The 72089-nt window shown below is 28.8% G+C and overlaps 2 protein-coding genes across 2 annotated transcripts in view; one reads left to right on the top strand and one right to left on the bottom strand.

Moving 5' to 3' along the window:
- The first annotated feature begins 3169 nt into the window (after nucleotides 1–3169).
- Nucleotides 3170–56862, top strand: LOC142332522 (nose resistant to fluoxetine protein 6-like). The gene is made up of 13 exons (XM_075378970.1): nucleotides 3170–3706; nucleotides 30746–30984; nucleotides 32190–32407; nucleotides 33970–34064; nucleotides 36910–37094; nucleotides 38733–38893; nucleotides 40403–40571; nucleotides 44705–44898; nucleotides 47138–47279; nucleotides 48845–49034; nucleotides 52089–52231; nucleotides 54344–54461; nucleotides 56448–56862. Exons 1-13 carry the CDS (start codon nucleotides 3208–3210, stop codon nucleotides 56546–56548), a joined length of 2454 nt encoding a protein of 817 aa, XP_075235085.1. The 5' UTR covers nucleotides 3170–3207; the 3' UTR covers nucleotides 56549–56862.
- A 10566-nt stretch (nucleotides 56863–67428) lies between these two features.
- The window catches only part of LOC142332523 (uncharacterized), a 5277-nt gene continuing 616 nt past the window's right edge, over nucleotides 67429–72089 (bottom strand). Inside the window, exon 2 of the mRNA XM_075378971.1 lies at nucleotides 67429–69473. Coding sequence (XP_075235086.1) covers nucleotides 68961–69473 — 513 coding nt within the window. The 3' untranslated portion in view covers nucleotides 67429–68960. The remainder of the gene's footprint in view (nucleotides 69474–72089) is intronic.

Raw genomic sequence — 72089 nt, forward strand, 5'->3', positions numbered from 1 at the left:
TTCTTCAGATTACCGACAAAATGCAATAACTTTGTGTAAGATTTCTAAATTTAATTTTTATTTTTAATCTTATTAACCCTTAAAGGTCATCTGGGTGCAAATTTGAACCATCAAAGAATTAAAACTTGAGTTATTTTGTTACAGATAAATAAAGTATATACATATACTACTAAACAACATCATTAAACAAAAAATATATTTTAAAATACAGCAAATGTCTATAAATACTTATTCGAAATAATTATTATAAAAATTGCGCCACGCTTTTATTTAACTAAATATTTTCATTACTTTTAATTTTAAAATGTAATAATTATTATATTTATTTATTGGTTATTTATTAGATATTTATATAATTTATTTTTTACTTTTCAGTGCATTTTTATATTTGTTAATATATTAAATGTTTTTTTTTAAATTCTCAATTTGATTTAATTCTTATTTTTTACTTTTTATGGGGGTTTTCTAATCTGTTTCCTTTTTTTATTATGTTAATATTAATATTAGTTAAATAAAAGCTTTTTTAAAAAATAATTTTTTATATATAATCAAATATATTTTTGTATTTTTTTTTTTGTATTTATTTAAGACTAAAAAAAAGTAAAAATATTTATTTTTAGACATCGAAGTTACATACGTGTACCAAATTTCAATCATTTTAATAGTTCATGAGAAATGAACATTTTCAACTAAATGCATGAATTTAGCGTAGGGGTAGCCCGCGGGGCGTGGGGTTGGGTCATATCAAATTCCGACACCGTAGTGCTGTATTATCATTGAAGTTACATGCGTGTACCAAATTTCATTGAATTTCATACGATAGATTAAAAGATATAGCAGATGCAAGATTTCATTATTCCTAAAGCGAGTTAAATAGAAGCTTTTAAAAAAGAATTACCCGATTTCAAATAGATACATTAATAACAAAAATGAATTATAATTACAAGATAAATAATTTATTATTAAAAAGTGTTTAAAATTTCACTTACCCAATTATATATGTTATATATGCACTCCATCTGCTGAACGGTAAACATCAAGACGTAGCTGAATTTTTCCGCTTTCAGACAGTCTGTATCGTTCCAATTTTAGTATATGTACTGCCGAAGCAAGTACACTTGCAGACAGTCTACTGTTATAGAAGTCACTGGACTTGTAATCCTGATCGGTGGAACATAAAAACTTTGTTTCATATATCCCTACAAAAAAATTCACAAGGTGTAATGCCTGCGAATCTTGGAAGCCAAAAGTGTAGTGTCAAGTCATGGGCTCCCGTACGCCCTATCTAGCAACAAGGCGTTTTTTTTTTTCATTTAGAAACTGACTGTATTTTTTCCAAAGCGAAAAACGCTTATCATTGCCCGCACACGATATATTGGTTGTAATTAAATAAATTTAAAAATTAATTAAAAACTAAAACCCAACATCGTAAAAATAAATCTAAAAATGAAAATTCTTGTAACGCGTGCTAAAAGCGAAACAAAAACACAAATATATCGCATTATTTATCTCAATTAGAATAATAATACTTCCATCTGCTTTACAGCAAATGGCATAAATAGCTGAAACACATTACAGTAATTCAAATAAATGGACGGTCCCACTAAGCACGGACCCACTAAAAACCCTCCCCCTCACACAGCATGGGAATGGGATCGCCTAAGCAGGCACACATCATCCCCACGAGTGTCTCGGGTTCTACCTGTGTCGTCCTCAAGCAGCAGCTTCAAGCGTCTTTCAGGAGCACCCAGCAGTGACGATCCTTTAAAACCCCCGCTACCCATCCCCGAGGGCTGGCCCTCCACTACTACTCTCGAATTAAACACCACCCTACCTCGGTTCCTTTTCTTCCATTTTCTTGGACAGTATTTCCTGGAACCAGCGAGAACAAGGACTCCAACCGTCGTTAGAGCTAAGCATAATGCTCATAATTTCCTCCGGGGAAATGTGTCCCCCCAAACGGTCTATTCGGAGCCCATCTTGGGAACGGTAGGAAGGTATGCTTTGCATCGTTTTCAAAACCACAAGACAGACATCCCAGCGACGCCCGTCTCCCTCTTTTCCAAAAATCTATCTCGCCATACTTCCTAGAAATCCATTTCTCAATACAAGATATCAACCTGAAAGTCTACCGGCCCGTTAGAGCACTACACCATCTCTTCTTCCAATGGCCCATTAGGGAGACCCTACCCACAGACCTCTCCGTGCCCTGGCACCTTTCAAATCTCTCCTTTGCAAGGAGATCCACCATTTTCTCAATGATCCATCATTTTTCCACCAGAAGATCTACATTTTCTATCATAATTTGGTTATTTGTCAACCAATTTTAAAAAATAAGGTGTCAATTTTTTCATAATAAAGTGCTTCACATTTTTAAATATACGATAAAACTGATTATCAAAATATAACGAAAAATTGATAACCGCCATTTTGTAATAAATATTATTGCGTGTAATAAATATTATTGCGATTCCTCAATCCGATTGAGTTATTAATTTTACATTAATAAACATAAAATGGGTGGACACAATGAAAACGAAAGGAAAAATGTACATTTTTTCATAGGATATTTTTTGTTCATTTTTGCAAATAGGATCCGAAAATGAATAACCATCCCATCATTTTTAGAACACTGTATATATAATTAATAAGGATAGCAGTATTTAAATATTTAATTTTGGTCAAAAAGAGAGAGAGAGAGAGAGACCTTACCTAATGTTAGGAAAAATAATATGTAGAAGGAACCAGTTACACATTGAAAGATTCTAGTTGTATTATAGCAAAGAAACCAAGGCCGATCAGTTTTATGGTAGTTAAGTGACGACTTATGTAAACTGGTTTTTATTTCTATCCTTAAACCCTACAGACGGAAGTCTGGTTGTGCAGGTCGATTTAGTGTTGTATATCAACATATAATGAAGACTAGAAGAACTTAAAATGTTACTAACAAGTTATTACGTATTTGTTACGTATTAGTTTAACACGACATTGGCAATGGTGGAGGTAATTTTTTATATACGTTTACTCGTGAGCGCGCGTACACACAACGTGCGTGTTGTACAACACGTTATCGTTTTAATGTTATAAGAATTTTTTTTTCAAATATCATTACAATATAACACTATTATACGTAGCTGATCGTCAGTTCATTCGCGGTTCATTCCTCGAAGTAATCGGGTCGTCTCATTTTTAATTCGGCAAATAAACATGAATTATTCACCATGCTTATTAGTGATATTTATCACCATTGTTCATGGAGCCGATGATTTGATGACCACTACATTAATTCCAGGAGGAATCGATGTTTTTTCAAACGATAGTAAAATTATTGATCAAAATGATACGCTATTTAATTTATTTAGTGAAACTTTAAGTAATAATAAAACTGATGATAACGATACAGTTTCTAATACCGATATCGATTATAATGAAGACGAGGAATTTTTAGATGATTCACCGACAACAGATAAATCACCGAATATTCAAATTGTACCGAGAAGAAGATTATCGACTTTACCTCCATTATCGATTAAAAATACACCGGCTATTCTTAATAATTCAAGATTATTAAAAGGATGGATAGCTGATGAAATTTCTGATGCCCTTTGGGCATTCGCACCGCAGCCTAGTTCTAATCCAAAATGTACATTACACGGTCAACTTTATAGAAACGGTATAAATAATTTCACGTTATGGGCTATGCAAAGTAAGTGGTTTTAGTTTTAATGTTATTATTTTACTAATATACTTTAATAATTATCTGCACTGGAATAAATTTGTTGTAAATCTCTTATAAATGTCAAGTTTTATAATTTTTTTTTTTTTAACTTTTTTGATATTAGGATAGTATTTTTTGTTTCTTTATAATTTTATAATATTTATATCGGTTTCTATATAACGAAATCAAATGATTCAACTTATCGTTTAAATAACAGTAAGTATCTATGTTTTTAAGAATATAAAAAGATGTTTATCTTTTTAAAAAGCTTCTATTGTTTAAGCTTTTTTGCAATTCAAAAAAACCTGGCAAGGTTGTTATACTTTCCTGACATTTATTATTTATTCTTACATAGTGGATGAACTAAAAAAATTTTAATAATTCAAAAACGCATCGAAATTTTTAAAAATTGATCGTTCTTCAATTCTATATTGCCCCAAAGTATTTTTTTTTGACCTACCTAGTTTACTACTACGTTCAGGGAGACAAAAAAATTGGTTAAAAATATGCAATAAATAAAAAAAATAGCTTTTTCGATTTTTGGGTAAGCGGGAGAAATTTTTTAGTTTTTTTTTGTTTAACCTCCGGGTCTACCGTTAGGTATTGCTTCAGAGGATGAAATGAATAATTTGTAACATGTGTGAAAATGCCATGCCTGACCGGGGGATTCGAATCCGGGACCCCCAGATGAAATACCAAGATGCTACCATTCGCGCTACGGAGGACGACAAGGAGGAGAATTTCAGGGAAGTTTTATTTTTAAATGTTAAGATAATCATGTACACATGTACTGAGCTGAAAATAAAGTGGAGTTATTTTGTAAAATTTTGAGGTAATTGACCCAAAAGAAACTATCTACTCCAATCCCCTGAAGATATCGAGCCCAAACCTTTTATCAACAATTTTTTTCATGTGTACAAAACTCTGTGTTAAATTTCATCAAAATCGGTATATCCAGTCAAAAGTTATTAAGTTTCAAACACAAGTACGTACGTTAGAACATTACCCCCTCCTTTTTTCTTCTTTGGGTTCCCTAGGTCATGAAACATCTAGAAATCTTTTACTGATTACCATATTTCCTTCTTGCAACACAGCTATGAAAGCCAGAAAAGTAAAATTAAATCATTTTAAAATTATCAAATGTATATAAATTTACAAATAAATTTTAAGAAATACATTTTTTTTAAAAAACGGTAACTTATACGAAACTAGCAGAAAAAAATTATACAATTTTTTTGGTTTAAAAAACCAACCGAAGATATTTCGATTATTTATTTATTTAATAATATAACATCATGCCCCTAATATTCATGAATACCCATCATGTTTAAGTTAAAAAATGTATTATTCGATTTTTTAAATTTAATTATTAGAGTAGAATTTTATAATAAATTTATTTACAAATGTATTTAATAACTAATTAAATCCGGTAACATAAATACCACCCAATTAAGTATATAATAAACAGTTAAATTTAATTAGCTGTTAATTTAATTAACTATCCAGTAATAGTTACTGATGTTTGATAATAAATTTCATAGCGTATGAAAAGGATTCAAACCCAGAACCAATTATTTAACTTTTTTCTTTTCTTTTTTTTTATTACCAACGACGGATCGGAGACTGTATATGTGTTTGAAGTAAGAGATTGTGATACACAATCTTTGTGTGTAAATCTGTTACTATTTTCCTCAAAAAAAAACTACTGAACCGATTTCAAATACGATTTTTTGGATTACATAGGTATTACTTCAGTGCAGGTTCTTAGATTAGTTTTACGGTTATAAGCCGCGAGGGGGCACTGTAATAGATATGTTTCTTCAAAACGGTTTTTGAATGTTTCTAAGTCTTTCTAACTCCAGCAAGGTTACATTATTGTGTGGATTATTAAATAATTTACGCTGGTCAAATACACTAAATTTTCATCATTATTATCATCATCAACCTATAAACGTCCCACTGACTGTTGGGGACAGGCCTACTAATCTTTAATAATAAATAAAATATAAAATGTAAAAAAAACCAACGACCAATAAAAACGTTAAAAAAGTAAAATAATTAAATAACTGTATTTTTACCTTATAATTCTCTGTGACATTGTGAATATGGTTTTAAAATAATAAAATTTAAGATTTTGATTGACCACCGTGCGTAACCCGTAGACTGCATAGATAAGCTTTATTTATCAACATAATCACACACTACAGTTAATCAGAATCTTAAATTTTATTGTCTTAAAAACAATTGGTCACAGACGATTATAAGGTAAAACTACAATTATTTAATTATCTCAGGGGTATCTCAGGTTTTTAAGATTTTTTCGTCGTGGGAATTTTAAAATTTAATTTTTTATTATTTACTCATTTTATTCAAATGGCTTGTATTAATTTTCTGGGTAATTTTTTTTAAAAATTAATATTACTTAATATTACGCTAATAATTCTTATTAATTATAATAGTAAAAACTGAAAAATTAACATAAATATAATTTTAATAAATTTATATTAAAAGGTATACGTTGAATTTAAGAAAAATGATAAAATTTATTAAAAAAACTACTACATTCATTGTAATTCTTATATGTGAAATTTTTAGAAGTGGCGGTTTTTTACACGATGCCCAAAAGGGAGTGTAATATAATTAGGGTGTATGTATGTCTTCCCAAATCAGCTGGTTTGCCGGCCTCTGTGGCGCGACTGGTAGCGTCTCGGCCTTTCACCCAGAGGTCCCGGGTTCGAATCCCGGTCAGGCATGGCATTTTCACAAACGCTACAAATCATTCATCTCATCCTCTGAAGTAATGCTTAACTGTGGATTCGGAGGTTAAAAAAAAAATATTTAAAAAAATCAGCTAGTTTGGAAGTCGAGTCTACTAGCGTTTAACTCTTACTAAAGTCAGTTATTTTTGCACGGATTTGAATACTATATTGAGGACACCGGTGTTCTTTGGTGGTTGGGTTTCAATTAACCATACACTTAGGAATGGTCGAACTGAAACTGTAAAAGTTACACTCATACACATCATCCTCATTCATCCTCTGAAGTATTATCTGAAAGGTAATTACCGGAGGCTAAACAGGAAAAAGAAAGGGTGTATGTATGTATATATTTACATATGTGTGTGTGTGTTTGTTTGTTTGTTTGTTTGTCTGTCTGTCTGTCTGTCTGTCTGTCTGTCTGTTTGTTTGTTTGTTTGTTTGTTTGTCTGTTTGTTTGTTTGTTTGTTTGTTTGTTTGTTTGGTTGTTTGTCTGTTTGTTTGATTGTTTGTTTGTTTGTTTGTTTGTTCGTTCCACCGTACCAACTCACCGGCTGAATCGATTTAGATTATAACCCCGTGTTGAAATCCTTACGTTAACGGAAGTGTCATAGGCTATAAATAAATAAATATATATATATATATATATATATATATATGTATATGTTTAAATAAATTTAAAAAATAGAAAACAAAATTATACTATATACCAAATTGTTAGCACGCTCTTTAATTATCCTGTATTAAAGAGCAACGATTTTTCTGGCAGTCGTGTTTTTTTATTTTTAATATTCATCTCTTGTACACTACTTTATTATTGAGATATACGTATACCATTTTTATTTCTGTATCTCCTAAACCACAAGATGTATTTTTTTAAAGTTTAATGACATCAACGCCCTTTATATTAAAACTCATCTTATATTACTCCTTCCTGAGATAATAAACAATATAGAGCATTCGTTCTCAAAGTAGGCGATAACGCTCCCTTGTGGATACTGGAGACCTTCAGGGGGGCGGTAGAAGGCCGGCAGAAAATTGGGGGAGTTCAGGCGGTCTAGAAAGGCGATGATTGATTAACAAAAAAAGACAAAAATTATGTTTACCGGATATTTCAAACTAAAATGTAAGTTTCATCTCAAAAGTAGGACATGCCACGTTTAAAAACAGCAATTGCAATTATTATTGTTAACAGATGGTAAGTTTAGAAATTTTGGGGATGCTAGAAAATTTTTGATTCTCAATATGAATGGTGAACAAAAAATTTTAAGAATCAATGATATAGAGGTTAATATGTGCGTGCGGGCGCGCACGCATACACAGATATCACGCCTACATTAAAAAATGTACTATTTAGATTATTTTTAAATTTAATTAACTACAAAGCACATTTTGCAATAAGTTTATTTATACATGTTTTTAATAAAATCTAGATTAAATACCCAATTAAATAGATAATGAACAGTTAGTGTTAATTAAATCTAGAGTAGGTTTTATTAAATGACTTTAAATAAATGGATTGGATTTTTTTTTGCGGTGAATTAATTCACCGCAGAAGCCTACAAAAGGGTGTACAAAATAAATTTTTTTGTGGCGTTTGATAAGTGCTACGCCTGACCGGGATTCGAACCTGGAACCTCCTGATAAAGTCCGAAACGCTACTACCCCGTAACTGAGATCGATATTTATTTTTATTTTTAAATAATTTTACGAAAGTACCAAAAAGATTCAAAATAAAATTCTGAATCAATAACATTTTTTTTTTTTTGTAAAGAAATGAATCCTCAGTGAAACTTAAATAAAAAATGTCTTTACAATGGTTTGAAAAATTTATCCATTTATTAAAGAAATATCTTTTCCCTTTGTACAACCTTGTGCAAATTAATGAAAACAAGAGTATATTTTAAAAATAATCAAATTTATTATATATAAAGAATGTACAGTGTTTATTACAGTATTTTTTAGTATTTAATATATCCTTCTCGCTCTTTAACAACCATTTCAGCTCATTTAAGCATTCAATCTATAAGTTTTTTAAATACCTCTTTAATTTCTTGATCGTGAAACCATACCTTTATCGTATCTTCTCTTTGGTAGTGCAGTCCATTTTTCTGTCTTTTCTTCATAATTGCCCATAAATTTTCAATCGGATTCAGGTCTGGTGAATTAATAAGCCAGTCCAAACATTGAATCCGTTTTTCAGACACGAAAAGCTTAACTTTCTTTGATGAGTGGCAGGAGGCCAAATCTTGTTGAAAAACAGTATTTTCGACTCCAAGTAAATCTGTAAGTTTTTGAAGTTCTGGTAGAGTCCTATTTTCCAATAATGGGACGTAGTACTTTTTGCCGTTCATCATTTCAGGGACGGTTATTAAAGTTTTAGGTCCAAAGTAGTTGAAACATTCCCAAATTATCTTCTTTAAAGGTTGTTTTACAACTTGTTTGATGTGTTTTGGCGAGACCCGCCCATCATCGTTTCTTCGCACATGTGACACGCTTACACCCTGAACAAGAAATTGACTCTCGTTAAAGAAAACGACTATTCTCTAAATCTCAGCTCTCCAGTTTTTGTATTTTTTGAACCAACGAAGCCTTGTCCATAAGGAGTTGTTCTCGTATAGGCCTTTATGCCTTGCGACTGCTTTTCAGAAGTCTTCTGCGTACAGTAGAATCGTGAATTTTCACACCGGCTGATTCTAATCTTTTTGTAACTCAAAACTATTTTTCAGGATTAGTTTTACTAATTCTACTTAAAATAACATTATCTTTTAAGGTGATTTTACGTTTTCTTCCACAGCGACCTTTCCGTTGGGATGAAATTGTACCCATCTCAAGATTTTGTCTAATTATCTGATTAATTACACCTTCCTTTTTCCTGTTTAGCCTCCGGTAACTACCGTTCAGATAATACTTCAGAGGATGAATGAGGATGATATGTATGAGTGTAAATGAAGTGTAGTCTTGTACATTCTCAGTTCGACCATTCCTGAGATGTGTAGTTAATTGAAACCCAACCACCAAAGAACACCGGTATCCACGATCTAGTATTCAAATCCATTTAAAAATAACTGGCTTTACTAGGACTTGAACGCTGGAACTCTCGACTTCCAGCTGATATGGGAAGACGCGTTCACCACTAGAACAACCCGGTGGTTGATTAATTACACCTAGACTAACCTTAAACTCTGCTGCTATCTGTCTTTGAGTCATACAAATATGTTCATTCAGTGATATTATCTTGCTTCATTTCTTAGGATTTAAATCCGTATTGCTACTTTTCTAAATTTATTAATGAAATTATAAGAAGAAAACTTACACTATAAAAAACCAAAGTAAATAGGTAAACGATACACATAACCTCTCAAAACAAACAAGATATTTTCAAGCGATACTTGAAATGGAGGAAAACAGCAGTACTACATCTGGAATCAGTGATACAACATAACTAACTGAAACTTACCTCTTGTTCACATTAATTTTCACAAGACTGTATTTTAATAATTATCAACGTTTAAGATTCCTGAATTCAGAAATAATGGTAGAAATTTCTGTGCGTACGCGCGTCTTAGAAAAAGTTTAATCTCTAGTCATATAGATAACCGTAAAATTTTCAGGGGGTTAATTTTATTATTAAATATTTGAAATAGTTAAATGAAGAGGAAAATTGGGGTATGGGAACATTTTGGTTTTGTCAACCTATCGGGATGGATAAGATATTCTTGTTTTCCCGTTCAGAAAGTTAATAGTTAACTAATAATTATAACATTGTATTACAACTCTTATCAGCTACTCGAATCTATCTCCCGATCTTCATCGACCTATTGCTATATAATGTTAAAACATTCTACCTGGAAATTCTTAATTGTAACAAATTACAGATGTTCTCATTACGCAAACAAGGGAAACAGATATTAACTTACTCGGCAAACAAATTATTTATGATTTAAACAAAGATTTTTAATTTTTTTAAGAAGAAAATTGAATTTTTTAACATGTAAAAAAATGCCAAAGTTGACTGGGATTTGAATCTAGAACCGTCCAGTTTCTCTTTCCTCCGGATAAGTCACTATCAATCCGGGAAACAACTGGAATGTTATAACAAATGAATCGATCACATTCTATCGGCATAAATTTTGTTTTGTCTGTCATTATTTTCGTTTAAATAATAGATTATTAGAACAGTAATAGTTTAAAAACTTTTTTTAACGGGTCATCCAATTCCTTCCCCCAAAAAAAATGAAATTCTATAACTTTTTTTTTCTAATTTTACCACAAATAAATAAATCTTTTAATATGATCAGTACATAACAATAATAACACATTTTATATACACACATATATATATATATATATATATATATCAAGAATAGGTAGATGTGATATGTTATTCCACAGATAAAAAAAGGTACTGTGTCAATATGATGAAGTTTTATTGTAAAGTTATCATAATATGTTTAAATAAGCCGAAAAAGGTTTTGAACAATTTTAAAAAATCAATATTTTAAACTTTGATTTGCTCCCTCCCCATCTCCATTATTGGTCTCAAAGTATTTTTGGAGTACTATACCAAAAAGTCATTAAAAAAATATGATGTGGGAATCACACGACTTCCTTTACGCCTATTAAATTACATATACACATTTTTTTTAAATGAAAAGTACATAAAATTTTATTTCATTAATAACCTCGGATATTTTTTCATATTTTTTTTTTTTTATTATTATTATTTGAGGACCTCGGGATTTTATTTGACACGAAGTTGTATTTTCACGAATATGTTGTTCGGACTGTCAATAAAGCGCGCCGGGACCTTGGTCTTGTCCTTTGGATTTGTGGACAGTTTAACAATATTTCCACTTGTAACCTGCTGTACAAATCTTTGGTGAGGAGTCGCTTGGAATACTCGACCGTGATGTGGAATAGTACATGAGTTTTTACCTCTGATCTGGTTGAGGGTATTCAGAATAGGTTCTTGAACTGGATGCGTTTTAAGTTTGGAGATTGTTTTGTTGGCGCTAGTAGAGAGGATATGTTGAGGCAATTAGACCTTTCCAGGTTATCTGATAGAAGAACGTACTTTGACTTGGTTTTCTTTTATAAAGCTCTGCACAATAAACTTCCGACGCGTTACCATGTTGTCTTGCGGAACCAGGCCAGGTCGGTGAGGTCTTTTAGACAATTTGTGACGCCGGTTGGTTCCACCGTGTCTCCGATTGAGCGGTGTACCAGTGTTGCAGTGGAGTTCCAGGATAAGCTAAGCTTTTGGGATGATGAGGCAACCTTCATTAAAAATTTGAGAGGGTTACGTGGCTATGGATTATTGTTCTTGATGTAATGCTCACTTTCATGATTTTAAAATTATTGTTGTTTTTTTAAGGATTATTGCTTATAACTTGTTTAACAAGTTAAAACAAGTTATAAGCAATAATCCTTAAACACTCCATAGCTACCGTTTTTAACGTTCTAATTAATTATTTTATTATTTTTATTAATTAATTATTATTTTTTGTATTTGACTGTATACTTGTTATTATTATTATTATTGTGTTTTGAATATTGTATTTTTAATTTATATGTGGGTTGTTGACGTGTGGCTGTTCTTTTGTGACTTTATGTGATATTGTGCGGCATACAAAGGTTTTGTAACTGTTCTGTTGCACAAACAAAGCAAATAAAATTAAAATAAATTAAAGTTAAAAAATTATTATTGAATCATTACTTATCGTAATTTATTTTTACAATCAGAGGTTAATAATTATTAATAAATCAAATTATTTAAATTAAAAAAAGAAGATGAAATCAGATTTGAACCGATGTGCCTTTCCCTTCTAAGATGCAAATAATTCATTAATTAAAATTTTATTTAGATGTAGCTCTGGAACCAATGAAACTAAGTACCATTTATGATATATCGTTGAAAAGTTCTCAATGAGGGCTTATTACTGCAGTTAAGAAAAAGTCCAAAATCAATTTTCTTGGATTTTGTGTTATTTTTAAAAATTTTTGGTTTAGTCGATTGCAATCAAAAAGGGAGGTCCACAACTAGATGTTACAACAGTTGTAAATTCAAAATTTCAATATCCTACAGCTAATAGTTTTAGAGTTATGCGAAATACGTACGTACAGACGTCACGCCGAAACTAATCAAAATGGATTCAGGGAAAAAAATGGGAGTTCACAATTCGTAAGCGGGAGTTCACGAAAATTCATCTGGTTTCGATAGTGAAGAATTAAAATGTTGGCTTGACTTTGCGTATCAATCTTATTCCTAACAAAACTTAAGCCAAATATTGATAATTTGCTGTCAATCCATCAAGTACATCCCTCTCATTAAAATTGTAACTATTTTGTGATTGTCATTGTAGAAGTTACATTACGTTATTAATGTTTAATTTTAATTATATTACGACAATTTTATTATATTACATTGCAATATGATAACAATAATAATTAATAGCGTAATGATTACATATTTGAATAAATGCAACAAAAAAATATACTATTTTTCCTTTGCTTTTTACCACTCTAAATGGGAAGTGTTCTAAATAAAATAAATGAGAATCGATTGCTTTCTTGTGCTGTGAGTAGATGTCAAAAATGTAAAGTTGGATGGAAGTATTTTTTTTGATCGGTCAACTTTACTTTTTAAACATCCACTCACAGCACAGTCAATCAAAAATTAACCGATCGATTCTCACTTTTTTTTTGGAAGCTGTTAGTTCGTGGAACTCAGCCGTAACGCAAATTTTCATAGTTAGATCTAATCTTCACATTTTCCGTCGATTGGAAATATGGTAGAAATGTAGCTGCAGGGGGTCCATCGGAACCAGCAAAATTTTGAAAGTGGTCTATGAGAAAAATAAGTTTGGGAACCTCTGATCTAAAGGAATGTTCGTCCCGAGCCTGTACAAGATTACACTTCATTTACGTGTCATGCATGCCATCTTCATCTCATTGGGCCGTGGATGGTTCCTTTTTGCTCACTAGTTGAACAGATTGCAAGTACACATTACGAATAATAATAATACTCTATGTAAATATTTAAAAAAAAATATAATACAATAATAAAATCTTGACATTGGTAATAATTAAATAATCTTCATTAATTAATTAAAATATTTCTCATCTAATAAAAATGAAAAATAAAGGATTATATAATTAAGTTTAAATAATTAATAAATTTATTTAAATTTCCAGTTATATGAATTTCATACTTCTTTGTTTATTTATAATGTGAAAACCTTTTTTTTTAATAATTTCTAAACCGTATTATTTTTAACGACTTATTAAAGTAAATTACGGAAGTACATTCGGTTGCACGGTGGGATTACGGGATGAAAATGAATTTTCTTTTCGTTTTAAGGTATGAGGGATACGAAATTATATATTTACTTAAAATTGGGTTTCCTTATATATATAAAATCTGTATATATAAAGCAACTTGTACTGAGTGACTGATTCACCAACGCCCGGCAAAAACTGTTGAAAATAAATTGATGATAATGTTTATTTATTATGTTCTTACGGTGTAAATGCACTTTAAGAAAGGATTTTTTGAAATTCCAAGTTTAAAGGGTTAAAATGAATTTTGAAATTTTTTTGAAAACCGGCTATTTTTTTTTTAATTTCTCGGTAAAAAAATGAAGATATAAACTAAATTTTTGATGTGTGTAATTTTCATGTAAATATCTAAAATCAAATTTTAAAATTTTTCGAAATTCCATCTCGAAAGGGATGAAAAAAGGTAAAAAAAATTTAAAGAAAAACCATTGTTGGTTTTTTCGACTTTCGATTTTTTAAAGGGTGCGACGGTCAACGACGCGGCGGTTTAACCAACACAGCCTCTGTTACTTACCCACCGGGTTGGTCTAGTGGTTAACGCGTCTTTGCAAATCAGCTGATTTGGAAGTCGAGAGTTACAGCGTTCAAGTCCTAGTAAAGCCAGTTATTTTTACACGGATTTGAATACTAGATCGTGGATACCGGTGTTCTTTGATGGTTGGGATTCAATTAACCACACATCTCAGGAATGATCCAACTGAGAATGTACAAGACTAGACTTCATTTACACTCATACATATCATCCTCATTCATCCTCTGAAGAATTATCTAAACGGTAGTTACCGGAGGCTAAACAAGAAAAAAGAAAGCCTCTGTTACTTACTGTACGTGGGATGCGATTGGCTGCCACCTTTCTTTTTCTGTTTAGCCTCCGGTACCACCGTAAGGTATTACTTTAGAGAATGATATGTGTAAATGTAAATGAAATTCTTGTACAGTCTCAGGTCGACCATTTCTGAGACGTGTGGTTAATTGAAAACCCGACCACCAAAGAACACCGGTATTCACGATTTAGTTGTTAACTAGGATTACTAGGATTTGTACCTTAGATCCCTCGACTTTGAATTCAGCTGATATGCAATGACGAGTTCACCATTACACCAACCCGGTGGGTAATTGGCTGCACCTACTTCCGGTTAATTAACTAAAAAATCATAAAATCAAAAAAACATTGACGGCGACGAGAAACGCAAGTAACCAAATAGCGCGGTTGAAACCGCGATGGGGGTTGTTAGTATATATATATATAAACAGACCTATGTATAAAATTTTGTGGCTCGAAAATCTCCAAAACTGCTAAATCAATTTCATTGAAATTTAGATGTGCTGTAGTAAAGTATCTCAAGAAGTGCGTGTGAAAATTTAATGAAGATTGGTTGAGTAGCTCTTCAATTACATTCAATTTAAGGTCGAAAAACATTATTACGTTGATCATGTAGTGGTATAGTTTTCATACGCGCTTGTAACAGTGGTGAGTAAATAGAAACTTGTTTTTTTTATTGTAGTGCTACTTTGACGAGTAACTATTTCTTACAGGTTTTTTGTAAAATTTTAGATTTTTTTCTTGCACGACGACTAGCACTAGATAGGGAATCTTGGATAGCTGCATCAAACCAGTCAAATGACTGAAAACAAAAAAAAACAATTTTTTTTTATTATGAAGACTGACTTATGATTTACTATTACTTATTATAACTTATTTATTATTTTTTATTATGAAGACTTTTTATTATGACTGTTTCAAAAGAAAACGGAGGAGAATTGAAATCACAAAAAAGAAAATAGCGCTTACGTAATACTATAATATATTCTTAGGAGCGGAATAAAATATATTAATATCTTTTTTATTAAAATTTTTGTTTTATTTTATTTTGGAGAAGAATTTTGAGTTTTTAATGGAATTAATTAAATCTGTTGGCCTCCATGCTATCTCTTCCATTTTTTAAACATATTTAATCTAAAAAAACTGGGCAGTGTTAACAAGAAAACAAAATAATCTAGTCGCACAAGAACCAGTTTTTTTTGTTGTTTTTTTTTTTTTACAATTAAAATGTTAAGTTAAAAGCATTGTACTAAATTCTTCCATGCTAAAACAGTTTTATGTTAAATAGAAAGAAAAGGAATTGTTTCATTTTTAAAATTGTGGTTTTTGAACTTACAGTTGTAAATAAAGTATTCAAGTTCATTATATGACGTCAAAAAACAAGATTTTTTAATAATTAATTAGCATAAAATGAAAACAATAAATGCATTTACACATAAATAAACAATTGTTTACTTAAATGACAAAGAGAATAAAAAAGAAAATTCCGATTATAGAATATGTTAATAAATATTAACTAATTAAATTTTATTAATTACAGATATATTATTTGGTAGAATGGTTTCTAAATCAACTGATCTCGTGCTTATTTCCTATCGAGGGTGCAGTATATAATATATCTGTACTTACAAAGCAACTGTCATCAACGCTCAGCAAAAACTACTGAACATAAATTGATGAAAATTTGTATACACTTTCTTCTTACGGTGTAAGTGCACAGAAAAAAAAGGAGTTTTAAAATTCCGAGTTAAAGAGATAAAATGAATTTTGATATTTTTTTTTTTTTTGAGATCCGGCTATTTTTTTAATTTCTCGGTAACAAATGAAGATATCAACTTAATTTTTGGTTTGTGTAATTTTCATGTAAATATTTAAAAACCAATTTTTAGATTTTTCGTAATTCAATCTTGAAAGGGGGTGAAAAAAGGTAAAAAAAATTTGAACAATGATTGCAAATTTCCCCCATTTCCGACTATGTTCGAATTTTCGGTTTTTTTTTTTTTAATTTGGATTTTTTACGGACTGCGACGACTGCTCAACCAACAAAGTCAGTGTTACTACTATATGTGCGACGCGACTGACATACTAAAAAATATAAAATAAAAGTAATTAATTTTTTTTTAAATGAGTAACGAAGAACAGTCACCTCCTGGTGGTGTTTTTCGGGGTATGGTAGCTCGTGCAACCGGGGACGTGGCTTCCCTTCGCCGGTGGCGGTCCTGATCGTGACTTGGTAATGCCACGCGAGACACCATGATGGAATTGGGTGTGGGTGCGGGGTTTGTCCCCCGCTCCTGCGCGGACCGGAATGAGGTTGCGTTCCCCTTGTTAGATGACCTCAATTGGTCTACTTATTTGGGTGTAGGTCTGAATTTCTGTTGTGTAAGGCATCATTTTGATTGGTATGAGTGTAGCACTGATTTAACTTCAAACTCGTTCGTTTTCTGAGGCATTTACAGTCACGAACGGTGTTGCTAAATCTGTATTAGGCGCGGGATACGCGCTTCCGCGGTTTCGGTTAGTTAGTTTGAGGGAATCATGTTAGGTTGGATGTGAAGATGTCCGTTTGAGGCCTACATGAAGGCGAAATTTGATGTATATTTTACTGATGCAAATGTCTGCCGAGGCATTTACATCGGCGGCATCCCTACCGAGACCTGGCTGATAACTGTGAGATGTAATCAGGATCTAAAGACTTCCCCGGTAAAGCCCCTCAGGACTTGGAACGAAGGGGGTGTGGCGACCGGTAACGTCTTCCCACTAAGGGGTTGTGATGGTGTTTGTCGGGTAACTCTAAGAACTGGGCGAAATATATTTTTACCCGTACGAATTACGGGTATTAATTCGTTATAATTAAATATTAATTATAACCAATTATAATTAATATTTTTAAGATGTAGGTTGACTGTTTTGAAACCCACATTCTTAGATCACTCAAAGTGTCGGGGTCCTGTACTGACCAAAATCTTGCTCTGAAGAAATTACAGTACATAAATATTTTTTTATAAATTGAACAGGCTTTAATTTTAATTTATCATTATTATTCTCACAAGTTTAATGAACACAGCGGAATCCAAGGGGAGAGCCCTCTGTGTAGCGGGAAGGGCGAACGAAGCGAGCCATGACCGGCAAAATATCCACTGACTGCGACAAAAGAGCAAGAAATCATATAACGCGGGAGAAGCCGCGACGGGGATGCTAGATTGGGGATTGTAATACATTTTTTCTTTGCCTTTATTGGGCAATTTTCTTATCTTCCTTTTTTTGTTTTTTTATTTAATCATTGGGTAACAATTCCGTTGTTTATCATATATTCCTTCTATATTTTTAAAACAAATTTTTACTTTCTGTTTTATCAGGATTTAATGAAAATCTAAAAACAATATTCTTGATTAAATAATTTTTATTTATAATTAAATGATTTTCCTATCGAAAAAAAATCCGTTGATGCCACACTGACATCGCGGACGAAGCCGCGACGAAGAAGCGCTAGTCTCTCTCTATTTATATATATTTATAATGAACATTTTGTGAGTGATCAACGCCCAGGAAAAACTAAGAAGATAATTGATGAAAATTTGTATATACATTCTTCTTACGATGTAAGTGCATACTAAGAAAGGATTTTTAAAATTCCGAGTTTAAAGGGTTAAAATGGATTAACAATGAAGTTTAATATTTTAATTTCTCGGTAACAAACGAAGATATCAATTTGATATTTGGTATGTGTAATATTCATTTGAATGTCTGAAAATAAAAAAATAATAATCAAATTAATAAAATTTATTTAATTAATTAAAATTAAATTAATTTCTAATCAGTTTTAGAAATTTTCTGAAATTTGAACTTGAAATGTGTAAAGAAAAGTAAAAAAATGTTGAATACAGATTGAAAATTTTCCGCATTTCTGACTACACTAAACGAGATATTTACTAGATTTGAGCTTGCAAATATTCTTTAGATAAATATGAAAAATAATTTTTGGGTTCATTTTTAATTTCGATTTTTTTTAAGGGGTTCGACGGTGTAGGGCGTGGCGGCTCAACCAACACAGCCATTGAGGCAATGGCTAACAGTGGCTGTTAGTGAATGTTTAACGTGATTGGGTACACCTATGTTATAACAGTCCTAAATCCAAAATTTCAATATCCTACGGCTAATCGTTTTTTAGATATGCGAGATTCATACGTACGTACAGACATCACGCCGAAACTAGTCAAAATGGATATTTCCGTTGAAATCTGAAAACCTCAATTTTTCACGATCACAATACTTCCTTTACTTCGTACAAGGAAAAAAATCATAAAATAAAATTAAAAAATTGACTACTACGAGAAACGCAAATAACCATATAGCGCAGACGAAGCCGCGACGGAGTTGCTATTATGAGGGTCATGATATTGCATATTTATAAATATATACTATATTATGACCTTCAAAGTTAGTACTACCTGAATACGCCGAATAATAATTCTAACAATAAACTGCAACATCGTAACGAAACACGCTTCTAATTTGTCCCGCTAAAAATGTTTCGACCTTAAATTGAATGTAACTCAAAAAGGACTCATTTAATCTTCATCAAATTATCATATTCACAACTTTAGATAAACTAATCGTACAACGGAATATCTAAATTTCAATAAAATTGATTTAGTATTTTTGGAGATAGATTTTCGAGCCAAAAAATTTTATATATAGATCTAGAAATAAATATATAAGGAAACTACAATTTAAGTTAATGGTATTTCCTTACTCCTCATACTTCAAAACGTAAAGATAATTCATTTTCATCCCAATATCACCATGCGACCGAAAGTAATACTATACTTTTCATCGAAAAGTTTATAAAACATACGTCTCTATTCCAAAACTACGTCTTAAACAACCTCACTACATTATTTTACACAAACTTTACACAATTTATCATGTAAATACTACAATTTTTTCGATACAAGTAAAATTTTTCTATTTATTTTTAATTATTTTATTTCCAAACCAATTTACTAAAAATTAGTCAATACGAATTGTATTTGCCTGGAGTAAAGAAAAAAAAATTATTTATATAAATTTATTTTAAAAAAAATATTATTTCCTGGTTTATGTAGAAGTAATTAAATTTTTCATTGTACATTATATGAATGTATGTATCAATACATATACCTATACCTAATATCATGTTATTCAACAAATTAATATTATGTATAGCTTTATTACTTTTTTTTAAATTATCTTTGGGCAAGGTTATCTTTATACGTAATCAAATAAAACTAGTTATACAAAACAAGAAGTGTTCACAAAAGAAGTGAAATATGTTAAAGGATTTATTGCACGTTAACTCAGTTAACCAGTTACGTAAAAAATAATAATAACCAGTACGTTCATATGTCTATTAAACTAACCGTACGAGTATTAAACCAGGTTTTTTATACATGTGTTCACAATTATTTTTTTTATTTAACCCATAAACTATTACTGGGTTTTTATAATTTATTTGTAGCTGGATTTATTTTTATTTTTTTATTTGTTGCTGGAAATTTTTATAACATTCCTATAAAGTAACTTGTCCTGACGGACTGACTGATTCATTAACGCCCAGAAAAAAACTACTGTAGATCAGTGGCAGCTCGCGTATAGACACTGTGGAATTGCAGCACTCCATATTTCCACTTGATAAGCTTAATGTCAGTAGCCCATCCCCCAGTTTATGAAAAAGATACAAAAACTTTTGTTTGGAACTGTGCGCTTCACAGTTCCAGCGGTGTGGTGTTTGGCTGTTGCGCACATAGGAAGCTACACGCGAGGCTGCGAGAGAGAGAGAGAGAGAGAGTACTGTCGCTCCCGTAGTCCCGACCCTGGCGTGCTGGTGGAAGGTAGTTTTTTTTTACTCCGCGTGTGTATGGAACGTTCCTTGTTCGTTCTCTTTTCTAGTTTAGTCGGTGGAAGGAATATGAAGGCGGTTTAGTTGTTTTTTCAATAACGATCAGAAGATGGTAGTGGGTTTTTTTTTTAATCTCTCGGTAAAAAAATGAAAATATCAACTAGATATTTGATGTGTGTAATTTTCATGTTAATACGTAAAAAATCAATTTCTAGATTTTTCGAAATTCAACCTTGAAAGCTAAAAAAGGTTTTAAACAATGATTGAAAATTTTCACCATTTCCGAATATACTAATTGAAATATTCACTAGACTTGCAAATACTTTTCAGATAGATATCTAAAAATAATTTTCGGGTTTTCTTTTAATTGATATTTTTTAAGGGGTTGCAACGACTGCTCAACCAACACAACCATTGTTATTGTTTTTACAACACAACTGGCTGCATCTGCCTCCTATTACTTGACAAAAAATATAAAATAAAAGTAATTTTTTTTTTTTTTTTTTTTAATGGAAACTTAGTACGGTCAAGAGGTGTTTGTCGGGTAACACAATTAAATGAGCAAAATACATTTTTATCCGTATAAAATACGGGAACCAACTAATATTTTTAAAATTAAGGCCGACTGTTTTGAAACCCATATTCTTAGATCACTCAAAATTTCGGGTCCTGTACTGACCAAACTGTTGCTCTGAAGATATTACCGTACGCTGATAGTTTTTTATAAATTAAAGCGCTTTAATTTATCATCATTTTTTTTTCTCACAAGCATAAGTTTAATGAACATAGCGAGATCCAAGGGCCAAAGCCCCCTGATTAGACAGGAAATAAAAGCAAGCCATGATTGGCTACATATCCCCTGACCGCGACGGAAAACGCAAGAACCATACAGCGCGAGCGAAGCCGTATCGGGATGCTAGTTGATTTATTTTCCTGAAATTAATTCAAATTTTTTTTCATTTCAAAATTGTTTATTATTATTATTATTTTTGTTTTTAATAATAAATGTTCAGTATAAATACCTTGCATATATTTTAACGGGAAACGGATGGGGGGGGAGGTAGAGTAAAAAAACAACTTCATTTTCTTAATAAACATAAAACCCAGAAACCGAATGATTGTTCATTTTACTATTTACAATTAGATCAAGAAGCCAATTTGTACGTACTCAAGAGAAGTGCGTATACAAAATTTGTAACAAAAATATTTATTTGTGGCAAAATTTTTCTTCAATGGCCTGCCAAGTATACACGCACATACAACTTAATATAAATAAAGTGAGGTTATGTTTGCAATATTTTGAGAAAATTGACCCCAAAGAGACTATCCATCTCACCCTCTAGAAATATTAATCCCAAAGAATTTGCGACACCATCAAAATCTGTTTATCCAATCAAAAGTTATTAAACTTCAAATATGCCAACGTACGTACCAACATTACACTTCCTGGAAGGTGTTCCCCAAACTTTAGGGACTGATTCATGACATCAAAATAAACAAAAAATGTCCTATGGACACATACCATATTTATCTTATCATTTTAAGAAAAATGTTGCATCTAAATTATCCCCCTTCCCCAAAAATAAAATGTTATTATATTTGTTGCATATTTTTAACCGAACTTTTTTTATGCCTTCCTAGGCATAGCAGTAGTGCAAGTGGCTCAAAAAAATACTTTTGGGTCAAAGTTTAAAATATCAATTTTTCAATTATCGATTAAAAATATCGGATTTTGAATTATCGATTAAAAATATCGATTTTTCTGATTTATTAACTTATTTCATTTATAATTATTATTTTTCCACTATATAAGTGTAATGACAATTGCCAGGAAACCATAACACTTTTGTAATCATTTTTTTTTTTTAATCATTAATACATTCGTAAATGTTAGTTTATCGAATTTAGATAAATTGTTAAACCTTTTATTGGGAACAAAACGTCATCTCTGAATCGCTTCATTTTCTCTTCGTCTGCCAATTTGTTTTTTTCTCAGTAAAAATATATACCGTAAGAACGGTTTGTAATATTTTAATGAAATTTGATGAACATGTACCCGATAACATTTTCTAGAAATTAAATAAGATTGATAATTTTTCATTTCAAAATGTAATTTTTTTAATCATTAATTTTGTAAATAATAGTTTTTATAAATTATATTTTATCAAATAAAATCTTATGCCTTTTATTATTAACAAGGCGACACCTTATTTGTTCAAATTGCTAGATAAATACTTGAAATATAGCTAAAATTGTTGACGTAAGTTATAAAAATTAATTAGTCTGACAATTTTATATCAGTTTTCATTTCCTTTACTAATTGTATAAAAATTAATTAATTAATAATTTATTAATTAATTGTATTAATTAATTAATAATCTACATATATATAAATGAATGTTTGTCTGTATGTATGTCTCGTATGCCTTCCTAAACCGTTCATCCAACAGCGATAAAACTTGGGGGAATGATTGGACGCATGCCAGGAAAAGTTTCTGAATTTGTTTGGACCAGCTAGGTGGCGCTGGCGTCGAGATATTTCGAAAAATTTTATTTATGGTCCGATTTGCCTCATATTCAGAATACATGTTACTTACATAGAAAGAATTATCTCTGCAAAAAAATGAACCCGCTAGATGGCGCTGGGGTTGAGATATTTACAAAAATTATATTTATGGACCGATTTGGTTCATATTCAGAATATGAACATTAGATACGTGAAAAGAAATATTTTTGCAAAAACTATACCCGCTAGGTGGGGCCGGTGTCGAGATATTTACGAAACAATCAAATATATAAACAGACCTTTTTATTCTATATATATATATATATATATATATATAAGGCATGTTCGTATGTGTGTCCGCTAGAGACCAAAAAATTAATGGACCGATTTACGCGAGGGCAAAAGGTGGAAAGAGAAAAGGGGAAAAGGGAAAGGGTAAAAAGTAAACTCGGAGAAGGGTGAAAGGGAGAAGTTGGAAAGGGTGAAAGGGAGAAGTTGGAAAGGGAAAAGGGGAAGGAGAATAAGTGAAAGGTAAAATTTGTGAAGTTCAGTTTATTCATTTTTTTATCAAATTTTCAATTGTGTTCATTTAAACTCTCTCTCTCTCTCTCTTTCTCTCTCTCTCTCTCTCTCTATATATATATATATATGACACTTTGTTCACAACAAAATGCTTAACATTTCATCTAAATTCCACAAAACAACCTATTAATGATAAAGAAAAGTTGAAAAAAAATGTTAATACTTTCCTGGTAATGGTTATTTATTCTTATATAATGAAAAAATAATAATTATACATGAAAATATTTAAAAATTCAAAAAAAGTATATTTTTTTAATCGATGTTTTAAAACTTTGCCCCTAAACTATTTTTTTGGGTCTATTACACTACTACTACTACTACGCTTAGGAAGACATAAAAGAAATCTTTTAAAAATTATGCAACAAATAAAAAGGATAGCTTTTTCATTTTTGGGTAAGCAAAAGAATTTAGTGGTAAAATTTTTCTTAAAATGGCTTGATAAGCATACACGCACATACTGAGCTTAATATAATTAGAGTGAGGTTATGTTTGCAATATTTTGAGAAACTTGACTCCCAAGTAAACTATTTCACCCCCTAGAAATATTAACCACAAACTGTTAGCAAAAAACTGGTGACACCATCAAAATCTGTTTATCCAATCAAGAATTATTAAGCTTCAAATATGCCAACATATGTGCATACGTACCAACATTACCCTCCTCCCACCCCCAACTTTTTTTCTTTTTTGAGGTTCCTGGGCGATGAAATGTCAAAAAATGCAAAAAGCCCCATTTTTTGGCTGATTACCATACTTTCCTTCCTGCCGCATAACTCTAGAACTACAAAGCTAGGAAATTAAATATAAATTTTAGAATTTTCAAAGCTAAAACTTTCAGATAGCCATCATAAAGAACAAGTCCATTTTATCACAATCTCCCCCTCAATGTACTATATTGAGGGAAGGAGTACTATAGTACTCAATGACTACTATAATGACCAGAATTAGAGAAGTATTTCTTCTTTGGAACATTTTTTACTCTTGTGATGTATTAACAAAGCTAATAAGCTGATTATAATTCTTAGCTTATAATCATATAAATGTGTTATATTTATTCCAATAGGTTAGGAAGGGCAGTAACGCTGAAATACCACTAATTTCTATCTGATGTTGGTAATAAAAAAATCAAAACAAAAATTTAATTAATTCCTAAAAATTATAAGTACACTCGTACACAATTATCCTTTCTAATTAAATATTATAGTTAACTACAGACCTATGAATTTGAAAACAACTTTTTCTTTTCTACAATATAACTACTATAGAAATGCCTACCCACTTGATTTATAAATCGTATAAATTTTTACTGATCTGTACCCTATTTCAAGAAATCAATCAAAAATTTATTATTATTATTATTTCTATTTAGTTAAAACCATAAATAAATAAAGAAATTATAAAAGCTATTATAATTTGAAATTTTACAATTGGGTAAAGGTTATATTTTATATTTAATTCTGTTTAAATTTACGGAAGTTCATAAAGCATTGTTGTCAGCTTTCTTTTTCGCGATATTTATACATTTCATATAAAATTGAGGATATTTATATTTATAATTATTTGACAAATTTCACAAAAAAAAAAAAATATAATAATAAAATTTACATAACTTGAAGGAAACCTGGAAGGTGAAGAAAAAACCAAAGCATAAGAGTATTTTAAGATACGCAGTGATAAATATTTAATTACATGCTTTTGTTATACATGTAACAATAATACATTCAATTTGACCTCCTTGTTGAGTGGTTAGACAAGATAATATTTATGTCAAGTTTCTTCTATTTTAAATTAGAACATTTTAATGTAATAGTAGATACATCTAATGCTAAACTAATAATTGGTAATTGATTCTATTACCATATTCTGGTAACTGTTTTAATTAGTTTTTTTACAAAAGCTTATTTTTTTCTATCCGTCTATAATAGGGTTATAGTTTTATTAAGGACTATGTAAAAAAAAATCTTAGCTGATTGAATGACATAGTCTTTTGCCACTACTAATAATTTGGGAAAATTAATAATACAGCATATACTTATAGTTGATCTACTGCAACCTTATTTAGTTTGAACCTGCACCATTTGTTTATGAATTTATTGTAGAATTTCATAATTACAGATGTTCTACATTTGAGACATTAGTTTACAACACACATTGTTAAATATAAGCAAAATTCTAGAAAAATGATGTTTATAAACAGGTTTCAAGAACTAAAGACATTAAAATTTTAACGGAATGGCTGAACGTTAAATTGCCATTGGATTCTATATGAAAAACAACTATTAATTGTAAAACCAAAAATCAAGTCATCTGTTACACTTACAAACCTTAAAAACCAAAATTAATTTCAGTAATTTTTTAAAAATTTAGTCTTTGTTTTAAATTTTAAATATCATGTAGTCTTAAACTTCAAAATTTTTATTATAAAATTATTATAACTTTTCTCCTATTGAATCAAGCGATTATATATAAATAAAGTGAGGTTATGTTTGCAATATTTTGAGAAAATTGACTGATTGAATTGTTTCTTGATAGAAAGATATATATTAATTTCATTACTTCATACTATTTTCTTTCTTGAAACTTTTGCATGTTATTCATAAATCACCTATACTACAAGAGGTACTAATCAAAGCTGCTTATTCTAAGAGAATAAGCAGCCCTGATTATATTAATTTCATTACTTCATACTATTTTCTTTCTTGAAACTTTTGCATGTTATTCATAAATCACCTATACTACAAGAGGTACTAATCAAAGCTGCTTATTCTAAGAGAATAAGCAGCCCTGATTAGTACGGTATTCATTATTCAGCAAGTCCATTTGTTGACAGAATTAAGGTACCACTTGTTAGAACTAAATATAATTTACATTTTGATGAGTTTGCCATTTTGTTAAGAAAATATATTTTCAATTCTGTGATAAAGGCAACAAGAATACTACTTCACTCCTCAGTTTCCATTCTGAGAATGTTTACTATTTAGAAGGATGTTTATTATTTTTGAGAAATGTAATTTTTTAGTGATTAATATTTCATATCAGATCAACTATAAATATAGACAATGTGGTATGAGATATTTTTATTACCATGATTTTTGTGGTTAAAATACAATGTATTTATACATTGTACAAGATCTTAACACCTTTATTAAGCTACTGTATCTACGATAATAAAATATAGTTAAATATCTCTCAGGTATATTACTATATATTTTGGGTTAAAAAATAATTAAAAAGTGATTAATCCACCTTACCGGCAATTAAAATAGACACTCTAGATCTATATAGATCAATAGTACTGTTGACAAGCACACAGTCATGACTGTTTATTCATTTTAATGTTTTACTTTATTTTATAATATTTTATTCTCCTGATGATGGTACAAGAACTGAAAGATCTAGAGAGTGTTTATTTTAATTGCTGGTAAGCAGGATCTATCACTTTTGAATTATTTTAGTAATTCATATCAGCAGAAACCATGTTTTAAGAAATTTATGTTTTGGGTTATTACAACAAATTATTTATTTTTTCCAAAAAAAAAAAATATTTTTAACTTTTGATTAAATTTATATATTTTTTTTAATTCACAACTAAAAGCTTGCATCCAATTAAAGTTATTTTTTATATTGAGGATTATTGAGAATAACAGAAAAATGTCAAGACGCAATAGGATTAAAACTCAAAGCCTTTCATTATAAGAACTCCACTACACCATCAGAGAATCTGGAGTAGTAATAGCATTAAAGTTAAAATAATTATCCTCCTTGTTTAATTAAAATTTGTTCTTTACTGATATGTAAAAAAATAAATACAAACTGAAATAGCGGGTAAATTTGATTCAATACAAAACTCTTATTTATCACAATGAGAGAGGAGTATTTCAAGTAATCTAATGACAAAATTTAATTTTTATAAATTAAATTTAATTGTCAACTAAAATGTTGATTTCTGGAAAAATTTAAATTTTGCTTTTTTCTAGCGAAATTTCCTTGTAACTTTGAGTTCATGAATTTCAGTTTATTACTAAAATAAGAATTGTTTACAGCATTGAAAATCTTAACGAAAATAATTTCTTCTACACAAAGTAATTTCTTCTACACAAAGTAATTTCTTCTACACAAAGTAGAGTAGCGAGATTTGAATCTTAAGTAGCTGGTTCTTTAAGAGTTGTTCTTCAACACAGATTTGTAAATAATAGCAAAAAATAATACAAAAAAGTCATAAACATGGATAAGATTTTTTGCTTTAGTTTCTACTTTGAAGCAAAATAAGTAATCGCCATTATTTTAATTTTATAATTGTATTGTATTAATTTATTTTAAAACAAAAAAATAAGTTTTTTATATATAACAACAAACAATTAATTATAACTTGATTTTCAGGTCTTTATTATCGCATAGATATAAATTTTATCACTTACAGGAAATTGAAATGTTTCATACGTTCAATATTATTCAAACTGTCAATTTTTTTCTATTTTAAATAAAATCCTAAAAAACAGTTTAAAATTGAAATTAAAAATTTATTTTTTTTACGATGTTTGTTGAAAAAAATTTATTTAAAATATAGTAACTTATAATTATTAACAATCTTACACAGCTGTAAATTTTTCATACAAAGACCCAAAAGTAGAAATTATTTGGAAAAAAGTGCTCGATTATGATAAAAATTTGAAAATATTTTCCCATTTTTTTTACCCAACATATTTTTATATCATTTTCATCTCTGTGGTGGGGTGGTAGCATCTTTCCCTTCAATCGTCCAGAGGTATCGGGTTCAAATCATCAGTTAGGCATGACATTTTTCATATGCTACAAATTTTCATTTGGGCTAATGACCATAGCAGTTGAGTTCCTATCCCATAAAAAAAAAACAAGATCAAGAAAGTTATTTACTTTTTACTTTTAATTAAAATTTCTTTATTTTACATATTAAGGAAAATAATATTACCTTAAAGGAAAAGTTGTTTAATGTCTGGTGTGTTTATTTGTGTCCTCTTTCAAAAAATGATTTCACCAGTTTTTAGATGATTAAAAAATTAATTGATTTATATCAACCATGAAAGTAGCCGTACAAATGATGAATGTTATTTGTAAATTGTCCAAATCTGAAACAAACTTTTTAATCACTTCGCTAATTTAGAAACTGGAAAATAGATATTTTAATGACATATAGGTCTTCAGAAAATCATTGTGCACTTGAATTCATAGATTAATCTGTACATATGCGATTTCAATTTTACTACTGAGTTTGGAATAATGTATATAATGCATTGCTTCACAACAGCAATCAGTACATTTATCTATTGTTTTACACCAGCGTTTCTCAACCTGGGGGTTGTGACCCTCATGAAGATTGCGATTATAGGAAAAGAAGATTGCAAAATTTACCTACAACTTTACACATAAACAATAATGAAATCATTTTGTGAGAAAAAATCATTTATTATAAACATTTTACTTATGTTTATAAGTACATATGTAAAGAAAAAAGTAAATTAATGAGATGGTTGCGTTTATTTTTCATTTAAAAGTTTCTTCATATGTGGATCTGTGTTAGAAACACACAAAAGCAAATTGTTTTCAAGTGATAAAAGACGATTCATGTATTTAGTTTTTAGCATAACCACAGGTGAAAAACTTTTTCACAGAGGTAAGCTGTGGTGAAAGGAATTAATAGTTTCAATGCTTCTGTAACTAAATTTCTATATTTACTTTGACTAGCAAGCCAAAACATATCTAAATCTTCAGATGTGAATTGTAATTGTAACATTTTATCAGCCAACATTTTGATGAGCTGGTCATGAATCTCAGGTGGTAACATAGCAGCTGTAACGTTTTCACTAAATAGATTCAGTACCCATTTCTTTGAGAAATCATTTTTTTCTTCCAGAAAATACTCTGCCGACTGAATTTTTAGCTCATGCAAATGCATCTTCATGTTATCCAAACTATAGTGAATTATAGGATCATCTTCACCCAAATTTTTGTCAATATAACCAGAAGTGAATGAAAACATATCAAATTTTTTTATTTGAATGCGAATAATCCAGATATCAAGCTTCTTAATGAAAGTATAAACTTTGTCTGTCATTAATGTTTTTATCATATCCTTGTAAATTCACAAGGATTTTATTCATATAATGTGAAAATACATGAGCTAAATAAGAAATAGCAACATACACATATACTCATTATTCTGTAAAAACATTGACAATGACATTTGTTTATCCTGAAAAAATATTAATTCATCTCTCAATTCCAAGAACCAGGTTAACAATTTTTTCTGTAATAACCACCTGACTTCAGTATGGAAAAGAAGAGATTTTTTCTTTTCGCCTGTTTCATCACATAGTTTAACAGCCTATTCTGTAATGGTCGACTTCTAATAAATTAACCATTTTTACAGCTTTACAAAGAACTTGTCTAAAAGTTTCCAGCTTATTTTTTGTGGCAAGAACATTTTTGTGAAAGAAGCGGTGAGTCCATTCCACCCGTGGTATAAGATGAACTTTTCTTTTTTTTACAGAAATCCACCATTCTTTCCTGCTATCGCCTCTGCAATGTCACTGTATAATGCAATACATTTTATCCAATCTACATTATAGGTTTTAGTAACTTCATTGCATGACCAGGTGTTGATTTGCAAACCAACTTATTTTCTTTGACTGATCTGCCCCTATTGCATTCATATTTCACCAAACATTACAACTGAGAAATATTCAGTAATTAAACATGTTATAAATATTTTTTAATTATTTAAAAACTAAACAATTTTTTTTCAAAATGCTGAAAGTCTTTCTTCCAAAGGACCTTCCAAAACTAATTAGCAGCATATTCTCTGATGGTGGAGTTTATTGGTAGCACCTTTATTAATGGTCGAAAGTTCTTAAGACCATTAATAAAGGTGCTACCAATAAACTATATACGAAAGAAAAGATTCTAATTTTTTTAAAGTTGTTTAATATTTAATAATTTTGAAGCATTATTAAATGTCACGCTGTTCAACAAACATATATTATTATATATTTATACAAAACGAAATAAATTTCTGATAATATAAAATAATTAATTAATTAGCTTTTAATTCTTAATAAATTGCATAAAATTAATAACATTACTTTTTTTTTTGTTTTTATAGTGTTGGATTCGTCAAATCGTATTCCGAATGGTCTTCTCATTGGTAGTGTTTTCCAGTTGGGTCATTTTGATGAATGCGTGAGGATAAGTGTACCGGCTGAAGATTTAGATGGCAAATATTGCTTAACAACAATTAAGTTTGCTCCAAGTAAAGAAACATATCCGGCATATCACATCCCTGATGAAAGATTAAAATATGAATCACCAGATATTTACGCGCCAGCATGGGATGAATTTAAGGTACATTATTTTTTGTCAATACTAGATTGAATAAGTTATTTGATATCTTTAAGAACTTATATAAATTTTTATGGATAAAATTTAAAATTTAAATTTAGGATTGATCAAGATTAAACACATTAATTGATATTGATGAATTTCAGTAAAAGAGGAAATAAGAATAAAATAGAATAATTTCACAAATCAGCAGTTAATTTTATGAATATCTAAAAGCAAAAAAGGAATGAAACTGCAAAATACAATTAAAAAAAACATTACTTTTTTATTTATAAAACTGTCTACAAAGAATCCTAAATTAATCATATGTATAGTCAAGCTTCATTTTGATGGAGATTTTGGAAAATTATTTTTAACAGTTTTATTATTTTTTCAAAAATTACTCTAGCATCTGTGATATTTCTATTTATTAAAATGTGAATGTGTATGTAAGTGTAAAGTGTATGTAAAAGTGTATGTATGTAAGTTATATTTTAACCATTTAAAGGGTCTAAAAAATGATATGGTGCTTGTAAAAATAAGAAATGTTTTATTTTAGTGCATCTACAAATACATGGTTTCTTTTGGGTTGGAGTGTTAAAAAAGTTTGAAACCAGATAACACTGAATTTTTGCTCTTTAACACTATTAAGTAAGAGTTAAGAAAATTACTCAGGAATTTAAAAATTTTTGTTTCCTTTTTTACCATAATTCTTCCGTGTAATCTTCAGAACAACTCAAAACATTCTGCAACATTCAAATCAGGGAATACCCAGTTGCTACTGCATTAAAAAATCTATTCTCTATTGACATAAGTATTATATTTTGTTTTATTTAAAACAAGATATTTTGTAATGAAGAATGCACATGTATAATTTAGATTGACCATCATATGGTCCCTTAAAAATGGGAAAACAGTATTGTTTAAACGATATCTCTAGAATCATGAATGTTACATCAGTTTTTATTATTTCCCTATGCAGTTGATACAAATTCTTTAAAGACACTGTGCCTTGGTTACCATTCAAAAAGTTTGCCATAAACCACTAAAACCTACAATAATAAAAATTCATGCAAGTATTTAGTTATACAATACAATAATATCATTACAGTAATGCTAGGAACCATTAAGGTTATGTAAATGCCTAAAGAACGTTTATTATCAATCACATAAACATACTGACTGAAAATATTAATAATGCATAAGCAATAACTTTTTTTTAATTACAGCCAGCTTTTGATATATCAAGAAGGACACGTGATGTGGTCCACTGGGGATTTTGTGTACCATCTTCATGTACTGTTGAAGATATTGAAGAAGCTCTGAATGTAGCATTAGTTGCACCATTAGCCAATCATGGCATTGATGTTAATATATCTTTACCAAATAATAAATGTTATGCACGTCGTGAAGAAAAACCATACTCTATCGGATTTTTTTTAGTACTGTAAGTAAACTGAAGCAAAATAAATTATTGTTCAAAATTAATTTTATTTGTTACAGACAGAAATATGTTCCTGCAGCTTTTACTTGTTTTAAAATATTTTTCAAGCATGAGTGTACCTAACTGTTATTAAACTACTGAAATAAAAATATGAATAAGAGAATTTTTAATATAAATAAGTAAAATATAAAATAAGTTTTAAATATAAAAGTAAGTTTTATTCTGATTAATGCTTCACAATAAGTTATATAGATTACATACGAAATATGTAAATTTACTACCTCACAGATAAAAAAAAAGAAATGCCCTTTGCATGGATAGCACAGGGAAGCCTTGGTAATATTTTGATCAGATCAGCATCACAAAATACACAATTATAAAATAAATAAATCCATGAAATTATATTAATGTAAACAAGTGAAGACTAAATAAAAAATAACTTGGTATAAATGAAAATAATATGAGTAAACCTCATAATTTCATATACATATTCATATACATTCAAATGATGTAACCTTTTTAGTGTAAATCTGAGGAAAAACATTTTGCAGTGTAGAATAAAATATTTCTATACTGTTGTCTTTTACAAAGTTTATTCTTCATTTATACTTTTATAATACTCATATTTGAATTTTCTTACCTGTAACATACATAAAATTTTTAAAACATATATTATGTTTTCACATTCATTACAATACATATTTTAAAACTTAACTATAATAAAAACTTTGAGTCAAAACTTCCTTTCACAGAGAGTCTCTCCAGAAGCTTGATTAAAATGAAAGCTAGCTCAGACTTGTAATTTCTACTTCAAAATTTTGCCTTAAAATAAAGTGCATTATCATTAATTAAATAAATTTCTGATGATATAAAATATATTCCTGTCTGTTTATCCTAATATACAGAACATGTTTCTGAAGTATAGTGTTTAGAAATCATTTTTTTTAATATTACATTCTTTTAAAAATTTAAGTGTAGAAATTTTTTAAGCCAAACCCTTCTAACAGAAAACTACATAATCACTTAATAGATTATTCATTAAAAATAACCAGCGCATCATACACAGTGCCAACTGTTTTAAAACACATAAAAATTATTAGGAATTAAAAAGATTAATGCTGTTTTTATATTTTTGGTGATGAGAATTTTAGAAAATTATATAAAACTAATCATTTTTAATAATAAACCAAACCAATTTAATATAAAATTTTCAAAATTTATGGTATTACACTCTCAGCTGCTTTGTAGCCAGTCATAATTGTGATATACGTTTTTAAAACAGTATTAAAAAAAATTACATTTGGTTTTAGTAAAAAGTTAATAATTTTAAAGTAACAGATTTAAATAACATGTGATGATAAACGAGGAACTTTTGAATGTTAATCATTCGTTAATTTGCTTATTAAAATAGCAAGTGACTTGAAGTTCTGTTGATCCTAATAATAATTTGATATTATTTTAAATCATTAGTTTTTAAAGACTAATGAACTTTTTGAGTTCAATTTGTATAGAACTATACAGTTTTTATAATAATGGTTGATTTTATATTCTTTTTTTTTTTTTAGCGGAATTCTTGGATTACTTTATTTAATCGCAGTTTTTGGTACTTGGATGGATATGTTCTATTATCAAAGTAATCGACCCCATTCTAAATCGCTCAGTATGTATTTTATTATTTTTTAATTTAACTTATATTTAAAAATGGAATTTGGAATTAAAATTGTAATTATAAACAACTTGTTGGTTCTTATTAAGAAAACTGCACACTAAGAAATTTTTGTATATTTCTTTTCTCAGCATCTTATACTAAAATAAAAAGGGAATTAAATTTTTTAAATTAAAAGTAGCTAAATAAATAAATTAAATTTCCACAAAAATGCATTAAAAAGTTAATTTTTTTCTCTTGATTAAGATGAATGATGAAATTAATAATCATCAACTCAGTCTCAATTTTAATTTTAATTTTTTAGTGATATTAGCTACTTCTTCAGAGAGTATCCAGAATACTCTATGTAAATCTTATGTTAATTGATGCAAATGTAATAAAACATTTGATAATGTGTTTTATAAAAAATTGTATTCTTATGAGGACGACAAAATCAAAAGAGAATTTTAACACTAGTTAATTTTAATATAAATTTTTAATAATTATAAACTCTCATTTTAGATTTAATGAAATTATTCTTCCAAAGATGTTTCAACTATTAACATATTCTTCAATGTAGTTTCTAATAGTCTGCTGTTAATCATATTCATCTTAAAAATGTTAGAAAATTTCCTAAATATATAATCAATAATATATTTATTATTATTTTGTGTATATTCATTTTATAGATTTAAAAAAAAAATAAATGTATTTGTAAATTTTATATTATTCAAATGTTGTGAGATCTTGATTTTGTATAATATATAGACATACATACATATTGTGGTTAATGTTTTTGTATACGTACTCTAATTCTATGAAGTGAGATGCAAACATTCTGTTGCAATTCTATATACTGTATATACTATATTGTACATGTATTCTACTGTTTATGTGATCTGTTATGTGCACCTACTCACACGTGCTATGAATATACACAGTCTTTCCAATATAAAATATTTAGTACAACACCGGAGTTTAGTTGTATTTGTCAGCAGGTGTTTTGTTAATTTGCTGTGTAATATTGTTTATCCTGTATTTTATTATAAATGTATAAGCAACACAGTAGCCTTCTTTCATGAAAATATAGGTTAACCTTTTATACTTTTGATTTAAGATTTTGTTCTATATTTTATGCAACATGTTGTACTGTAGTTTTGACATGTTTATCAATGTAGTTTTTGACATGACAAAGGTGTGAGTATTACATGATATAACACGTGTAAAAAAATGACAACTGAACTATATAAGATGATCAGATTTATTGTATGTGTTGAATTGTCATTCTGGATATGGTGAAAGTATTCATATGAATATGAATACTTTCACCATATTCATATTCTTTTATGAATATGATATTCTTTTATGAATAATAAGATGAGTTTATTACGGTTTTTTTTATACTTTTTTTATCAAATAGCAAAAAAAAATTATTAAATTAATTTTAAAAATTAAAAGAAAAACCAAAATCTAAATTTAAATATGTGTGTTTCTGAATTTTTGTAAACACAGTAGTGTTCTAAGTTGTTGTCGGTGTAGAAAATCAAACCGATTGCTAATTTCAGCACCTAAATTTTGATCTCCCACTAAATCCTGAAACTGCGTGAGAGGACAAAAGAATAAACATATTTATGTTTATTTTATTTAAATAAAACAATGGTTACAAAGTATAGGATAACTGAAAATAGATATCACTTATAAATTTAATTATAAGCTGAATAATATTAATGTACTGTACTTTTTAATGGTATGGTAGGCGATTGAAAATTGTTCAATTGCACAAATATTTTAAACATTATATTTTATCTCCTACAGATCTCATCTTAAAAAATAATACTTTTTTTAAACATTTTATTTTTATGATCACTGAAAACTGAATAGGTTAATATTAAAGATTCCTTTTTCTTGAATGGGTTTTATTTATCAGCAGAGTTTATTTTTAGTAATACTTTACTTATTATTATTAAAAACTATTAATGAATCTTTTTACAATTACTTGAGCGACTGTTGTTAACTAAGTAATCTTAATGATGAAGGAATTAATTTGCTCACATAACAGACAACTGGTAATGTCTGTTTCTGTCAATCATCTGTAATACTTAGGAGTAGATTAACCAGTACACAAATAAGACAAATGTCTAAGGTCCATAATTCATAGGGGTCCAGTTTCAGTACAGGAAAAAATAATTTTGAATGTGATGTTAATATTTTTAAATAATACAAATAAATATCATCATAACTGCCAAAGTAATAAAATTGGATTAGTGCCACTGGCAAAACCAAGGAGGTTTAATTTTTTTTTTTTAAATCAAATAAAAATATTAAATCTTTTTGTTTTTTCTGATGTCAAAAAGAGAATTTCCCAACTATTCTTCAATTTTTGTTTGAAGTTATCTGCAGCTTATATAAATGAGGCCCCAAACTTAAATTTAACTAAGCCCAAGTAGAGGCTTAATTCAGTACTGGTAATACTTGGGTTATTTTTATAAAGACTTTTTCACTTTTATATTTCTTGTAAACGGCTTTTTGTCATCAGGTACATTTTTTGTAGAACTCTCCATATTTCAAATAAACAAAAAGGTTAAAGTTAAAGTTAAGGTTAGAAGAAAATAATAAACTAAGCTGGTTTAGTTATTTTAGCTAGGTTTTCACCAAAAATTATATTTTTCAAATTAGTCTTTAAATGTTGGCTTTTGCAAGTTAGCACCAAATTATGGGTTAATAAAGTTTATGCGTTGATTTTTGTTTGACACTTGGTTTAAAAATGGAAATTCTAAGAATAAAAAAAAAGTATACATTTTTATAGTTTTTAATGAATTTTTAGATATGTATATTTTTAAGATTTTTTTTTTATTTACAGGAAAATGGCTTAAACCATTTTCAGTATATACTAATTTATACAAAATAACTAGAGCAAATCCAAATAAGGAATTTTCAGAGTTTCATTTTCTAAAATTATTTGCAATATCCTGCGTTATATCAGGACATCGTCAAATGTTACTTTACGGACCAACTCCAAACGCAAACCCATGGTGGCATGAATGGGTAAGTCTTATGGTTATTTTATTTTTAATAATATACATATTAGGTTTAATAATTTTTTCCATTCGAAACTCATAAAGCTGTATTTCTATCATTGAAAGTATATGTGTAATCTTTAATTTGAAATAATTAGTCTGCATCAAACAAATCTCAACAGTACACTCAGATTAATATTTACCCGTTTTATTTTTTTTTTTAATTGTAAAGTTTTTAAAATCGATCATAAATCATATGTTATTTTAAGATGAAAGTTATGTGTAAAAGGATTACCTCATTTTAAGGTGAAAAATTATGTCTGAGATAGCTTACAATCTTACAACTTGTTCAATGACTGCCACTGGGAGAATAAGTTTGTGAAATCTGACATGGTGTTGGTATTTTAATTAAATTTTGAAAGAGCTTTATTATTTATAATCTATTTAAAGAATGTATGTAACTTAAATTGTGTTCATTCATTTGTGAACTAAAATTAGCAATATGATTACTTATATATATGTTTATATTGCTTCAAAAAAGGAATTAAGTTGTTTTTTATATCTATATTTTCTACATCAATAGGCTTTCAGATTCTATAAAAAATTTTTACACGTATGACTCAAATGATGTGTGGTAAAAAAATCTTACAATTTAAAAAATAATGTTTAAATGTAAATCCCATTACGCAAGTTATCCATTGCATCTTAATTTTTTAAGAGCAATTACTCTTTAGTATTTCTTGGAAAAAGAAATTAGCCAAAAAGTTTCGTTTCCTCCCTAGAAAATTACAATTTATTAATTTATAATTATGGCTGTATCTTTGTATTTCTGAATAAATTTATTATTATTATTTTTTTTTAACTTATTATCACCACTTATGGATTATTTCCTTAAAAATTAATTTTACCCATATGCTTCTCCTTAAGCATAAGCCCCAAAATAAAAAAAGTATTTTCAAACTTTTATTGCTCAAAACATGTTTCGTTAAACATTAGTCACTAAAATAGCTTAATAGGAAGCTCTTACTTACTAGGAAGCTTCTATTTTTTTTTTTAAAATCAAAAATTTTTTTGTAAATTTCAATTTTAGTTTATTTAAAAATCAATTTTAGTGAATACATTTTAATTATTAAACAAGCTTCCTGATGCAAGACCCTCCAAATTTTCAAAAAGTTAAAAATATTTTTCAAAAATTGTGATGCTAATATATTAATAATAAAAATGTTAGTTATTGCTTTATCTTGTTGAGGATCTTGGCTTTAAAAATAAAACGATTTAAATATTATAAACAAGTGATTTTATATTTAATAAAATAAATTTTTTTTTTTTTTTTTTTTAATTTTAACATTAACATTTTTTTATGATTCATGTGTTTTTTAAATAATTATATAGATTAAGAAATAACTGAAACTGTCTAATTGAACACTTTTGGTTGATATTTTGTAACAAATTCATATATTGTAAAAATAATTCATAATTTCGGTTATTGATATTCAATAGAAAGAGATTATTTTAAAATAAACCATAAAATGATTGTCAAAAATGAATTGCATAACTTGACAGGCATAGCCGGGAAAGTTATGCAATTCATTGCTGGCTTTTCCCTTTATATCTTAAATGATAATTTTTTTTAATATAATAAATGCATGTAATTTTATTATTCCAGACTTACTCTCAGTTTATAGTTGCTTTCTCAGTAAATGGTGGTGTTCTAGTCGATACATTCTTCTTTTTAAGTGGTTTCCTCACTTGTCACTATATCTATCAAGAATTAGTTAAAAGGAAAAAGCTTAATCTTATTGCTATTATCATCAATAGATGGATCAGGTAACATATTTCTTTTCTTTTTTATTTTTATTTTATCATAAGTTACACATTTAGTTATAAATTATGATATACTCTGATTTTCATTTCTTACTGGTTATCAAAATGAAAAACCTCAACTATAATTGTCAAGTTACATTTCCTACAATTGATGTAGCAAATTTTTTTTGATTTTAATTTCTGTTTAATTTGTTATGAGATTCTCTGTAAATACTTTCGATTAGTTTATTATACATGAATATAAAATTCTGATGTATGCAGAAAATGTGGATTGTAATAAAAAGGATATAAAATAGAAGCTTTTGACACGCATTGCTACAGAAAGTTATTAAAAAGTAAGTTCAATAAATCATGATACTTGATCAAACATATTTTAGCAAAAAGTGGAAAAAGAAAGGATTGTGAAAGTATCATAAGAATATCTCAGCTAGTTCAGTTAACAATATAAAAAGGTTTTTCTGAAATTTACTTCTGATTCACCATTGAAAATATATAGCTGTCATAGTAACAAAATGCTTGTACAGTACCCACGAGTTGTGAACATCCTCATTAAACATCTGTCTGCTTTATAAAGCATACTTTATGAGACATGGAACCTGCAATCTTGCACTATGAGATATATGGTATGATTCACATTTTGAAAGCATAAATAAAAAACCACCAAGATCTGTTGACAATAATGCCATGTGTATAGTAATAATGTTATGACAATGCTGAGAGAAACTGTTGCAAGACTGGACTTACACCCGTTCATTTAACCAGCCAAAAAAAATTTACGTCAATCAATAACAAACTGAAAAATCAACGCTTTAATACAGTTTGATAAAAATGGAGGATTTGCTGAAATAAATTATGAAATATGAGGCCACAACCCGCTCAGAACTTTGTTCTGAAATATTTAAGAAACTCTAGAGAGAGGTCTTTACAATGTGGGATTTTTTTTATGAAAGAGAAGGCATCAACAACTATGGTGGAAATCGGTAAGTGTATGAAAAGATGCCATGCCTGAATGGTATTAGAACCTTCACATGAAATGCTACGACAGATTTTTTTGGGATATTCATCTGTGTAACACAATATGCAGTCCAACTACTCAGGTACACAAATATTTTACTCGAGCAGTTTAAATGGGAGACTTTATACCATCTCTCTAAATTACCTAAATTTAGATCTAAATCGCTATCATTACTATATTAAGATAAAGGTCTGGACATCTAACTATAATAAAACCAAGAGAAGCTCATCGTTACTCTAAACACAGAGTTAATGTAGATATACAAAAATAAAACTTGTCAAATCTATTCCAATAAAAAAAAAGCTGTGATCCAATAGAAAAATGGAAGATTCTCTCTTCCATTTTTCTATTCTTGTAAAACTAAACAACTGACACATAAAAGAAGTAAATATGTATTAAAAATATACATTAAGTCCATCAATTATAGAATAGAACAATGGTATGATGAGATTAAAATACATACATTTGTGAAAACATTCAAATTTTTTATTTTATAGAATTGCACCAGTATACATGTTTGTAATGGCTGTGTATGGATGGGTTATACCTTACACTGGTGATGGACCTCTTTGGAATTCAAGAATTGGTGTACAATCAGAAAGATGTAGGAAAAACTGGTGGATAAATTTACTTTTTCTTAATAACTACATAAACACTGATGAAATGGTTAGTACACATTATTCTTATTTTTCAATCAGATAGTGTAATTTTTCACTTTACTAGTTAGTTATCTGTATACATATATATTAAACCATATACAGAAAGGTCAAATCTTACACATCAAGGTTTTTGCAGATTGATATTTCATGATTATAACCAAAATACATTTTAGTGTTGGAATATTTCAGACCGACATATTTATTTATATATGTTGACCTATTTTTTGCTTAATATCTCCAGATTGGATGGAGTGATTTGAATGAAATTTGGCACTATGGTTTCTGAATAACATTGACACGATTTAATTTTGGTCACACTTTGTCAAAAAGACAGAGACCATATGGGTTATCTCAAAATTTTACTCTAATGGTTAGGTAAATTTTTTAATTCGATTTAATAGCCTTACGTTGCTAAAATACTCTCTGATGATGTTTCATCTTATTCAAACCCCCATAAAGAAGTGGGAGCAAAAAACACTTTTTTTTGGTATTTCTGAGCTCAAAGTTCTTGATTCCATTATATAACTTTGCCCAATGCATTTGGGCAATTTCATTCAGGTATGGAAGATAACAACCTAATTCTTTTCTTTTTTTGTTATAGTGTTTCTTGATATCTTAGTACTGAATTAACAGATTTTTATGAAATTTTTTAAAATGATATTGGATATTGGACACTTAAGTCCATATACAGTTGGTCAACAGTTGAAGAGATACATGAACATGGGTCCATAACACATAATTATGCTCAAAAAGTAAAATATTTCTTAAGAGGCTTATACACTTTTGGTTCATGTTGCCTCATAGCCATCACTTTTTCAATTCATATCGTAAAACCCTCCTCATTATTTATTGTATAAAATAGGTCATACATTTAAAACATAGAGTACATAAGTAGAAAGTATGCTGAATCAAAGTCACAAGTTATTAAAGAAAAGACTTTATTCATTTTCCTTTAAAGTAGTAGTTTGCTGTGAGCACTTCTTATGTTAATTATGAATATCTAAATTTATTTTAAAGTCTGTTTACCTACAATTGATATTTTTACTAATATATTTTATAGTAATATCTGTAATATAATAAATTAATTAGTAGTGTTATAAATATAATAATATATTATAGCAATAAACATATTTTATACATTAATAACATTTTTTATTGATATTTTTAAATAATGAATTAGTTAAGCAACATCAATTTCATAACTTATAAGACTAACTACAAATTTCATATTTTCTTATTCCTATTACGTTTATTTATATTAAATGACTTTCTTTGGTAGCTTAAAAATGCTTTCTAAATCTTGTTTACATATTTTATTAATACAACAATAATAGACTCACATCCAATAATGGTTATTTATAGATGAAAATGAATATTGTAGCATGTGAAAAACGTCATGCCTAACTGGGACTCATAGCTCCGCTTGAAAGGAAAATCTCTGGATGAAAATCAGAAATATACAATTCTACCATGGAGATCAGTGGAATAAATGGTCCCAAAAAAAAAACTAAGTACGACAAACTATAACCTATGAGATATTTCTCTCATCAAATTATTATCACCAAGCCTCGGCATTATTCTTTAAACAAAAGCATTTGAGTTTATCTTTGTTTTGTTACACGATTCATTCCAAAAGAGATTATGATCAAGAATTATGAATAAATACTTCATTAGTAATGACAGTTCGATAAAATATTTACCTAATATGAAATTCAAATATTTTTTAAAACATATAAAGTTAGATTTCTGAAAATTCAAATAATTCATCAACATTCTGATCACTGTGCCAATTATACTCAAACAACAACTTAACCACCAGACACAGTAAAGAAAAACCTAAAATCCACATCATGATAATATGGGGTCCCGCAAAAGTCGACTATTGGTATTAGTTCTTTAGGTTTTTCTGTTATTGTGTTTGGTGGTTAAGTTGTTGGTTTTTGAATTTTTAAAGTTAATTTATTTTTATTTATTATTAATCTAAATATAGCAACCAGAATAACTAAATGTATACCTATGAAATTATTTATCTGTAATATATTTATTACTGGATTGCATCAGTGTTGTTTCATCTGCAGAAAGTATTAATTTGAATTTATTTCTAACACTGATACTAGCTCATTTAGGTATGAGAGGTTATCTCTAAAGTAAAGACCATTTCATTGTAAAAACAATTTATTCCGAAAACATTATAAATATTTTTTTATTTCTCTTTAACTACAAACCTTATACTACTTCTCTATATAATCACCATACGAATTAAGACATCTATCATAGCGATACACCAGCTTCAATATACCCTCGTCATATTCTTCTGCCGCCATTCCATTTAGCCACTGATTAACAGCATTTTTAAGTTCATCGTCACTTGCGAATTTATTACCTTTCAAAAATTCTTTCAATTTCCCAAACAAATGGTAATCAGAAGGAGCTAAGTCTGGACTATATGGTTGCTTGGTTGCTGATCGTAAATTTCCCAACCAGATGTTCTCAGTAAATCACGTGTCAGACCCGCAACATGAGGATGTGCATTATCATGCAACAGAATGCCATCAGTCAACCACCCATGTCGCTAATTTTGAATGGTGCGCCGTAACTTACGTAGAGTTTCGCAGTAGGCTTCTACATTTATAGTCATTCCATGTGGCACGAAATCAATCAGCAGTATGCCAAACCGATCCCAAAAGTCTGTGGCCATCAGTTTGCAGCCAAATGGCTGTGGCTTGACCATTGTTAGTCTGGTTGGTGAGTGAGGATGACACCATTCACTTGACTGCCGTTACCTTTCTGAAGCCTAAATGGTCATGAACAATGGGACCGATAACAGCTCTTAAAACATCAGGAAAAAGATGGGCCAGGTCGGAAATCGTTGAGTGACAATCTTTTTTGATTTCATCATTGACACGTTTCAACAAGTTGTTGAAGTCATGTTTCAACAAGTGATTATCGAGGGTCTCCCCCGAATTTTCTTCATTATGGACATTAATTCTATTATTTCTAAACCTTTCACAACATTTTCGAATGTTTCTTTCATTTATTACATTATCACTGTACACAGCAACCAACTGCCTATGAATTTTAGGTGGCCTAATGTTTTGATGGTTTAAAAAACATATGACACCACATATTTCACACTCGGGGGTAACATAGATTTTCCTATTCATTTTATAACGTAATAATTTATACATAATCAAAGATACTACAAACCGACAACTTACAAACAGCAATGCAGTGTGTACATTACTAGTGTGGCCATGAACGACACAAGTTTGCCAACCTTAAAGAGAGAAATTTCACAGCAGTCTTTACTTTAGAGATATCCCTCGTATATTACAAAATGTTGGACCTTGCATTAAAACTTGTGGTACTCTAGATAATACTTCAACAAACTGAGGCCAATAATTTGAAATTACTGCTTTCTTCAACTATTTTAACTGTTAGTTTAATTTCAATGACTATCAGTACTCCGCTTTTGAATAAGTTTATTTATAATGAGATTTTATTTTTAAGCTTGTAAAATCCATTGTTTCTTCACATCAAAACTCATCAAACAAATATGCATTAGTTTTTATCAAAAACTTGGTAAAACATGCAATAGGACTAACTTAAATTTTGTACTTAAAATCATGTTTTTTTAGTTATCATTCATTTAATATTGTGAATGGTTTGATATTTACAATTACCTTTCTATTCTTTAAAAATTTGTATAAAATTGTTTAACCTCAAAAAAATGTATTTCTTACTTCCTCAGTTATATGTTTTAAGTTTTCCAAAAGCATCTTTTCTACATTTTTTATCCTCTACATGTTTTTGTCTTACAAAATTCTGTTGTAAATTTATCTGATCTTCTACTCATTTTAAGGTGGCTCATTTCATCTTTATCGAGCTGTAGATTTTTAAAATCCTTCAGCAACATCACGTTTCACATAACTCTATCCTTTTCCTTTCCAATTTTCCTATTTTTTCTGCTCATTACTATAAAATATTAAACTCCAAATAAATAAAAGAAATTTTTTTAACATATGAATTTACTAGCACTTTTTTCCATAAAGCTTTCCTTACTTATTCTAGTCTGCTTTTTATCTCTACTTTATTACTAATATTAAATTATATATAATTGAAAAATTTATTTTTTTACAGTGTATGGTACAGTCATGGTATTTAGCTTGTGATATGCATTTCTTCATCATTGGTTCTTTAATTGTTTATGCATTATGGAAATGGCCAAGAGGAGGTCAAATAATTATGTGGTTCTCATTCCTGGTATCTTGCATAATTCCTGGTTATATAACTTACAAACACAAATATTGGGGAGTTATACCTCATTATAATAGGTAAAGTAAAATAATGTATTATATATATATTAATCAAAAAGTTACGATTTTATATTTTTATATCTTTAACCCCGATTTTTTTCAATAAGATTTTTTTGTATTTACATAAGAGAAATATGATTCTTATATCCAAATGCACTTTCAGATGCCAGCATTTAAGAAAATGCCATTTTAGCATCTTTTAATGAAATAATTTGTTATTCATTTGTAAATAATCTTTCTCTTAATTATACCAAATGCTATGTTACTTTGATGTTTATAAGGGAATAATTTTATACATATGAAAATCGCTTACATCACCTTTGATAATTTGCCTACATCTTTGCAGTTGTATCATCAAAATAATATTTTTTTTTACTTTAAAGGATATAAAATTAAAAATTTAGCATTTTTCTGCATCATGCATTAATTAAAAGTTATTAATTTAAATAATAAGTTTATGTATGTTATAAGTGTTTGATAATGTTTCAATTTCATTGCAAATTTATCTTTCCAATAATAAACACCAATATTTATACAATACTAAGTATAACAACATTACATAATATTTACATGTATATAAAGTTTTTCTAAAAAATTCATTCTTGACTTTTATCATTTATTTTTATTCATTTCATAGCTACCGCTTCACAATGGTAGGGAGTATGTATATGACCATTTTCTACTACTTAGTTTAAAAAAGTTAATTCTTGTACGTGTTCTTTGAGTAAATTTGCATCAAATCTCCTCAATATAGTATTTATTGCAGTCATTCTAATTTAATTTATATACTCTCACTTTCTCATTATGTGTATGTAATCTATCAGTAATGATATGATCTTGTGTACTTTGTTTACATGTCTATGGTTTTGAAAATAATGCAGAAGTACTTTTTCCAAAAATTATTGGCAGTATTGTATGAACACTTGGTATATGTTACTACTATATATCTTTTGCTACTAGTTAAATATAATTTTCAATCTGCATTTTATGTAATATGTCTAAAGGTGTGGATGGATACATAGCTGTTAATATGTCACAGTTCACCCATGTCTGTTAATGTCCAATATTGATTACGGAGTTCAGTTCAAAAACATGGATGTCAATGAGTATGAATTTTAGTAATAGGTATTTGAGAAAAAAATCAGTAAATTTGTGTTATTGAAATGATTAATATGATATGAAAAAGTGAGATAATAAAATAATTTTTTTATATTTTGAGAATATACATTTTGTTTATTTCAAATATATACTAGAATACTTAGTTTCAAATCTTGAAACTAAGTAAATTCTGGTGTATTACAAGTCAGTAATGTGTCAGAATGACATTGATGGTTAAAGCGCTAGCTTCCCATACGGAAGCTCAATAACCTAAATCCTAACTGGCCTAACCAAATCACTTATATTTTAACACTAAAGGCTCTTCAACACTGTCCCTGACCACCATAATATTGTTGGATACTAATTAAAAACATATTGTGGTGTGTTGATCTGTGGATGTAATGAGCTACAGGTACAGTTACTACAAAAACTAGATATGCAACTGCCTATGAAGTGCCTTGAATTAAAAAAGTTGTACTAAATATTTTGAAATCACTACATACTTAAATGAATCAATTATGTCAATCAGAGTCCGTGTATTATGTCGCTAACATTTCATCCCAGTATATTTCCTCCATACATTTTTCACTGGGCAATGTATAAACATTTTTGGTGTGCAGTAAAGATATTTTATCACATCAGGAGGTTAGAAATAGTTTATCAATATACCTATTTGAGTATAATACCTGTTAATAAAACAAATATATCTTTGATTATTAATAGCTGTATAAAGATTAACTTCAACTTGATGTAGATTTATTTTATGCTATCAATATTTTAGCAAAATTTTTGTATGCTTACTTTTACTTTTAGCAGTTTAATAAAGCAGAACAATATTATAATTTTGATAGAACTATTTTTAAAAATGTTTTCCATTATTGCTTTATTTATTGCGCAAATATAACATTTTTAAAACAACAATTTCTAAAATTTTTATTGTTTTTTATTAATAAAATGAAATTCATTCTGAAGAAGCCGAAATTTCTGTGGAAGTATTCAATGGCTATCGTAAAAATAGAAAAAGCAGCAAGTAAAAAGTTTTTCATTAATTTTAACAAAAGTAACTTTTTTCTCTGTAAAAATTTTCAACAAACGTTTTTATATAACTATAAAAATATGTATGTATAATGTATACATAATAATACATTATGTATTTCAGTCTGTTCATCGATCCAGTAAAAAATGAACAGTTTATAAATATATACATGCCAAGTCATACTCGTTTTGGACCATATATGATTGGTATTATTGGAGCATACTTACTCAACAGACTTCAAAAGCGAAATTACAAATTTTCAGTTGTAAGTATTAAGTTTTTTTTTAATATAATTATTTAATTAAACATAGTTTATGATTATGTTCCAGTCATATGTTAAAATGTTGCATGATAATTTCTTCATGAATTTTTATGCAACATAAAATGACTTACATTCATGTAATATTGTTCTATGATCCTTCACAAACCTATTTGAGTCAACTATGACTGTCAATTTTAAAAACTTATTTTAAAACCTGCCTACCAGCAGTTTATTATTTCTTTACAAAGATATTTTAATTTCATATTACGATAATAAATAGTCTATCAAATTAACAAATATCCAGATTTAAAAAACAAGTATGTTAAAATAAAAAAGTAAGATGGCTGAAATACCTTGTTTTTTGAAACAACTAAGAAATATTAGCCTTAAATAATTGAATAAAAAAAATAGAATCGACCGGTCATCTAACACAAAACATGTACAACAAAAAATCTATCTCTATAAATGAAAAACTAAGACATTTGAATACAGTGCTTCATTAACACCATTGTATGCTATAGAATCTTTGACAATGATCAACATGGGCCTTTTAAAAGAGATCCAAAAGAAAGAAAAGAGATTTTTAAGAAAATATTTTCCCCTACAATAGATGACATACAGCGTATAAACTCCAATCCACAAAATCACCAGAAATTTAGAAAAATAATATACAAGAAGAGATTAACTTTCATATGTCAAATTTTAAGATTAGTAAAAATGAAACTACCAAGTTTTTCTTTTATTTAGAAAGAAAAACTAAAAGTGTATTTTTTTATGAAGTTAAGAAAGACTTAAACAATGCAGGAACAGAAATTCTGGATTCTTTAGTGGGAGACTTAAAAGTACTGGCAGAAAGGGAAGAAGAGAGAGAAATACCCTAAGAAAAGAATTAAATGTGGTCCTTAGTTAGCCTTAAAACAAAAAGTTTAGCAAATTGCACTGTAGCATCAAATATGAGCTGATTTTTCCACTTACTATTTTCTCCCTTCATGTTTAGTACTTTTGCAATCATTACTACTGTATCATATTTTATATGGAATTAAAATATAATTTTAAATATTACTATTACACAGATATGCGCTTACTATCTCAATCACTGATATAAAATGAATTATTCTGCTGCTTTAAATATAATGTAACTACTGTTTATGGTACAATAATTCTGGTTGAATAATTTAAGTTTAAGATTATGATGAAGTAGAGATTTCTACAGGGAAAAACAAAGCATTAAGTTAAGAAATTATTTTTTTCTTTTAATTTCATATTATTATACATTTATTATTTTTGCTTATTAATATGCACTTTTTTAATTACTAATTTTTTTAATATTTAATGTTACTCTGATCAAAATTTCCCCACATTTCCCTTTTCTTCCAGGTAATTACTATAGTAGTTTTTTACCTATGAGATATCACACTTATCCATTTCTGGTTTGTTTATGTTTAATTATGTACTAATATGAATTAAAAAATAATTATATGCATATTTGATAAATTCAGATTATTTTTTTGCAATACATGTTATTATAAAATTTTAACATTAATTTAACATTATTTTTATTTTTTCAGCCAACAATGATCATAGGTTCATTAATTGGAGCATCTTTATCACTCGGTGCCATTTTATCAGGTTATGTATTCTATTTGAGAGACAGGCCATACTCGCTTGTTGAAAATATTCTTTATGCAGCTACACATCGTTCTATATGGTCTATTGGTATTATCTGGTTTATCGTAGCTGAAGCATCAACTGGTTATGGTTTGTAAATAATTCAAATATTCATCATCTATTTCTTTTTTCTTAGAATTTTATTCATTATTTTTATGCGTGATTTAATCAAATTAAGTCCTCCCATGATTTCTTATTTATTACTTAGAAAGCAACCCTCACTCAAAATAATAATAATAATAATAATCTTTATTCCACAAAATAAACAGACTACAAGTGAAAATGAAATTATATTACAAATAAATTCCAAATTAGATTACAAATTAAATTTACTTTAAATTTAACAATTAAAATTTTTCACTGAATGCATCCACATCCATAGATCATAAAAAGTAAATTTTAAGGAGGAGGGGAACTAGGTTCTCTCCCTTATCTCAATGAAAATTTTCTCCTAACAAAATTGTTTCAACTTTTTTAATTTTTTATTTATAGTGATATATGATGCTGTAACTATAATGGGGAAAATGTAGATCGATTAAAAAAAATCTAAAAAAATTGGTCTTTTTCAAATTTTGTGGCTTAAGGAGATATTTAAGAAAAAGTTTTTTTAAGAAAATTAATTTAAATAAATTGTAAATAATCTGCAGGAGAAAAATTTTTATTCCAATGCTCTCGAGTTCAAAAAATCTATTTTTCTCAGACAGATGTTTGTGTGTGTATGTATATATGAATTTATAAAACTTGTTTATTTATCATTGTTGGCCTGTATTTGGTCTTATAACTCTGGACCCTATCGAACGATTTTCTTCAGTCTTTGTAAACACTACTACCTTCAAGGAGCAAAGAATGTATTAAAGTTTTGCAAAAATTGAAAAAAGGGATGGGAGTGTTTTGGCTAGTAAAATTTCAAATCTTTAATGGGTCATTTTAGCAAAAAAATGTTTAAACAAAAGTTGACATTTTTTAACAAGAACACAAAGTATAAATTATTTTATTTAATATTCACCATCTCCCCCAAAAATGACTTCTTATATTCTTCTTTTTTTTTGCCTATATCTTGCTTCATAAATGTAGTTAATGGAAGTTTTTTACATCTGTATTCTCTACATTATAGTGCCTCAAACCACTATAAAATAAAGTTTTTACCCACCCCACTCCAATGATCTGCAGTAATGAAAAATATTTTTTTTAATTTAAAAAGTAATTTTTTCATTTATTTTAAATTTATACCCATCTAGCAAGTTAATCACTGCATTTAACATGTAAAAATTTTAATTTTTTGATTTAGTTTTTGTTTTTGGGGGAAAAAAATTAGCCATAAGGTTTACCCACTCACTAGAAAAATAGAACTTTATTTAGAATTATGGCTGTACCTTTTTATTTTTTAAAGAATTTTAAAAAGTCCTTTTCTAAATTTATTATCACCACTTACAGATTATTTTCTTAAAAATTAATTTTACCAGAGTGCTTCCCCTTGAATATTGAAGTTCACAAAATGAAAAAAAATTTTCACAATTTAAAATTTGTAATGCTCAAAACTTATTTTTTAAACATTAAGTCTAAAATAACTTAATACCTCCCCTAGTACGGGAGCTACCAAATAAAAAAGAAAAATGAAAAAATTTTTATTTCAATCTTAATGTTTAAAAACAATTTTAGTGAAAATTTTAATAATTAAAATTGATGCATGAGCATTTTTCAAAATTGAAAAAATATATTTCGCATAAAATATTGTTATATAAAAATGCGAAAAAAAGATTTGAAACTTTGATTATTGTTTTTCAAAATAAAGAAATTTCAGAAAAAAGAAATCATAACATATACATAGAGCTTAAAATGATTGAATTTTAAAAAAACTTTCACTTAGAATGTTTTATCAAAATATACATTATGTTTATTATTTAACACTGTAAACTTTGTGTATTTTTAATAACTTTCTTCAAAATATTTTCAGCTCTCTTACTATCTTCACTAGATATCTTCAGTGAATCACTAAAGATATCCACAAGAGCAAATGAAAACATTTTAAAATAAATTATTAAAAATAATTATAATTATAAAATTTTTCAGCTTGTTGTTTTAAAAGATCACAATTTCAATCATCACAGTACCATAATAGTGTAAACTGCAGCAGCTAAATGGTCATTAGCTGCAACAGAAGTTGTGGGGAGGTACACCTAAAACTAGCACATGATGAGGCATATCTAAGGAGAGAAATATAAACATCAGCTCCTTTTCCCTTAATTCGGTAACTTTTCTATAATCACAAAGATATAACAAAAAAAAGATTTGATCAATATTTACCTACACTTTTATTATAAAAAGGTTTTTACAAATAATTTAAATGTTGATAATCTATTAAATAATGTATATCACATAATAATAATAATAATGTATAACTGAAAATTGTTTAAGCATAAATCAAAAAGTAATTCACAATGGCTTTACATAATTGTTTATATAAATTATAATAAAACTAAAGGGTTTTACATAGCACCAGTAAATAAATTAACCTAGGTTATAATTAGTCTGCAAAAATATTGTTATTTCAATAACAATATCTGTGTTTGAAATGATGCAGGTAGACATCTCAATCAAGTCTTCATCACTGGATCAGTATTCACCATTTTCAATTTTTAACAGAAAATTCAAAAATTGAGATTCCTCTCCCCGTTTGGTTGCTGTGGGCTCATTTTATGTGACTTGACATGGTAATTGTTTTAAAACCCAAACGAATTCTGTACATAAATTAGTAGCCGAGATAGAGCGGTTTAAGTGTATTTTTAATTATGAGGAAATCTGTATGTTCCCTTAAAACATCTTTAGGAATTGAGTGTAAATAAGTCAGTGTGGTTCATTTGAGGACTGTTTTGAGCTCCAAATGAATTCTGTATCTTAATTATGAATATAAAAAAGCTATGTTCTCTTGAAACTCCTCTCATAATTGAGTGAGCATATTCAGTGCAAGCTGGGTTATGTGTGATATGTTTTACCTCGTAACGAGATTAATTATACAGTAATTGCATAAAAACTAAACTTTTTGTTTGTTTACTAATTTTTTTTAATATATAGAAAATATTTTTGTAATCTTGTAAAGAAAACCCATGAAATTTAATAATTAGTTTATTTTTTGTGCTGTTTCAGGTATTCTTTACAATTTTTTTAAACACCCGTTCTTCACAGTTTTTGGTCGATTGACATACTGTGCATACCTTGTGCATTTGCTTCCACAGTTGATTCACACTTCCAGTTCAAGATTGCCAATATATATTGACTTAAAGAGAATGGTAAGTAATAAACTACATAGCACAATTATGTAATTTGAGCAAAGAAAATCTGATGTGGAAACCACATCAGATACTTGTACTCCTATTAAATTTATATAAACATTTTTTGATGCACTTCATTTAAACTTATTTCATTTAAAAGTGAAATACGATTCACTAATTCTTTAATAAAGTGGAGTTACACAATTGCATTGCAGTGGACACCACATTGCATCACATTTTTTTTGTGGTGTCCATATCAATTTATTTAGAATCTTTGATAAAATTGTTCTGGAAAATTCTAGTGTAAAAGAAATTATCATTTGAAGGCTTTTTACTAATGTCTCGGCTGGTTTTTTTTTCTAATATACAACTAGTTCTAGGCCTACTAGACGATGAGACCCGATACCTCCAGTACTTTTCAAATTTTACGTTCAGTTTACACAAATTTTAAGGGTCATCAGTTGAAAATTATGAAACCTTGCAGAGAATTCTTCATGAGTGTTACAGTATCCTTATTATTTTCTCTACTAACAATACAGTATAAAAACTAGTTTTCTTTTGTATAAATAAATTCATTATTCTCAGTATAGATACATAAATGAAGTTGAATAGTAATTACATCAACTAAAATATCAAAATTTCCCATTTGTTGCATAATGTAACAGAATTTAAATAAGCATTTAAGGGAAACTAACTTTTAGCTAACCATACATAATGGAACAGATTTAAAAAGTGTTAATTATGCTGTTATTGTACTTTTAAGTTATTAATACTTGTATAATAATGACATCATAATTAGTATTAGTTAATAAATTATTTTTAATAAACTCCACCTTTGAAAATACTTTCCTAACAGCAAATATGACCCAGAACATCTGTATAGTGTTTTTTTTTACAATGTAAGCCTTCTTTTCTTCTAAAAGTCACTGTGTTCAAATTGCAGTCAGGTGTTCCATTTTCATATATTCTATTAGCATTAACCAATGGTTAAACCTTTAATCAATAATTTCAAGTGATAAAACTTAAGGCTTTTCATTGTTATTTAAAAAAAGTAGGTAAAACAGGCATAACTGGAAAGATTAAGGCATATTTTGTTAACGATTACGTTAACATATAGATGAGGTTAATCTAAACATATAAAAACCCATTTAATAATAGAAGACATCTGAGCACACACAGTTATATCAAAACAAGTACACTACCCACAGTTTAACCCACCGGGTTGGTCTAGTGGTGAACGCGTCTTCCCAAATCAGTTGATTTGAAAGTCGAGAGTTCCAGCGTTCCAAGTTCGAGTAAAGGCACTTACTTTTATACGAATTTGAATACTAGATCGTGGATACTAGTGTTCTTTGGTGGTTGAGTTTTAATTAACAATACATCTCAGGAATGGTAGAACTGAGACTGTGCAAGACTACACTTCATTTACACTCATACATCCTCTTTAGTATTATCTGAATGGTAATTACCGGAGGCTAAACAGGAAAAAGAAAAAGATACCCACAGTTTAGTTTTCAATATTAACCAACATTTAACTGACAAATTTGTCATCAAGTGAACTTCCTCAATTATTATATAATGAAGTTACAAGATCTGGTCTATTGACAGCCACTTGGTCATCATTTTTCATCTACCTGCTCTTTGATTTTATTCCTATTCTGTACTTTTTAATGACCACTCAAACCAGTTGACTTCTTTTAAAAGGTTTTATGCGTTAGTACCTTACAGGTAATTGTGACAACTTTTTATAAGGCATTTTTTCTTGTTGCAACCAATATACCACAATTTGTAAAATAATTTACTTAAATATTATTCTACTTTAGTATCTTGTTTCTTTTTACTTAATTAAAACACTTTAAAAACTATTACACAGTTTAGAAACTTTGGTAATATGATATTATGAAATAATTTCAAAAATTATGTTAGTAAAACTTCAAAATGAAGAAGTTCTAAAATCATAAAGAAAATTTTGTTAGAATATTTTCTCACAATGCAATATAGCATTTTCTGTAAAAACGAGTAAATTTCATTCTTATTAAGATTTCTTATAGTAATTTTTTTCTAACATTGTAAAAAAATTATTTTCTTTCCCATGCAAATTTATTTTTTAATTATTTTGTATGTTTGCAGTTTTGGTACTCAATGGGAGATTTTGTTATGTCATACTCATTAGCATTGGGATTAAATCTTCTATTTGAAGCTCCACTAGAGAGACTGCAAAAGAAAATTTTAAAAAAACTAGTTCGAGGTAAGTTTACATAAAATGCAAACCAACATTTTATTCAACATTATAAACATTCAAACTTTTTTTTAATTTTTCTTTAAAATACATCAAAATAAGCTATTATTAATAAAGAAAAAATAATATAATTTTATAAAGTAAATAGCTAATTGTAACATGAATTCCTGCTCTTATACATTATAAGTCTGATAATGACAAGTTTATTTTAATTTTTACTTTCCTGAATATAGCTTTATTGCTCCTGCTGCAACATAGCTATAAAGCGTAAGTACAGCAAAAGCCAAATTTTAGGTAACAGGTTTTGCAAATGTCAACATTTCAAGATCCCTTAGTCAAAAAACTCAATAACAACTCAATAAATGTTATAGACATTTCCAAAACATATATGTATATATAACATCAAAATATTCAGTAAAAAAAACTGGGACTGATTTGAATTCCTTGATCAAATTATGTTTTTACCTTAAAAATTATGCATTACTAGAAATAGAATGTGAAGAAAATCAAAATTCTTAAAAAAGATTATGAAAGATCAGAATTCTTCAAAAGATTATGGATCCCGGTTGACCCCTCGACCAAACAACATTTATATGATTACAACTTTCTGAAAATTAAAATAATTCATCAGCATACTGACTATTACATACTATCAGAAAAGACTAAAACCAGCAGTCGATTTTTGCGGAATCCCGCATCATCAGTCATTACATAATTCTGCAATTACATCAAAAGATAAAAACAAAAAACATTATTTTATCATCAAAATTAAACTGTATTTAGCATACAATTTCTAAAAAAAGATGTCCAAATGTTTTCCTAAAATTCATGATTATCATTTGATGACTCCCTTCTTCGACAGTTATCTCATATAACAATTTCAGTAATAGCCATGTCTTGTAAAAGAGGTAAAAATATATTATAAAAATTTAAAAAATGTTTTAAATTTAAAGTCAGGTCCCACAAGACCCATTTTTTTAAAAAGTTCCCCACACTGATATTAGATATAGTTGGATTTTCAATCTTGAAAATTGAAGTTCAAAATGAACTGATATTTTAAGTTAAGTATGGATCTCAATCATATCTTTTTGAGGCTAAAAGCTTATTTTTTGGGGTAATTATTTACCTCAATAAATTACCCCAGTTTGGTTCAATGATATTCAACAAGGCAAAAAAAAATTAAGTTAACTAAAAAAAAAAAAAAATGGGTAAAAAATCAAATCAAAGCTAGGAAGATAATTATAACCAAATATTTGTGCAAAATTTCAATTTTTCTTGTTCACAGGATTTCAAGATATGAAACCAAAACTGTTTAGAAATGATTTTGAATATTCCCAAGCCTAAATCTGATTGATTCAAAACGTTGTAGTTTTAAATAATAAGTATTTTCATATCTCAATTTTCCACATCAAAAATAAAAAAAAGTGAAAGCTCCCTTTTTTCTTTTTTTCAAAATTTAATACTGTCAATGGTCCATATATAGAATTTTTTTAGGCATTCTCAAAGAATTTATGTTGAGCTAACCCAAAAATAATTAATAAAAATTAGTATTAATTAAAATAATTAATCAAAAAACAGGCCAACCCGTCTATACATCTTACATCTTCTGGAAATTTCTGTAACTTTTGGTATTTTTTAGATAAAAGAATCTTAAAACATCAACATTTCCAAAAACCCCAATACCCAAAATTATGGCCAATCACTATATTTTCCCTTTATAGTTATACTGCTGCTACTGCAGCAATAGAGCTGTAGCCAACTATATGCGCAGTGTACTCGCTCCACTGTTCTTAATTTAAGTGATCTACATGAACTACCTCATTAAACATGAATTTGGTAATAAACAATTTCCAAGATCCATTTTTATACGTTCCAGGTATGACACAAAACATACCTGTAAGGCGATGCAATTTATAATTTTACCCACGACCCCAAATTTTTTTCTTATATTATTATAATTACTATAAAAACTTAAGATTTTTTGTTTGTTTTTAGAACATGATGCAAAACAATCCAACAATGAGAAAAAATTTAATGGTGAATTAGCAGAAGTCGGTATTGATAATCAAGCCATGGATAAATCAGAAATTGCGTGATATGAAAAAACAACTACACATAGTGTATTATTCTAAAACTTTTCAAGTCATATTTTAGTTGATATTATGAGAGTTTTTGTACTGATGTAAATTTTTTTGATGTAGAACCATTTAGTATGTGTTATTTATTTGTGCTTTTGTTTAGTGCAATTGAATGATTTTTATTGTTCACTGTATTATTAGTTTTTTTTTATTTTATACTTTTACCAAATGCAGTAGTATAATTTATTTAATGTGTGTAAATATAGATATTAATTTATTTATTGTATAATAGTAGTATGTATATAATTAAATCATTTTTTTCTGTATTTGTATTGTATATAATATATATGACATGAAAAAATAAGAGTTAAAAATGAATTTTTTGTATTTAAATGCTGTATTAACATTTTTTTTATATATAATGTATATTTAAGTATATTGCATATGCGTGTACATTTAAGTATTCAATAAATTATGTTTTATGTTAAAGATATACACAGTTAATACATATAATTAATATTTATTCCATTTTATAAACCAATTTATTTTTAATTTTAATTCTACTTTATTAACCTGCAAGTTTTTGAGTTGATTGTCAAAGCTGGCCTTACAAATTTTCAAGAGTGCCAAGCATATGAAATCACGGAATTTCATTTTTTTTTAAAATTATTCAATATTAAAATAAAATTAAACATTTACTTTTGAAAAAAGTTATTTAAAAAAGATTCTACTTTATCTTAATCTCCATATATGATTATTTTTGCTATTCACTTGAGCTCATAAACTGCTGAGCCAATTCCAATATCATTCTATTACTGTATTTACTAAACTTTAAAGCAGGATTTTAAATAAAAAAACAACCAGACAACTCTGTAACTGGATGGACAGTAATGACTTAAAACTGAATGTATGTTGTATTTTGCACAGTAATTATTTACAAATTTTGAGTTGCTGACTAAATCAAGTGCTGTAAAACACAGATATGTTTCCTCCAATTGAAATTCAGAATATGTAGATGTTTCATTTAATAAAACTGAATAAATTATTTGTGAAATATGTGTGCAGTACATTCACGTTTGAGGACTAGAAGTAGTGCTGTCAAACATCGTATAAATGGCTGTTCACATAAACAATGTATGTAATGTTTCCTATTATGTTAAGCAAAAAATCTTTTTAATACAATTATCTTGCATCTACATGGGTTCAGTTTGTTTACATGAAGCTAGAATAGAAAAAATAAAATATAGAAAAACAGCTACACTGTGCTTGAATATCCCTTGTTATACAGCAATATGTTTTTTCTGACTGTTTATATGGTCAATTCTATTTTTCGTCTTCACTGACGTTACACAGTTCACACACATAATGTAGCTTATGCCTTTTGTAGAAAAAAATACTGTACTGCATCATTAAACACAGTCATGAAAATGCTGTTTTGTTTTCAGTTTTTTCATAAGTATTAAAAAAGTTCATTTTAATTAAATATGTGGTATCATCAAAAAAATAAACTGAATTTTTTAATATTACATCCCATTTCTTATCAACCGAGTTCATTTCTTTCCCACGTAATGGCAGCATTCTCTACAAATATAAAAATACTTTCAGGCATATTACACATTTATAATTTATAAATACATATAATTCAAAGCAGCAGAGTAATTAGAATGTATTTTATTACAAGTAGTAATTTACTTTGTTTGAATATGACAGAACGGCAGATTGCTTTTAAAATTTTATGTAAAAATGTTATAAAAAGTAATGAAGCAGTGATTATGAAGAGAAAGCTTTTGGATGGATGTTATGTCAACACCAAGGTGCACAAACAGTTTTAAGAAGGCGATAAAAATATTGAAGATGACAAGAGGGTCCTAACACACAAACAACTGATGAAAATATCGATAAAATAAAGGACATTATTATCACTTTACAGCACTATTATTTCTACTTTTCTCTATTTCGAAAAATTTCGTATTCATAAAATAGCACTTGGCGTAAACAATTAATGCTATTTAATGCAATTTATGCTATTATTAGAATTATATAATAATTCTAATAATCACATTTATTAAGTTATAGCGATAGTAACTACAACATAGCATTTCCTCGGGAGTACCTAGTTCTCGTTCTTTTATGATCTAAAAATTCTAATACATCAAGGATATGTTAGGTAATTTTTCATTGTTATTATAACAGTACTACATATATATATTTTTATACATAATTTTCTGAAAATTCAAATAATTCATAAACATACTGACCATTATGCTAACTAAAATCAGAATTCAACTTAACCACCAAACACAATAACAGAAAAACTTACAAAAAACTAATATCAGTAGTAGACTTTCGCGGCATCTCGCATCATCAGTCGGCACATAATTCTACAAATGCATGAAAAAACAAAAAAGGAATAAAAACTTAAAAATTTTTTAAACATAAACCCTAAAAACCACAAAACTTAAACAAAACAATTCCACTGCTAACTGGAATGATGTAAATTTAAAACGTCACGCAATACGTTTGTAAACATTGTTGCAAACCGCTACAACCCATTATGCCTTTAATTAACGCATTATTTTCAAAAACGCTCTGTTGGTTAATCATTTCGTAATTTTGTTTAAATTTATAAATATAATATATTTTAATTATACTCATTTTTTTATTGTTATTACAAATTTCCAAAATTTTAAATTATTTTTATAATCTGTAATACTTTGCTAACATTGCAACAAATATCGGTCATATTAGACACATCTGCTTGTTTCTAAGTATTGTAAAGTTCCATAATTTTTTTTAAAAAAAGATCTGTTAGGTTTACCAATATAAATTTTATTACATTCAATTTTATATACTCCCCTTAAATCCTCTCCATCATTTTTTTATTATTATTCCTAAAATATTTCAATTGTATTATAGGAAAGACTATTAATGTTTGTGTTATTTTCTTGATGCAATTGTGTAAAACTATCACGGTACTTTATTCTCTGCTTTTTATATACCTTTTCTACAATTTCAACATCAAAACCATTAAAAACTGCTAATTATTTTACTACATCTATTTCCTTCTTGAGTTTGTTTTCACTATAACTTGTATAATGTAAAGCTCTAAAAACTAGATTTTTATGTGTACCAATACTTTGTGAACATGGATGATTATAATTTACATGTATTGTAATGCTTGCTATTGATTACAATGGTGATCCAATGGATTTGTATACTCTGGGGTTTCCTTCAGATTGTTTTTTATTATTTCTATTGTTTTATCAACTGGTATACTAGTGTACATGTTGGTGACATCATAACTTACCACTTTAGTGTTAAGAGTTAGCTTTAATACAATTTAACTTATTTATGACTTTGTAACTATTCTTAACACAATGCTTATATTTAAGATTAATTTTTTTTCTAAGAATTTTAACTATAAAATATGCTGGTGATGTTTTAAAATTTATTGACTTGTCTTATAGAAATAACTATTTTATGTAACTTTAGTAATCCAGTAAATGTTGGGGGTGATGGTACATATGCATACAATAACCTATTTTATTATCATAATTAAATATTAGTTTATATTTAGACATTAAATCCTTTACAGTTTTTAAATACATATTTGTTTATTGGGTTTTTTATCACTTTAAAATCATTTTCTTCATGATCACTTTAAAATTATTTTTTTCATGTGGTCATTATCATTGAATGTAAATTATTCACAATTTCTTTGTACTTATTTTTATACATAACGACTGGTGATTAGTCTTATCCGATTTTAATAATATTAAAGCATTATCATTAAGCTTATTTTTCAGTTTAATAACCTCAAATTTTGTTATCATTTGTTTATTAACTACACATGGTTTATTACTATACATATGTATTTCCATCTACCTGTGTATGTTTTATTTATTTTTATAAGAGTACATTTTACAATCCTTAACTGACATTGCTGATCATACAGAATTTCTTGAACTTGTCATAACAGATATGAAAGATGAATGTACAGTTACAATACTGAGACAAAGATCTTATCATCCTGATGAAGCTTCCTGAAGAACCAAGACTGGAAAAAGCACTCACAGTTCAATAGAAAATGAGGTTCTCCACACTTTTTTTCTATTAATGGTGTAGTCCAGTATGAATTCTTAAAAGGGTGTGTGGTCAATAAACAGTATTATAAAGTGAAGCTACCAGAAATTGCATCACTTAATGAGACAATGACCACAGATGTGGACAAACAATTCTTGTGATTATTTAGCCAAAAATAACAGCATACTAATCCCTCATCCTTAGTCTTCTACAGACTATGGCACTCTGCAATGTTCTCTTAAACCCACTGATTAAAAGGACAATTTGTGATGATAGATAAAACAATTTTTTTTTTTTTTAAATACGCTAAGCTAAGTTCAACTCACTTAGCGATTAGGCTACACCAAAATGGTTTGATGATTGGAAGGAATGCTGGTAAAAGTTAGTTGCATCTCTGGGGAACTACTTTGAAAGAGACAGTGAATTATTAATACAGATAAATAAGTAAACTCTTAATAAAAATATTAATAAAAAAAATCAAAATTTTAATAAAAATCAAAATTCTAGTTATTGTTTTTATCATGTGTATACTGTATATCATGTGGAACTTTAATAAAGACCCAATGATAAAACCCAATAGACTTTTAAGCTTGTGTATTTTTTTTTTTATCTTCAGTTATTTGACTGGTTTGATGCAGCTCTCCAAGATTCCCTATCTAGTGCTAGTCGTTTCATTTTGGTATACCCCCTACATCCTACATCCCTAACAATTTGTTTTACATATTCCAAACGTGGCCTGCCTACACAATTTTTTCCTTCTACCTGCCCTTCCAATATTAAAGCGACTATTCCAGGATGCCTTAATAAGTGGCCTATAAGCCTGTCTCTTCGTTTAGCTATATTTTTCCAAATGCTTCTTTCTTCATCTATTTGCCGCAACACCTCTTCATTTGTCACTTTATCCACCCATCTGATTTTTAACATTCTCCATAGCACCGCATTTTAAAAGCTTCTAATCTTTTCTTCTCAGATACTTTGATCGTCCAAGTTTCACTTCCATATAAACCGACACTCCAAACATACTTTCAACAATTTTTTCCTGATGTTTAAATTAATTTCGTCTTTGCTATTCAGAATTTTATATCGCTCCTGCTTCGTCCATCTTTAGTAATTCTACTTCCCAAATAACAAAATTCTTCTATCTCCATAATCTTTTCTCCTCCTATTTTCACATTCAGTGGTCCATCTTTGTTATTTCTACTACATTTCATTACTTTCATTTTGTTCTTGTTTATTTTCATGCGGTAGTTCTTGTGTAAGACTTTTTCCATGGCATTCATTGTTTCTTCTAAATCCTTTTTACTCTCAGCTAGAATTACTATATCATCAGCAAGCTTTTACGCCATATTTCTATATAATTGTTTTTATATCATAATTTAACTGTTAACTGAACAAGTAAGACAAAAAAAAAAATATGGAATGTAAAATCAACAGATAACAGGCATCAAACATAGAAAGATGCTTTCATTTAAAGCATATTAATATAATTTATTTTTTAATATCTTAAAACCACAACATGATACTAAGGTAAGCATCATAATTTAAACTATTAAATTTCACTGCACTGGAACAACATAGAAACAGAGAATCTGGGAAAGCAAAGAAAAACTACACATTAGCTTAGCTTTCTGCAAAAACCAGACTTACAGCATTCGGGGTTGGTGGATCTTGTTCAAAAAAGAAATGTATAGGGTCAAAAACATAAAGCAAGGTAAATATTAAAATATACGAACCTGATAATTGAGGATGAAAGATGTGTTTTGAGAATAGTACATAAAAAAAACATCTGATGTGGACACATATGACTTCCTTGTACGTTGCCTATTAAATTACATAGACACATTTTTTTTTTACAGTTGGAGGTTAATAATTATTAATAAATCAATATATTTAAATTAAAAAAAAAAATGAAGGATTCCAACCGATGTGCTTTCCCTTTGTAAGATCCCACATGTTGGGTATTTCATTAATTAAAATTTTATTTGGCTATAACTCTAGAACCAATGAAAATAAGTACCACTTATGACATATCGTTGAAAAGCTCTCAATGAGGGCTGATTTCTGCAGTTAAGAAAAAGTCAAAATCAAAATGTTTGGTGATTTTGGGCTTTTATGGACACTTTTGATCGTCGATTGCATTCAAAAGAGGTGCATAACTAGATGTTACAACAGTCATAAATCCAAAATTTCAACATTCTACTGCTAATCTTTTTTGAGTTATTCGAGATACATACATAGGTACGACGTGTATACTTACAGACGTCTCGCCGAAACTAATCAAAATGGATTAAGGAATTGTCAAAATGGATATTTCCGTTGAAGTCTGAAAAACGAAATTTTTCGCGATCACAATACTTCCTTTACTTCTTATAAGGAAGTAAAGTGGATTGTAAATGATGAGTGCATAAACCAAAAATCATATTGTACGGTTTGCCAGGTCTTTAGCATTAATGTTGATAATGAAAATTATCAACATACAAGGTCTGTTGAGAAAATAACCGAAAATCTTTAATTACGCGCCAACGGAGATATTTAGTGTCGTGCGGTCGGCAGCATTGTGTTCCGCATTACCTCCTCTATAACCACATGTTCTTGGATTGTTGGTATCTCGTTTAGTTTTCGTGTTGTTATTTGCATCAACATGTTTAAGTGTTTGTAGCGATTTTTGTAATGTAGGATTTTCGGGAACATCTGAAAACTTTCACAGAAACGTTTCAACTTTTGAAACAAGCTTACGAAGATGATGCTCTGGATTGTACGCAATGTTACGAATGGTTTTCACGATTTAAAAGTGGTAGTCAGTCAATTGAAGATGACTCTCGATCACGAAGGCCTTCGACTTCAACTGATGACACCCACGATCAGAAAATCAACCATTTGGTGCGTGCAAATCGCCGATTGACTGTCAGAGAACTTGCAGAAGAGGTTACCATCTTCATCGGATCATACCATGACATTTTGAAAAACTGAACGTGCATCGAGGTTTGTACCTCGTTTGATGACCGAAGAGCAGAAAGAGCATAGTGTGGTTGTTTGTCGGCAACTTCTCGAACAAGCCGTTGACGATGAAACATTCATGCAAAGGATCGTAACGGGAGACGAAAACTGCGTTTACGGCTACGACATCGAAACAAAGGTACGACATCATCACAATGGATCGTCGAAAGATCTCTACGCCCCAAGAAAGTACGTCAGTGTCGATCCAGTGTCAAAAGTGATTCTCTCTGGGTTTTTTTTCGATTTTAATGTAATTGTACAGATTGAATTCTTGCCTCAAGGTAAAACAATGAACCGTGCGTACTACAACGTTTTACAACTGTTATGTGAAAAACCTGCAAAAAGAGACCACAGTTGTGGCGAGATAACTCATGGTTTCTTCACTACAACGATGCGACCGCACACTCAGCTTTGTCAATTCGTCAATTTTGCGCCAAAAATCAGATAACTAGCCTCACTCAGCCTCCCTACTTGCCAGACCTGACTGCTTGCAATTTTTCCTTATTTCCGAAATTGAAATCAGTGATTAAAGGACGCCGTTTTGAGACTACTAATGATATTAATGCAAATTTGTCACGGACCTTAAAGGCCACTTCAAATGAAGCTATCCAGAACTGCTTCGCGAAATGGAAACACCGCTGAGAAAAATGTGTGAAAGTAGAGGGGAGTACTTTGAAAGGGGAAAGGACCAATATGCTATAAAAATAATAATAAATTTTAAAATTAAGTTCGGTTATTTTCTGAACAGACCTCGTATTCAATATAGATTAATAATCGACATTTTATCATTTATATCAAAATGATATTACGTGTTTCATACAAATAAATAAAAATTGGCAAGGTTTCCTTTAAATTGAGAAAATAGTATGGAGAACTAAACCAAATCACTTTTTTATTCTCATGACATCATCATCTATCTTTATATACATACAAGCACGCGCGCGCGCACCAATACGCATGTTAGGGCCTACCTACATGAACAATCTCCTCAACGTTGGATCGGCCGCGACAGACCGATTCCCGGCCACCTGGATTCCTTGATGCTATGCCAATTGATTTCTTCCTTTGGGACTTTGTCAAAGATGGCGTGTACGCAACGAAGGCTTTCAACAATAATAAACTAAAAAGAACAACAAAAGGTGTAATTAATGGAACAACTCCAGATATTCTTCGTAATGTGTAGCGTTAAAATGAATATCGTCCAGACATTTTAAGCACCACAAAAGGGGCGATAACGATAAAGTGCAGAAATGCAAGATTGTTAAACACAACCATGAAGGTGCTATTTTGTTTTCAATTAGATTTATAAGTATTAAAAAACAATTAATTTAATTAAATATGTGTGATCAAAAAAAGATTTTTTTTTCATTTTGCATGCTGTTTTTTCCAACTCAATGGCAGCAAAGGAAAACTACATACTATGGTTGTCTGAAAAGTTTTTAGCTTAATATAGAAAGATGTATTTTTTCTGTCAAATATAGTTTTATTTTCCAACAAAGTCTCGTATCAAGTCGATAGACTTTTTTCAGCGATGCTCTAACATTTTAATCCTTCCAAATAGTAGCTGGCGTCTTTCTCTGCAAAATAGGGGTTTACGTATGCGATAACCTCCTCGTCCGATGAAAATCTCTTTACTAAAAGCAAAATTTTAAGGTTAGGAAACAAGAAAATTTCGCTTGGGGCCAGATCTGGTGAATACGGTGAGCAGTCAACCAATTCAAAGTGCAATTCATGAATTTTAGCCATGGCGACCGTCGAGGTGTGACCAGGCACATTGTCCTGATGGAAAAGTACTTACTTTCTTCTCCTTAAAATGTGATCTTTTTTTGCAATTTCTGCCTTGAGCTTGTCAAGTAATGATGCATAATACTGTCCAGTTAATGTTTTACCTTTTTGAAGATAATCGGTAAACAAAATTCCGTTACTATCCCAAACAAATAGTCGCTATCATCTTCCTGGCCGATGGAACTGTCTTCGCATTTTTCAGAGCAGGTTCACCCTTTGCAGTCAGTTTTGACTGTTGTTTCATCTCAGGAGTGTAGTGGTGGATCTACGTTTCATCTTCAGTTATGAATCGGCGCAAAAAATGTGACTAGTTTTGTCTAAACTGCTCCATCAGAGCCTTAGAAATATTTATTTGAATGCGTTTTTGGTTCAACTTGAGTTCTTCAGTTAATATATGACACACGTTCCTTCAATACCAATTGGTGAACTTCTTCGATAATAACGGTGGGTGGTTGCAGTTTTTGATCATCCCAAAGGCTCATCATCAACCAAGCTGGTAAAACCATGTTTAAATTCAGCTGCCCATCTTTTCATGGTGATAAATGATGGGACAGAGTCTCCATAAGCAGCATCCGACTCTGTTTTAATTTGCATAGGCATATTGCCTTTCAAATGTAAGTATTTAATCACAGCACTATATTCAGTTTTTTCCATTTTCACAAACACTCTTACAGTAACTTGCTCAAACAATTATCAAACAACTGAGCATCCAAAATGGCTGAAATATTAGTGAGTACCTTTTAACGCATATGCAAATACATTCCCTAACGTTTGTTGATGAGTGCTGCCATCTTCGTGCTGAAGCTCAAAACTTTTAAAATAACCTTCTTTCTTTTTTTTCTTTTTCCGTTTAGCCTCTGGAACCACCATAAGATACTTCAGAAGATGAATGAGCATGATATGTATGAATGTAAATGAAGTGTATTGATGTGTGGTTCATTGAAACCCAACCACCAAAGAACTCCAGTATCCACGATCTACTATTCAAATTCATATAAAAGGACTAGAATTTGAACCTAAGAACTCTCGACTTCAAAACCAGCTGATTTGCGACGACGAGTTCACCACTACACCAACCTGATGAGTTAATTTCGGACAACCCTTGTATTAGCTTAGCTGTCTGCACAAACCAACATTACAGCAATCAGGGTTGGTGGATCTTGTTCTAAAAAGAAATATATAGGGTTACAAATCATAAAGGAAGATAAATATTGAAATAAATGAAACTGATAATTGAGGATGTAAAATGTATTTTCAGGTTAACAGATTGGTACATAATAGAAAATAGAATGGATAAGTGCATGAATCACCAGTAAGACTATACGCTTTGCCAGGTCCTTAGCAATATTGTTAATAATCACCGATATACAGGAATAAGAAATTGTTAAAAATGTATTACAGTAAACTAGGCTGGGTTTTTTAATTAAAAATTACAATTTATATATTCCATAGGTTAATAATCGACAAATTTTACTATTTACAGCAAAGTAATATTATGTTTTACATACAAATTAACAAATAACAAATATTCCTCATACCACCAGATCAAGTTCTAATAAATTGTAGGATGCAATGAGAATCATTATGGTAATCATTTAATTATATTTATTACATTAAATATCTAATTTACAATTCTGCCAACTTTTCAAATAAAAATTACCAACATAAATAAAAAGAAAAATTTAAACAATAATAAAACAAATAAAGAATAACAAACAATAAAAACTTTTTAAGTTTTTGAACTTTGATCTGTGTTTTGATAAATACAATGAAATAAAGAGAGCAAAACAACATACCCAAAGATTACTACTTAGCATGAGCTAAGACTTTCATGAATAATTATTAATTTTTACTTTAAATCTATAGAAGTATATTAATATAAAATGTAAATAAAAAGAATCCTTTCAAAGTATTTTTAAACAATTAAATGTCAACACAAAATCTAGTTTTCACATTAGGTGCACGTTAATAAATTTTAGTTAAAGCTTGTTTTTGTAAATAATCAACAAGATTATTATCACTTGAGAGATACAATCAAATCATGATAAAAACAATATTAACTGTAACAGTGATTTATACCTATTAAAGTAGGTTAACAATGTATGATATTAATGTGACAAGTTGGAATGTTAAACCTTCTAGCCAAGCTAGACCATCACAACTTAGAGGTCAGACGGTCGACTTAAAATAGAGTTTATTGTTGCCCTTTTGCAGGGTGGTAGGGGGTTCCCTACCTTAAATCCAAAATAGTAGCTTCCAGTTTGGTCCCATCTCTGAGTAAACTCCATTTAAACATTTCCAACTGATTCAAGTAGTTTTATATAGTTCTTTTTTCACAGATTCTTATAATTATTATTATTATAAATAACAAACAATCAAAAGATAATCTATGTTAATGTGTATGTAAGAAAAATATACATATATATGAAGACTCAAAACCCAAGACTTCTTAATTATAAGATTGAAATTCTACGCACACTTGACTGCTATGATCAACCTGACCCACTCCAAAAATGTTTAAAAAGAGTTTACTCAAAGGTGGGGCCAAGTTGGAAGTTATCATATTGGATTTAAAGTAGAGACCCCTTCCTACCACCGGCAGATGGGCATCAATAAACCCCATTTTAAGCTGACTGACTGCCTTTATTAGCATGGGACAAAAAAAATCACTAGGTCATGTAGAAAATTTGAACATTTTTTTTAATATAATTTTTTTGTAATTTTAGCATCTTTTATATCCACATTCCACACCATACATATTTTACTCAGTCATACACAAGATGGTATAATAATATAACATCAGTTGCCATTTACCACTGAACAATTAAAAAATATGACATCATGTTAACATGTACAGAGACCGGCATGGTTTCCTTTAATGTAGAAAGTAATATGGAGAAATCCAATCACATTTTTATTCTTAATGCACCATCTTTATTCACAAGTCCACATGCACACACACAGTGTTTCATTTACTCACACTAATATGTATGCAAACAAACTTATTTTTATGTATGTGTGTGTGTGTGTGTGACTGAAAACTTTATTATGATGTATTAAGCAAACATTCTCACACCAGTAATAATAACCTCAATTTAATCGATACTAAAAATCAATTCATTGAGAAGCAGTACTACAACCAATTGGAATACAAAAATTTAATTCTTTATAAAGGTATTTAAACAAATATAGAGTCAAATGTTAAAAATTTTAAAATAGATATAAAATGTAAAGTCTTGTTTACATAATTTAATTCAACATTAAAAAATCTTACAAAAATCATTAACTGTGAAATAACGTTGAAAAATAATTGGAATGGTAATATCACAGAAATTTTCTTCTAGAAAACAAAAAACAATCATTGAAATCAGTCCATTTAGTGAAGGGAAAATTTGAGTAGATGTAACAAATAAAGCGTGTACGAATCAAATTGAAAACCTCTTTTATTCAAGTTCCTTTTAAAAACCATTTTGTTTGTAAGGTACCCAAAAAAGATAAAACAAAAAAAATCCATTATTATACACATTTTATTAAAAATCTCCTCCTTCTCCTTTGTCACCTTTTTTTAATCCTTTTCTTTCTCCTCCTCCTCCTTCTCCTGCTTCTTCTTCTTCTTCTTCCTTCTCTTCTTCCTCTTCTTCTTTTTCTTCTTAATCTCCACCTCCATCTTCTCCTTCTCGTTTTCCTTCTCCTTCTCCTTTTCCTTCTCCTTCTTCTTCTTTTTCTTCTTCACCTCCTTTTCCTTTTTCTTCTCCTCCTCCTCCTCCTTCTCCTCTTTCTCATTCTTTTTCTCATTCTCCTTATTCTTCTTCTTCTTCTTCTTTTTACTTTTCTTCTGCTCATTTTCCTTCTCCTCTTTTTCCCTCTCAATCTTCCCCTTTACCTTAACCTGTACCATCACCTCAACCTTCTCCTTCATCTTCACCACTACTTTCACTTTCACCTCCTCCTCCTCCTCTTCCTCCTCCTCCTCTTCCTCTTGCTCATCCTCCACTTGCTCATCCTCCTTCTTTTTATTCTCATTTTTCTTCTCTTTCACCTCCTCCTTCTTCTTCTTTTTCTCCTCCTCTTTCTCCTCCTTTTAAAAAAGTATTTTTTAAGTGCAAGAGTTCTACTTTAGCTCTTAATAACCAATCATTTAAATACCTATTAATGATACTATTTAAATATTCTTCATTAACATTAAGCTACTTCAATAACACGCACTATTGGCTTTTACTAAACTGAAATTAGAAACTGAAAATTATATTAACTGGATGGTTAATATAACTTTTCACCATACCTAAAAGAAAAACTTTAAACCCTGTGACATATAATCATAAAATATTGATCTTACTTTTAAGAATTGTATTGTTTGCTCATTTTGATAGGTAAAACCAATCAATCAAGTATGAATGAAAAACATAAAGAATACCAAGCTTCCACTAGAATTCTGCTACAAGTCTTAATCTTAAATATTGGATCTGTAATTAAAATAGACTATCTGATTTTTTTTCTCTCTACTGACACAACTCCCATATCAAAAATATTTCATTCTCTTTAATCTACACTTTTTATGATAATGTCCAAGAATTTCATTCAGCAATTTCGGAGTTTAGTGTTTATTTTTTATAAAAAAGAATACTTACAGTTTAATAGTTAAACTAAACTGTAAATAAAATAAAATAATTGACTTTCTGGCTCTTTTTTATTTATTTAAATTGTTCACCAAATGTTTACTTTCATATAAAATATTTATTATAAAAAACAAAACCTGTTCAGGATAAAAATGTATATATAAATAGTTTATATGATAATAATAATCACTACGATATAATCAAGAGAAACATATTTTAAAATAAATAAAAAATAATTGGCAATAATAGATTTAATTTTTACACAAGAAAATGTTATGTATTCATAGGTATATATTATTAACCACACATCTCAGGAATGGTCAACCTGATACTGTACAAGACTACATTTCATTTACATTCAATCATATCCTCATTCATACTCTGAAGTAATAGACGTAATACCTTATGGTGGTTCCAGAGGCTAAACAGAAAAGGAAAAAAGAAAAGTGTTCAAGTCTCTTAATCACAAATCATACAGACTTGAATACATAATAAAACTGTATAAAACCAGGTTTAAATTGTTAAATTCTTATTGGTCAATGAAATAAAAATAAAACAATATTGCCCAATGAAACTAATGACTAAAATCACTATTAGACTTTTCTACAACTGAATCATTCAAAGGAAGCAAGGGATTTGATCATAAATGAGTACACAATGGTATCAAAGTGGTCCAGATCGCATTGAATTCAGGAAAATCTGAAATTTTTCTTGGGTAACATAAAATTAGTATTTAATAAAAAATAATCCTGAAAGCAGCAACACTTATGTGCAACAAGCAAAAATGAATTAAGTTAAAAAGTAAAAGGACATTTTTGTTTTCCTAATTAAGTATTTGATAATGCTTACTCCTTTGTGTTATTATCCATATCTCAAAAAAATCTGCATTGATTAAAGTAATTGTTCATTACTTTTTTATACAAGGGGAAAAGTTGATTAAGGCCTTGCCAATAACTGGATCTGGTGCACTGCTTTGTTAAGGTCCACTGGTACAGATAGGAACAAAAGGTTAGATAGTAAGGCATGGTTAAACATTCTCAATCAACAATCATTAATTTATTAAAGGAGAAATTCTGAAACACAATGAATTAAGGAGATTTATTTCTAATATAAATAATAATCATTTTCAAGACATCATTGGCATCAGTTTTTCACTTACTCAAAGAGCAATTAGCAGAATAATCTTCTTTAGATGAAGAATGCCTTATATAAGAAGTGCTCAACTTCTTCCATGGTACAGACAGAAACGAAAACAGTTATAAATTAATTACCTTGGTATCACAATAACAAAAGAGTAAATAAACTACTGTTTAATCAGTTATGGATAATGACAAAAAGTCAGTTTTGTTAGCCTCCTAATTAAAAGAACAAAAATGTTCCTCATATTTTTAATTTCACCCTAATTTTTAAGTAAAATTAATAAAACTTATAGTTTATTCAATTATCTTAACCTTCAATAAGTATAATCATATACTTACGATTTAAAAAAAAATCCTTTGGTTGTATATTTACTCTTTTCACTTTCCCAGTATAATTGCAGCTCTATAGATCATTATTGATTACTGTAATAATTTTTTAATAAGACATAATTTACAATTTTTAACTGTACCTCCATTAAATATAAATAACAGAAAGGATAACAATAACAAAATGAATTTTACACTCATGAGATCTTCAGTCCACCTGCCCTGTTTGTTTACATGCAATTTGTAAAATTAGTCTGCCACATTTAGTTCCTTTTCTATATTTTACTATGGCATTATTTAGGAAGCTCCCTAATTATAAGAAACAAAAACATATAACAAATAATGAATCTGTTTTTTATAAAATGTATGTGTAAATGTTGAAAAGGAATGCTTGAATGATGAAAATTCTGATTAAGTAAATGAGCGATTGAATTACGCTGAGTAATTAAAGGTTATGAGGAAAATAGAAAACAATTTTGTTTGTTTTTCATTTGGTACAGCAGCAATTTTTCTATGTAGCAGCTATGGTCACATATGAGAACTTTCTCCTCTCCCTTTCACCCTTTCTCAGCCTCATCCAAATAAATTAGTTAATTTTCTTCTCTTCAGAAA

This window comes from Lycorma delicatula, chromosome 11 (assembly GCF_047948215.1).
Source record: "Lycorma delicatula isolate Av1 chromosome 11, ASM4794821v1, whole genome shotgun sequence".
Lineage (NCBI taxonomy): Eukaryota > Metazoa > Arthropoda > Insecta > Hemiptera > Fulgoridae > Lycorma > Lycorma delicatula.

Coding starts and splice junctions, on each gene's coding strand:
- LOC142332522 (XM_075378970.1), top strand. CDS start 3,208: ATGAATTATTCACCATGCTTATTAGTGATATTTATCACCATTGTTCAT. Junction 37,095..38,732: donor ACCCATGGTGGCATGAATGG/GTAAGTCTTATG, acceptor TTATTATTCCAG/ACTTACTCTCAGTTTATAGT. Junction 54,462..56,447: donor TTTAAAAAAACTAGTTCGAG/GTAAGTTTACAT, acceptor GTTTGTTTTTAG/AACATGATGCAAAACAATCC.